The 72,089-nt window shown below is 37.3% G+C and overlaps 2 protein-coding genes across 4 annotated transcripts; one reads left to right on the forward strand and one right to left on the reverse strand.

Annotated features, from left to right (window-relative positions):
* Positions 1 to 10,628: 10,628 nt before the first annotated feature.
* Positions 10,629 to 16,219, reverse strand: GPR65 (G protein-coupled receptor 65). The gene is made up of 3 exons (XM_072338946.1): positions 16,099 to 16,219; positions 14,538 to 14,716; positions 10,629 to 11,777 (listed from the first exon to the last, which is right to left on the reverse strand). The coding sequence occupies exon 3, from the start codon at positions 11,655 to 11,657 to the stop codon at positions 10,629 to 10,631; it is 1,029 nt and encodes a 342-aa protein (XP_072195047.1). The 5' UTR covers positions 11,658 to 11,777; positions 14,538 to 14,716; positions 16,099 to 16,219.
* A 2,983-nt stretch (positions 16,220 to 19,202) lies between these two features.
* GALC (galactosylceramidase) lies at positions 19,203 to 54,969 on the forward strand. 3 transcript variants are annotated; one of them, XM_072338752.1, is made up of 17 exons: positions 19,203 to 19,433; positions 19,880 to 19,948; positions 22,230 to 22,293; positions 23,155 to 23,268; positions 24,282 to 24,421; positions 25,816 to 25,854; positions 30,829 to 30,956; positions 39,629 to 39,784; positions 40,497 to 40,621; positions 41,587 to 41,714; positions 42,128 to 42,217; positions 43,271 to 43,360; positions 44,475 to 44,619; positions 45,458 to 45,638; positions 48,549 to 48,712; positions 50,700 to 50,776; positions 52,484 to 54,969. In XM_072338752.1, the coding sequence occupies exons 1-17, from the start codon at positions 19,263 to 19,265 to the stop codon at positions 52,625 to 52,627; spliced, it is 2,025 nt and encodes a 674-aa protein (XP_072194853.1). In that variant the 5' UTR covers positions 19,203 to 19,262; the 3' UTR covers positions 52,628 to 54,969. The 3 variants fall into 3 exon arrangements, with proteins under 3 accessions (XP_072194853.1, XP_072194854.1, XP_072194852.1); XM_072338753.1 differs by lacking the exon at positions 30,829 to 30,956 and adding an exon at positions 35,294 to 35,424 and having other exon boundaries at positions 22,230 to 22,335; positions 52,484 to 54,963; XM_072338751.1 differs by lacking the exon at positions 30,829 to 30,956 and adding an exon at positions 35,294 to 35,424 and having other exon boundaries at positions 52,484 to 54,963.
* The last annotated feature ends 17,120 nt before the right edge of the window (positions 54,970 to 72,089 follow it).

Genomic DNA, 72,089 nt, shown 5'->3' on the forward strand with positions numbered 1-72,089 from the left:
TTATCACTGCAATGATGAATTTGTTAAAAATAGCTTGTGAATTAGTGGAATAGTGGAGAAGAGAAGGATTTTCAGCCCAGTAACATTCTGTTAAACTCAGGACATGGTGCAGGACAGAGAAATTGAAAAGAAGTAGTTTTTGAAGTATCACAAATCCATCTCATCCTCTGGCTTTTTTATTCTGCTTTTCATTACATAGAGGAAAAAGCATCCCATTTTAAGCAGATGTTATTTCTGCCCAACATAGCACCCTGTAGTTATTCATACTGTGCTTATCCTTATATAATTATTAATATCGTGTAAGGGCTCAGCAAGACTCTTCTCATTATCCCTCTCAAATGAGAGCAAAATGAAATCGCACTGAGCTACCAAGGAGCTAAAGCAGTGTGTGGGAGAGCAGTGTGGTGCTTAAAGGGTAATGGTCTGTCCTGCTGGCCCCTTCAGTGTGCATATGACAATTTTCTAGTCAGTGTGCATCAAACAGAATATTGAGTGACACCTAGCATTTGCAAGCCTGAATCTTTTCTGAAATAAAAGCCTGGTCTGAAGTGATGGAAAAAGCCAGCGTTCCTCATAGCAGCAACAGGCTTTATTAACAAAGATTAGTCTCATAGCAGATGTAAAGCTCCAGTGCCATTGAGTTAGGAGGGCTCATACCAGTTTGCAGAGCTCTGGAGCTTACTTCCTGAGCCTTAACATACTCCAAAGACATAAATAAGATCTGTTCCTGACTGCACAATGTAGTCAATTCAAAGTCCAGTTTCTATTGATCTGTAATGGAGCTGGTTTCTTTGAGGGCTTATGTTTTTGAGGTTACTTATCTGTAGCATCCCTGAGTTTCACCTAGGAGGGAACACTGGAGCACAGTCTCAACTCTGACCAAAAGTAAGGGGTAGCTCTTCTGGATGGCAGGACATTGAGATCTGACTGCTGAATCTTGCCTACTATAAAATGGATGACCAGAGCAACTTCTTACAAACTTGTGATTGCTCTGATTAAGATAAATAAACATGTAGATCAATAAAATGTGCTCATCCTCCGTTCCCAAGAATAATAATTCTATCCAAGAACCAGAGTCTTATTCTGATATATAGTTGTTCTTATTTAGAAATAATATGACCTCTGAAGGAGATATTTATAAATAATTATCAGAATAATATAGTGGAATAATTACACCAGAACTGAGAAGTACTGAACATCAAATATCTGTATACAATGTGGCCTTCATATGTATAAGATACAGTCTTCCAGAATCAGGTTATAATCTTATTTCATACCACAAAAGTGGGCATAATTCTATGGAAGAACCTTTTATATTGAAGTTTTCCTCTTGGAGTTTGTGAATTACTTAGACTGGAATAAAAATGGTTCAAGCTAATGCTTTTCACTGGGTTATGTTTTATTCATTGTATCAACCAACAGGCACTAATTTACCCATGCAAAATTTAAAGATTTCAAAAGGGAAATAACCTAAAGATCTGAAACCGCCTGTAGAATTATGTCTCAGTCTTCAGAGCTACTCCTGTAGGTTGGTGTGACTCAGAGATCATGCTGCAGTGTGCTCTGGATATCTCCTCTCAAAGGCTTCTCAGAAACCACTGCAAATCAAGTTAGTATCATACCTAACATCTTGTACCTTTTCTAAGGACATATGGTTTTAGTAATGTCTTGAAATTCCATGTGAATTTAGATTGTGGTATTTGTATTCTAAGGTTAGGATGTAAATTTTTTACAAATAAGTTTAAATGTTAAAACTACTTTTTTAAAGTTACTTAAGCTTTGTATTAAGAAGGTATTCTCCCATAGAGCTAGCAAGAACCAAAATAACCAAATAACAGGAAATGTGAAAAGGGGAAACATAAAGCAGAAAGTTGTCTGTTCTCACATTAAAGAGGAACCTGGTTTTGATGACATCATGTTTATTTTCTTACTGCATATAGGACTTTGTGGTGATCAGCTTAGGAGTTTATTCCAACTCCAACAGAATCTCTTCAGCCTTGCTTGTGAATGTCACTGTGGTAAATGTGTCATTTGTTAACACAGACAAAACATTAATGTCTAGTGAACTTTTTTGTTTGGGTTGTTCACTCCCTTCCAGAAAAAAAAAACAAAAACCCAAACACACACACACACAAAGCAACAAAAACCACACAACTAAAACACCAACAAACTTCAGCCTATAATAATATATATTCACAGTGTCAGTTACTCAGAGTTGTTTAATAATAAATGTGTAAGGACATATACAGAGATAATTTTATAAATGTTCCTCTAGATATATAAGGGAGCAAGGCAGAGCAATATAGATATATAGAAATATAGCAATATAGCTTGGGGAAAAGACAAAAGAGAAGAAGGAAACAGCCATCAAGGACAGGGGAGCGGAAAAGAAAGAATTAACAGGAACCTCATGTATAATATAGGATAAACCTGCAAAACTTAATTTTCAGTTTCTTTCCTTGTAAAATTTATAATTTAATTATACATGATAGGACCAGCAAAATAAGAGCATAATATAAAGGAATATAGACTATAGTTATAGAGAAAAGAAATTACAAGAACTGAACAAAACCATAATGGATGATAGAACTGGTATTCCAGCTAATAGAATGAGGAGGCCCAATCATCCTTGTAAGCAGGTATGGGGAGTTTGGAGCATCTGAAAAGCTTTATTGTAATGTGAGCTCCTTGGGAGAACAGGTACTGCCCGGGATGTGAAATTAGATGCTGCAGAGACTGAAGGAATGTTGTGGAAGAACATGATTCTAGTGCAGCACTTGGAAGGTCTGATCACTGAGGAAATAGAGGAAAATGATTAATTGTAGTTCAGTGAAGTGAGTACCTGTGAAGAATCATGTAATTGTAATGTGAGTAAAGTATGAATCTGTTTCAGAGGTCCTTCAGTAAAACAATATATACTAATGTACTTTGAGGTTGACAGTAAGAGAGCTGCTGCCCTGGGAGCTCATCTGCTATAAATGGCTGATGAGAGGAACTGGCTGGTACGGGAGAAGTGTGAATGTCCAGTGGAATGCATTATATGCTTTGTTGTATCATGTATCCAACAGGGGGGTTTGGCAGACATAGGGAAGCCTTTCAGCAGCTCTGACTGAACCTTGGCCAATCCCAGGAGTCCAGCACATGAAGGACATATGAAGAAGTCTGGTGGGATGGGCACTGGAATGAGTTTTCAGGTCTGGTGATTCACAACCTGGTAGCTTGCCGTATCTCAAGGCTGAATCAGAAAGGACTACAACAGCTCACCCTCTCTTCCTGGAAACTTAGGGGCCAGCTCTGTTTGCAAACTGCCTTTTTTTTCTATGTAAGAAACACATCTTAAAACAAGGATTTTTTTTTCTTCTCTTCAGTCAGTCCTGGCTGAGCAGAACAAAATCGCCACCTAGTGTGGATAGTCTCCCAGATCTCTCATTTCAGGCTTTCTACTGCAATTACAATTGAGCCAACTATGTTTGTGAAGTATTTTGCTACATTTCTTTGGTTGAAGACACTACATCATTTGTTCTATGCAAGAGCAAATAAAGCAGAAATTAATTTGCTGAACAGGAAAATAGGAATTTTCTAGAAAGTGTGTACCAGGCATAGGGATAACTATCACCTCTCTATGCAATTACAACTTGATTACTTGAATGTCTTTGCAGTATATTTACAGGGTTCTTGAGGAAAGGGCTACACTCAGTGTCTGAACCGGTTATCTTATGTTTCCTGTGTGGGTTGTGTTTTGAAGAGTCTCTGGTCCTAGTTTCTCTGAATGAAATACTAAAAATAGGTAAACTGCATAGTTGGCTGAAATCCACAGAAGTATCTGGGAGTGTTTTCATTTTTAGTGTCTCTGTATTCAATTTAAATGATTGTAAAACAAAGATAAAGCTACACAGACCAAGTTAGCAATTTTTCTAAAGGCTTCCAGTTAAATCCCCTTTGTAGGGTTTTTGAGTCCTCACTTCTGCACTCTATCACTTTCCTCTTGTTTCTAGTCTGATGCTTTTGTGTGGCTTACTTCCTGGTATTGTGCAGAAGTAAAAAGAACATCAAGCTTCAAAAGGAGAAAAAATCTTATTTTAATCAAAGTGCCAAGATTTTATTAAAAATGATGACATTTAAAATGTAGTTTATATAGAATTCTTTTCCTCCACTGCTATATTTAGGCATTTAAGAGTTATAATTTCAAGGCTCTTCTTCAGTGATGAACATAAAACATGAGATAAGGGAAACTATGAGAACCTGCAGGTACAAGAGTTGTAACTTTCAGATAACTACATGAAAAACTTCTGGTGAAGTCATGACTGAAAATAACAGAAATTATTGCCCTTTACTTTCCTTGGTAGAGTTTGAGTTATTGTGAGAAGTGTTTCTTGATATTTTCAAAGCTGCACATGCCAGTTAATTTTTGAATCTACTAATGATGTAGAAGGGATTAAAAAAAAAAATTAAAAATAAATCAAAACTTCAGAGCTGAATTTTTCATTTTCCAAAGGATCTAATTTTAAACTGCTAAGTGCTACTGCCTACATTTATTCCCTGCTTTCCTCAGTAATAAGTCTACCAAGTGTGGATGTTAGACTTAGTGAAGAAATGTGTTACTCGAACAGAATGTTACAGGGGAATTAACAACAGCTGTATTAAATGCTGACTCACCAGGAATTCCTTGAGAACATATACGTTGCAGTATTTTACTAATTTTGTTATGTTCCTGTAGCAATATATAGACTGGACTGTGACATGCACTGATAGTTGTGCAGACAGAGTTCAGATGACCATGTGTACACACCCTCTGCATGCCAGGAAGGAGAGGTCATTTCTAACTTCATGGGGTTACTGTCAATGTATCAGTAGACATCTGTAGCTTGACCTTTTCTATGTTCTAAGAGGGAGTAGAAACCTTAGTTTTCTGAGGATTATTTAGTGTACTGTAGTCCCTAAAGGTGAGAAAGGAATACAGGTGAAGCCATGTGTTTATCCTCTCTTCAAAATTAATCTTATAAATTGATGCTTGGAGTAATTGGAGTTTCTTTTGCCCTCCAAGTCTTAGGTGGTGTTTGTTGTTGCAATTGTGTTTTTGTTTTTAACCATCCTTCTCATTTAAAGAGTTCTTTGGTCTGCTAAGCTGAAAGCGATCTTGTAAGATGAGCTGCTATAAGCCAGACTGCTTCACAAGACCCTGGAAATATCATATGTGAGAGTTTTGTGAAGCCCAGTACTTCAAACTGGGGTAGCAGCAAGTACAGTAAAGATCAAGGGAGAAAGAGGAAAACTGAGAAGGAGTTATGTCCTAAAGCCATTGGGACACATTGGTTGCACCTCTCCTTTAGACTGTGACTTTCTGGATTTAGTACTTGCCTTGACATCTGCAGTGGCATCAGACAAAAACAGGAGGGGATGATTCTTCCAATAGCTTAATATATCTCTGGATGAAGAGCTGAAATCAAGGCACAAATAACTGTGGTAAAATGCTAGAACTTTGAAATAATGTTTCTTCATATGGGGCAGGAAATATATAGCCATTATTTCATGTATCTGTTGTTACAAGGGAGGAAACTTCTAAATGGTGAGAAACAAAAGGTATGGTTATGGTTTTACAAGTAAAAATAAAGCTTCAGCTGAAATGGAAGATAGCACATTTGTGAATATTACCATCAGCTCTTGGAAAAAGACAATAAATGATTGCTTATGATAAATGATCTACAGTGTCATCTGAAGGACAACGTACCACATCCAGATATCTAAAGAACCACAGTAAAAACTTTGATGAGGTTCACTGTAAAACTAAAACATAAATCTAAATGTTTTCTTTGTATGTATAGTTATGTTAATGGACATAGTCAGTAGTTCAATATCTGACTGCAATTCTACCAAATCTGTCACCACCTTAGTTTTTTATCTAGAAACAGATTTTGTGTTCAATAGGGAAGGAAAAAAGAAGAAAAGAATCTGTTGTTCCTGGTATTGAACCTTTAACCAAGAAGTTGTTGCTATAGCAATTATGTTTCTAAAAATAGTAAATTTAAAGTAACAGCTTGTAAGAGGGTTTTTTTTTGTTTTTTTGTTTTTTTGTTTTTTTTTTGTTTTTTTGTTTTTTTTTTTCCCCAAGGTCTCTCACACTCCACTTAAAGGAGCTGGATATCTGTATTGTCTGTCAGCAAAATACTCAAAGTCAATTTAAAAAGAAGAAAAAAGCCTTTCCTTTAGGCTAGCATTATCTCAGTAAAACAGCATTATAGTGCAGCTGTACAAAAAGAACATAGAAGCATTTAGAAGATGTACCAGGACTTTCCCAGTTATTCCCTGCTGTCTATCAGTACTAGGCCATGGCTATTCAGATGTGGCACAGAGCAGCGGGTGATACTGGGCAGGAGTAGGCTGCCATTCACAGGGAACTACAGATAGCTGATGTCTCATGGGAGGAAAACCCTGGCCATTTTCAGTGGGTGCAGCAGTCACTCTTAATATGTGCTGGTCCACACTTAGTTCCCTTTCTTAGAGCACTGGTACCAAGTACTCTAACACTCCTTTATCTTCTCTATTCTCAGTGGAGACTGGGAGCAAATGAAGGAGATACTGCTTTGCTGTGTTAGAAACTGGAGAACTAGACCAACAACAACACTGATGATGCTGGTAAGCAATGTGAATAGTGGCACGTAGCTAAACTATGGCACTGCTGTCCTTTCCTTACGGGCATAAAAGAGTGACAGTCTCAGAAACTTCTCAGTGGAGTAATTAGAATCATTTTTAAATGTCATTCTCTGTGAGTGGAAACAGGAAGTGGAATATATCTGAAATTCAAGCTTCTCTTTGTCTTTCTCAGTTGCTCTGAAGTCAGATGTGTCAGAGACTCAGAAAAAAAGTAAAGCGAGTGTGTCTGTTAGTCCCTGTAAGTCCACTATACGTCAGGACTGATGTTAAGATGTGTAGTTTAATCAGAAAAGAACTATGATCTGCATCATGAATGCCATGAGACAGCTTGTGGCTATGATTCTAGGAAACACAGCTTGAATGAAATCTGAAATTGCACCAGCAATAAGAAGCTGTATTATATCTTTGCTGGACTACTGGAAGGTAGATTCTGCTTGAAGTAAATTATTAATGTATAAATTCACCTCTGCTGCTATTGTGCTGAAAACAGTATCATTTAGCACTGACATTTCGTACACTAGTTATTAAATAACCATCACAGTCCTTTAATTATCCTTATTCTTATTGAATAGCTTGAGAACAGAGATAGATACTAGTGTCTCACCAAGGTTCTACATTAGTGATTTAAGGCCTTGTCTGTTGGGAAAGAATGGAACTTGAATTCCTGTATTCTTCTTGCCATTAAATAGATATTTGGATTTTATAAACTCTTTGGTGTAAGAAATGTTCTTGCTTTAGAAGGAGTTTCTGTGAACTTGCATCTGATTTTTGACTGCAGAGCTACTAGGAGTTCTATACAAAATATTTAGTAACAATAGTACATGGACTGAAACCTGCATGAAGAAATTTATTTTTCACTGATCTATTCTCCTATAACATTGTGAGATTCTGAAAAAATACAGATGATTATTTTCATACAGTAAATTTGGTTGAGCTGGGACAAACAAATCTGGAGAGAGAAGGAAAGAGTGCAAAAGTAATAGTAAAAAGTATGTAAAAGTATTGAAGTATATACAGAAATGATTGAAGTACAGGACATTGAAGTCTTCTCATCTCAGCTTCCTCATTTTAACAAACAGTAAACAGATAAAAGCTAGCATTTCATAACAGCCAAAGAGATTAGGTACCTATGTTTTGTTTTCCTGAAGTGGACCCTAGTTTATCCGAATTCCTTCCTGGAGCCCAGCCTGTGGGCCAGCTGCATATTGATTTTCTTTATCTCAAAATAGATCTTCAGTATGGTAGGGAGGTATTATAAGAACTGATGCTACAAAAAAAAACACATCCATAAGTAATAATGGAAGCTGGCCCAGGCTATGGTTTTCATAAACAATGGTGGAAAATTCTACAGTATAAAATTGCAGGGACAAATTTTGAGGAAGTGAAGCTCTTTGAGCAGGCTCAGGACCTTGAATATACATACTGTATGGTCTCTTCCCCTGCCTTCTTGGATTTGGTTGCCTCTGAGGAGGCCAGTGCTGGCATGGTGCTGCCATGCAACCTGGGCCAGGCTGCTGGTAGAAGAAGTTATGTGAGAAGAAGCTGGAGGATTCTTGATGGTGATTTCCCCTCCTTGGAACAGGAATTACTTGTCAGCTCAGGCCCTTGCCCTGCTGAACTACATCTCAGGAACATGGTGTCTGGTCTTGTACCTCACTGATCCTGACCTTAGCTTGCTGCCTTGGCTTTCCATCTCAGCCTCAGAATGCTTTGTCTCCATGGATTTGTCGAGGGCTGCTGGCTGATGCTGGCTACCATCACCAGATCTGATCTGCACACCTCACTTGGGTGCTGTGGGATTGCATAGCTCCCTGTTGAGCTTTCTGGTTCCTGGTTCCCTGTCCCTTGCAGAGCAGCCAGCTCTGACTGCTTCCTGACACATGTTAAACTTGAATAAATTTTTGTTTAGCTTTAGTTGTCATTACACTTTATTTAATAGAGTTTTAAATCCCAACAGGTTTAGATTTCCAACTTTTATTTATTTATTTATTTATTTTCCCTCATGTAGAAGGTGTAGAAATAAATTTCTGAGATTTATTTATTTATTTATTTTCCCTGTGACGCTACAGTGAATATTAGTTCTGCTTTTATTCCGGAGCTGCAGTGAAATTTCATTCTATTGCATAACACGTTATGTTCTTTGGTCAGTATAGGGACACATCTGTACATCTGTGGTGAAGCAATTTGCACTGATGTTTGCGTACTTTTTCTTTCATAATACATAAAATGGAATTAAAGAAAAAAGCACATCAAAACAAAATCCAGTATAAAGATGGATGGAAATAAAGAAGAGAAAGGAATATACTTAAAGAGGAAGGTAGCAGCCAGAATAATGACACAAATGTTTATAAAAATTCAAAGCATCACATGATAATTATGTTTGGAAGGGACCTAAGGAAGTCTCTTGTTCAATTTCCTGCTCCAAGTAAGGTCTGCTATGAGGCCAGACAAGGTTGCTCAGGGCTTTGTCCAGATCGATCTACAAAATCTGCAAGGATGGTGAGTACAGGACCTCTTGGTGCTATATGCTCCACTGCTTGATAGTCTTCATAGTTAAAAAAATTTTTACTTTTCAGCTCTGATTCTTCTTGCTTTGAGTTACGTACACTTTCTTGTCCTTCTACTATGTACTGCTGCAAAAATCTTGGCTCCATCTTCTCAACACTCTGCAGGTATAGCAAGGCTGCCATTAGGATCCCCAGAGTCTTCTCCAGGTTGAACACGCCCAGTGAGTATGCCTCTCAAGTTCCCTTCTCAGAACGTGAAATGAATCAAAAATATACACATAATTGGAAACTGTGGAATGAAAGTGGTTCTTTGAAATGGAGATATTTTCTGTGCAGAGGGATCTTGTTATAAGAATTTCCCTACTGACTGTGACCACAGTATGCTGTTCCTCCAAGTATAATGCCAGTCCTGGATGTGTGGTAAAAAATGCTGGTCAAAATTCTTTCCATTACAGACTTGCTAGAAAGACATATTTTTGGTGGAAGTATTTTTTCATCCTCTCTGAAACTGGGAAACCACCACAACTGAGCATTCTTCCAGGAAACTGGCCAAAAGTGAAAAGTTTATGAGAGGAGGCAAATCTTGACCAGCCGTGGTTAAATAAGTAAATGAATATAAACCTTTTTTCTCCTTTGACTCCACAAACAAAATTGCACTCCAGATTTCAGTCACAGTAAGCTAGACTTAAAACGGATCTTTTCATTCATGGAGGTATGAAACCTCACCTTTAAATTCTTTCCTCCCTGCATATATGAGGTAAAACTTCACCTTAGTTATCCATCTATGGCTTGAATTTGGTTCCTTATATGCATTCTAAGTAATGAATCTTCAACTGTCTGAAACAGAGTATTTTTAATGAAACTGCATGCCATATGATAATACATTAGAACATACATTTTCCAAAAGCTAAAACACATAAGAGCACGTAAGTAACTGTCTACCCAAGGTAAACAATTTTAAGAGGTTAATTAGGGAGGTTATGCTGAAGGAGAATCTGAGTCATTACTGAAAGGCAGGAATCATGATAACACTGTCAGTTTGTCCTACAGAAGAATCTTTCTCAGATGAACTTCAGATTTCTGCTAAAACTTGAAAACTAGATTGAAAAGACTTCAGCCTTCTTCCAGCTGAGTACAGGTGTACTGAGCACATGGGATAGCTAGCAGACTGAGACAGGAGGAAGTTCTTTGGGGGACCCTCTAATTCTGTCAGCATGTCATGTTCATTTTTCTTGACGGTTAGTTGACACCGATTTATGTACCACACCTGATTTTAAGAAATGTTATGATGCTTTCTGATTTAATTGACCCTGCAATATATTCTTATTGCTTCCAGCTACTGGTTTCACTTAGATTAAAGTATTTTGTGGTTGTTTTCTTCGATACAGACAAGGGAAGGTTTATTCATTTTTTTCCTCCTTGTTATTCACCTTTGCTTTGACTGCATTGACTTCTGCGCTCACAGAAGTTTTACAGAGTCTCTGTTTCGCAGGAAGATCTATAGGTGACCAGTGCATTGCTCTTTGTAGCAGAACTGCACAAAGCATGTTCTTCTGGTTGGTTTCCTTCCGGCTTTTGTAGGTATAAGCAACACCTGAGCAAATTCAGAATGTCTGTTCGTGCAGTTTCACTCACAAAGCAGTAAAGAATGGGATCAGCGATGCAATTCAAACTTGTAAAGGCTTGTGTGATTCTGTAGATCTTATACATTGACTGTAAAAGATCTAGGTTAGAGGTCTGAGGTTCTTTGATGCTCCGAATAAGCAATACAACATGATAAGGAGTGAAACAAACAATGAAAGTAACTGTGATGTTCAGTAAAAGTTTCCTGACCTTTTTCTTCTCTTCATCTACTGTGGCTTGATTACCGCTCACTGCTTGGTAGATTTTATGGTAGCAAAACAAAATGATTATCAAAGGAAGAAGGTACCCTGAGCATATCCGGAATAAGTTCAGCTGTGCTTGCCACCATTCCAGGGGGTATTTATCATAACATAATGTATGATTGGTAGAACTGCAAGGATCATGAAATACTTCTTTATACATCAGTATAACTGAATTAAAGGTACCTTCCAGAAGCCAAACAATTATGCTGACAATCAGTGAAATTCTTCTTGTGCGTAAGTGCTGGAACTTCAGGGGGTGAACTAATGCCAGGTACCTATCGAGAGAGATGCAAGCAAGAAATGCAGTGCTGGTGTAAAAATTCATGTATATAAGGAAGGCAGAAAACTGGCAAAGCCTGGCAGAGCGTGTCCAGTTATCTCCATTCCAGGCATACTCAATCCACAGAGGCAGAATCACAGAGTACAAAAGGTCAGCCAGGGACAGACTAAATAGGTAGACTGCCAGCTCGTTCTTTTTCCTCATCTGAATGCTAGACACATATAGGGATATGCAGTTGATGGGAATACTGATCACCATCACAATGCTGTACACAAATGGAAACAAATACTTATCCAGGGTGTGATCATCGTGGCACTTTGCAGTGTAGTTCATTGTCCACCATGTGTAGTTTTGGGCTAATTCCAGCCCAGATACAATAAAAAACAAGCCTGTAGTCTTTATTGGTGTTCATCTGTTAGCTTTTCAGGATCTGTTTGGTATGATTCCATCTTTCTGTTGGGGGGGAAAAAAGAATCAGCTACTACAACATTTTTTAGCTTCTTGATGGTATTTTTGTTTATTATTGAGAAGATATAAATTGTAGGAGAACAAAAGATTTAAAAATCTCTAGCTGGACAAGTGCAGGGGAAGAATCTCAATGTCTATGAGGATCAAGGTCAGTCAGACACAATTTCATACTGCAGAAGCAGATTGAATGACTGAGACACATCAGAAAGACAGAGTCCTGCAGTCACAGGTCTCTCCTGTGAGAATGTCAAAGATTGGAGAGTGCACTGCAAAAAAACATGAAAAGAATAAGATTTTGGCAGATTTCTTATTCCTGATACCCTCCTCCTCTTTAAAACAATGGTGAGACAAGGATAGGAAGATGGGGATTCGGGTACCTCCAGCTCTTGGGATTCGTTTAGAAGAGAACAAGTAGCCAAGTACCCATATTATGGATCACCCTTACTCATCCTTAGACTTCCCTATCTCTTACTAGTATGCGGTCCCCCAATAACTTGTCATGCTATTCCAGCAAAGGTTACTGAATGACCCAGGAATGTTTATGTGAAATATGGCAAGCTACTGGAGTGCACAGGAAAATCTGTCAGGCTTAAGACTCCAATGAGACAGTGACTGTTTGTGTACAGTTTCTCATCTACACTTCTTTCCTCTAAGAAACTGTACTTGCTTTTCATGAGTTTGTAAAATCACCAGCAGTTAAGCTCATCTTAGGCACTATTTGAACCATGGATGTCAATAGCTTTGGCATGAAAATACCAATCAAATGGCAGCTCTAACTAGAGCACTGCAACTGGGAAATTTGGATGCATAAATTTTGGAAGCACAGGAGTTGACCACTCAGTAAGAAAGGGGATGCTACCATAGGTATGAGACAATTGGCAATCACTGATTGCATCATGGCTCTGTCATTGGCAAACACAAGCTGTGATCTAGCTCTGCTGATAAATGTACAAACTGCTTCAGAGTTCACCTCAGCAACTCATCTCTGCTGTGAGTCTAGACTGCCAGCAGAGGAGATGAAGAGGTTGTAGAATGAGTAGGTTGCAAGATAGAACTATTTACAAGTGTTCTCATAGATGAACCAGCTCAAACTGAAGACAGTTTATGGTATAGGAATTTTCCTAAATGATGAGTAAACTAATTCTGCCCTTTATGAGTCTGATGAATGCATGTGGAGGTTTGTGGGTTTGTCACAGAAATCCACGTAGGTTTAGAGACTGTTGAGAGGTTGCTACATGGATGTCTCTTTTCTATCGAGAAACTTTCACTGATATATACATATATATATATATTAAAAATGGAGCAATGAGAGAACTAGCCCGGAAAAACAAACTTCATTTTAACTGCCATTGCTTTATTTGATCAAGTTGGCTAACTTTTCACAGTTAGTCAAAAGATCACTCACATGCTTGAAAGGCAATGAAAATTCTTGAGAACTCGTCAAGCTGTTCAAGTGAGAAACTTTATTTACAAGATGACTATTTAAAAACAGACAGTGTCTGTATGCACGGCACACATAATATATCTGCTACTCAGTGTGGTTCATTAAAACCACATGGTAAATAGGGCATGTTAAGCTTACCAACAGAGATAGGTATCGCAAATTAAAAATCAAGCCTAGAAATTGGATCTCAGGGTTTTCCTGGCCCACTTTTTGCCCAAAGCAAAGCAAATGTTTGCAGATAAGTAACAGATAAAATATCTATCTTCTTCTAATCGTTTTTTACTGTCTTTTTTCTTTCTTTCTTTCTTTCTTTCTTTCTTTCTTTTTTTTTTTTTTTTTTTTTTAACCTGTGACAAACCTTGCAGGGAAACATGCCCTTTCAGAAGCATGTATGCAATGCAGCAGTAAGTGCATGAGACAGTGTTTATATTTGTCATGTGACTGAGAAATAGGAATTCCTTTTCCCTCCCCCACAAAGTCTTTCCCCATTGTTAACTGACTTGTTATATTATAGACTCAACATCCCTAAAGCTCCTGACTTGTCTCCTCCCACTGGTGGCTTTATCAGCTCGTTTGTACTGACTTACAGACCAACAAACCCCCCTTCAGCTATCTACTTTTAACTCACTGTTTTTAACAGTTTTCCTCCACTGATCTCACTGATCAGAAAGTAAACACTCAGCAGTATGTTGCACCTGTCTGAACAAACTGTATGTTCTTCAAGGCAAGACCTTGCTTTGCTCTCCAGCTACCTGCCTTAAAGAATGAACAATGTAAGCTACAACTGGAAAATAGGAGGCTGGGACACTGAAGATAATATAAATAAATAAATAAATAAATAAGCAAGCTGAGATCACATGAAATTTCCCACCTAGTCAGTTTTTCTGTCTTTCATGTTCACAGTACCTCATGGCCTCCTTTTCAACCAGTATCTTCAATAGTTTCTATGGACAAAGCCCAGGAGGCTGTCTGAACTTCCCAGATAATACATGTCCCAGCTTTAATGACACATTACCAGTGCTACTTAAATGAGGACTTGCTAAAAAGTGTGTCATTCTGGCATGTATTGATGACCTATAATGAAGTGTGTCACAGAGCCAGCAAGTGAAGAGTATCACAACATACATTGTAGTTTTTTGAGCACAAACAAAGAAGCAGAAAGATCTGTTTTGCAACTGATTACAACATATTTCTTTACAGTTATCTGAGATCTTCTCTCAGGGGAGCCTTTTCATATCATACTTCCTTGCATAGACTTCTCTGATAATTATGCCTGTGTAACATAAAATTATTTGTCTTACCTGAAAATACGATCTGAAGCACTCCCAAGCTTTTACTCATCTTCCAAGTGTACTCGCTAGTTTTGTCCGTAGTATATTTATCAATAGTCCACTCTCTTTTTTAGACCAATGATTGAATGACTATAATTGCCCCAAAATCTTTGCCATTTTGCTATATAAAATCTGCTATGAAAGGAACTCTGGAGAAAAAAAAGGTAACTTGCAGTCAGATGTAAAATCTAGTGAAATGACCTAGTAAATGTTACACGTCAAGTAATGTAGAGAGACAAGCTTATAAACTAACTTCAGGAATATTACATAATGTGCTGGTATTCATGTATTTCTGCAGAATCTAATTTAGATTCAAAGATTTCACAGTCTCAACATTTATGACATTTTGAAAGTAACAAAGTATGCATTTATCCTTTCATAAACACAAATACAAAATGGACGTTCCATACTCTGATCTGTGAAAAAAAAAAACTTCTAAACAAAGGCTGGAAGAGCATTTAAAAAAATAAAAATAAAAAAATCCAACGAATCCGCCACAGTGTAGAAAATTATGAAAGATAGAGCAGACTGTGAGGATTTTATATTAAAAACAGGATAGTTTGGTCACTAAAACCACCGGTGGATGGACACATCCACAACTGATACATTTTCACTACATTCTCTTTATATAAAATTCAATTTCATAAAAGTGGAAGCTGAAGTAAAAAGGACATCACATAATACCATGATATATTTTTGAATGTACTTGGCTTTTTAGATATGACTCAAGAAAATACTGCTGTATCAGCTAGATCCGTAGAGTGGTTGCTGTACTAGTGCTACTCTGTTATCAGATATAAGATGGAAAGACGGATTATTCTTGTTTGTTTTTTCTCTAATCAGGTTCACTGGTTAGAGATTTCATTGATGTAAACAAATAGAAATATATATGTATATATATTTAAGAACATGCACCACATGGATGAACATCATTTTGCTATAACTTTCTGTGCATCACGTTTTCTTCTACACATATAGAAAAGTGCTGTAGAAAATCTTTCATTTTTATGATGCCTGGTACTCTAAGAAGATACTTCTAGAACAGTTTGTTTTTCGGCCAGGTTTTAAGGATGGTGTATATTCAAATAAGCAATGCTGACTACCTTATTAATGCAAAAAAATACTAAAGAACAATAATAGAAGAGCTTCTGGAATGCTTTGTGAGGCGATTTTACAATGAGTACAGGACAGCTCTTCAAACCTCATGCCCAAATCCTTCCATCCTTTCTCCTTTCTTTCTCTAAGCAATAGGTATTTTGATCATGGCAGTACTACTACAGCAATAAATCAAGCTGTCATGTCTTTTCTAACTCATTATTTTGAAGTTATTTGCCCTTGTTTAGAAGTTAAAAAAGTACATTTCACTTGTGTTGGGGGGTGGAATATTACTTCCCCCAGAGCAGCCTTTTCCACTTTGTGTCCCTTCTCACTATTGCATAATGTCAGCATCACGTTAAAGGAGAGCTAGGATAAAATCTGTACCACAACATAAACAATCTATCCACTGACTTCTTGAATTTTGTGCACTTACCTAGAGAATCAAATGTTCCCACAGAGCAGTTTTACTCCTCTACCGTCAGTAGGGTAATGAGGGTCTGATTCTGAGAAGAGAAACTGCTTCAACAGATAAAGTAACAGGAAGCTGCTCTTGGATGTGCAAATGAAGCAACAGCTCACAAGCCTTTTGATTTATTTCTTTTCCTTTTTTTCTTTTTTTAGACTATGTACTCATATGGAAATATGAAAAATGATGGTAAGCAGCTTGGTAAATCTTTTATTTTTAGTAAATTTCGAAAATTTTTTAATTAAAATATTGCCAAATTGCATGAGTAGTGTATATTACAGACCTCTTATTTAGGACACAATGCATTATGCAGAGAAACCACGCCACAGAAATAAAACACTGTTGGTTTTTTATTTATATGTGTTCAAAATATAGAGGCTTTTTCTGACCAAAAGATTTGACAATTTCTGTTCTCTACAAATTTATTACAGAATCAAAGAAAAATGGACATATGAGGAATTCATAAAAAGATATATCATGAAGATTTCAGGAGTTTCTTCTATAAAACCTAATTATTTTCAAAGCCTGTATTACTGTGTTGTTGTTTCTATTCTGTTTGCTTACTGATGGAAGTAAGTTTGTGAACAGTTCTAGTTAACATAGGATGACAATAATTTCATGCAGTCCAATTTGCATATTTGTTTTTTCTTTATACAAAATGAACAGGAGGTTGTATGTTTCTTTCATAGAAGTGATTGTTTTAATAGATAATTAGGTGAAAAAATTGTTACATAGGCAGTTTGTTCATTCCCTCTGTGATCAGAAAAAATTGTGTACTCTGATTTTTTTATTTTTAATTCAGTTTAGAACAATTTAAGTCAGCTTCTATGAAACTGGGTAGAATTTTTTAATTGTACATCTATTGAGTAAAAAAAACCAACGGAACCAACAACAACAATCTGATGATTCAGTTGCTAAGGAGAAATGAATCAAACAAATTTAAAAGCTCTCTGAAAACAGCACCAAGTAGCTCCATATTTAACCACTGGATGCAGATATTTCGTTACTTCCTTATTTCCCAGACAGAGCATGATTTTTTTTTTTATTTTTTATTTTTTTTTAGCTATAATTTTCCTACAAATTATCAAATCATTCGATTCTAGCGCCCTCCAGCTTGGTGAAATGGAGGCTTTTCAGCACTTTAGCTGGAAGAAGATGGGTTAGTTTAAATTCTCATTTAGAATTTCAGTCAAAGATTTATTTTCATGGAAACCAAAGACATTAGAGAAAGACCTGTTTCATCACTTTTCACCCGTGTTTTCCTAACATGGCATCTACTAAGAATAATGTTTGGTTGAGGGTTCCTACAGGTCATTGAAGAACAAGCAACATTTATTCTTATTAGATATAGAGAAATGCAGTTGACATATTTTAAAGGTCTTCATTGAACAGTTGATGGGGGACTGAAGAATCTAAGGAAGCAAGAGAAGAGATGATCATTTTATGTTTCTGGAAGTAAAGTTATATGCCAAAAGAGAAAAAGAAAGCCACAAAACCCAACAATTGTCTGCTTCAGTATGGAACAATTCAATTTCTGATACAAGCAACAATTGGTTTACAGGTTTTTTGTTTGTTTGTTTGTTTTTCTGAGATCTGGATAAATGCAGTAACTTAAATCAGTCATCTTAGAACTACAGATGTTTTTTGGGTTGGCAGAGACTACAGCACTACTAAGAAGGAATTATTGAAATACAAAAGCATCACAGTAGAAATTTTTGTACAAGCGCAAAAAAACCCAATGAGTATTTTGTTTAAGTCTTCAATAATTTTATCAGCTGTGAGTTTACAGAAGCTTCAGATCAGATGCACTTATGTTGTGGATAAAGATGTAGAGAAACAAAACAAAACAAAACAAAACAATAACAACAACAACAAAGGACAGGTAAAAAACAGGTTGAAATTCCTAATCCAGAATAAAATTCTTTGTAATCCAACTCCAACTGTCCTCTTCTTTCCATCAAAACAGTTTCCAAAATGTTACTCTTTAGCAGATGAAAGGACAGGCATTCGGCACACCAGAAGATGGAAGTTTTGAAAAGCTGATGTTTTTAGGTTCCTATCATTGAAAAAGAGAATGAATTCCTCTGCTGAAGCCTTCTATCGGGAATAAATTGATGTATTAATTTAAGAAATCACCTAAATTAAACAGTTATTTTCTCACAATGGCAATACTTTCTTTATTTGCACACTCTAGGTATGCAAAGCTGCAGTCTGCTGGAACAAACGTACATCAGAACCATGAGCCTAATTCTACCTCTGCTGTGACTCACTGTAGCCTGAGGAAGTCACTATGTCCTTCTGCATGTAATAATGACACCGTATAGCTCATTTGGGTGTGAGCAGGTTCATTAGTTAATGCTTGATATTGCTGTAAAGCGCAAAATGTTTCATGAGTGTTTGGTGTTGTTATTTAAAAAGAAATAAACAGGAAATGTTAATCAGGAAATGTCATCACTGAGACACGAAATTCCTCAATGACACGGACAAGTCGGGCAGTCCCTCCAACAGCGGCATTCTTTGTGAATAGAAACATGATAAAACAGGTCTTTTCTACAGCCCTGACACACTGTGTGATGTCAGACACTGCACTTCCCAGAGAGATGCACTGGGAAACGCCACTCCCCTTCCAGGGGAACTGCTGGAGGATGTGGATCATGTAAGAAGAACCGATGTTGCAGTTGATGAAAGTCACTTCGCCATCGATGTTGTGAACGGTGCCCGTGCTGCTCAACGCGCTGTTTTCACACTGAAGCTCCGTCCACCCGTGATGCAAACACGCTCCCTCGTTACGCGCCCGAAAGCACGCGGAAGCATTCCCACACCGATCATGGCTCCTCAATGGCTTCACCCGCTGTTCGGCCCCTTCCTGCGGCGGGGCAGCACGCCTCACCATGGCTTGGGGCTTCTCGCGCCCGCCCTCAAAATGGCAACCACCGGCTTCGCCATGCGGCTGCGCAGTAAGGGCTGAGAAGCCGTTCCCTGTAGTAACATGGCGACGAAGAACGCCCGTGCCCCGCCCTCCTCAGGTGATTGCCAGGTTGCGCGGTCACGTGGCGGGCCGGGGCGGGGGCAGATGCGGGTTGTGAAGGGACGGGGTGGGGCTGGTGGCAGAGCGGCGCAGGGCCGTCGGGATGGAGGTTGTCAGGGTTTATTTCCGTCCTGCGGCTCTGCTCTGCGCTTGGCTCCTGTTCGGCTCCAGATGGGGCTTGGGGCTGCCCGGGGTCGGTGCCGTCTACGTGCTGGATGATGCCGGCGGGCTGGGCAGGGAGTTCGACGGGATCGGGGCGATCAGTGGCGGCGGGGTGAGCGGGGCCGGCGTGCGCGGGGCTCCCGGGGTGACATCGGCAACCGGGGATGGGGAAACCTGCTAGGGTGTACTTGGGGGTACCGGCGGGCTGAGGGGATGCTGGGGAGGCTCTGAGGACGTTGTGCGGTGAGCTGAGGTAGGGAGAGTGCAGGAGAGCAGTGCTGGGACTGAGCTGTGCTGTGCCTGCGGCTCTGTGCTATCTCCCCGTGTCCCTGCCCTCTGGGCTCCCTTTGCAGAGTGTCACGGGTGAGCAGGTGCCCTCCAATCCGCAAAAGCAGGACTGTGCAAGTGGAGGGTTAGAAAAGAACGTTGTTTGTGGTTAGCGAGTTCTCTATGCTGAATTTAATCTTATTAGTTGTGTGGAACTTCCTAGACCAAAATATGGGGATGTGCTTGGATGTTTGAATGTTAAGGTATTTGCATTTTCATTTTCTGTTTTAGGCCACATCTAGACTCCTTGTGAACTACCAAGAACCGTATCGCTCCCAGATCTTAGATTATCTGTTCAAGGTAAGGGCTGTGTCACTGCTGCTCTAATATCTGATTTCATGCAGTGTTTCTTACTGTCACGTGTTGGGATGTCTGTAGTATATTCAGGCTTTCTTGAGATTAGGCAAGCTCTATCTTGTAAAGCATCTATTTAAAGCTGTTTTTAAAACTTGACACGTGAGCCCTGTAAAAGAGTAGTGAAATTAATAGGTTGTGTTATTGCCTATGAGTTGTAGATGGCTTCGTAGCTAAAAGAGTGGAATGGCTGAGCCCTAAGGGAGCTTAAATCTATTAGAGCAAACCCTGGTTTGCACACCAATTCATAGCGTAGTAAACCACTCATTCAAATATATTCACTTTTTAATTATTTTTTCTTTTACAATTAGTAACTGTGAATACCACACTTACATGTATTTAGCGCTTTTTCTCATTCTTAATGGTTTTATTTTTATTGATATATATGCTTTTATGCATTCTTGTGGGATAAGTATTTTAGCCTGTTTTATTCTTCTTATGTAAAGAATAGGCTTCCTAGCTCTTCACAAGATGACATGCTCAGAGACATGATGTAGCAGGGGGTTAGTTAGGGTACTTTGGTTAAGTTGCATTGGACTTGATGATCTTTAAGGTCTTTTCCAACCTGAGCAACTCTGTGGTTCTAAGAGTTTTGATCCCTCTATGAAATGCTGGGAAGCTCCTTTTTCTGTGAGAAGAATAAAACCAGCAAGTGTTGTCAGGTGTGCAGACTCTAAAACCTAAGGAAGGAGTCTCCTTCCTTCAGAGTATGACAGCTGCTAATGTATAGCTGATAGCTGCTGGCTGTACTAAAGGGGTTTTTATGAGAACCTTACATTTTTAGTTGCTGTTCTTGACAGTCAGCATGTTTTGGTATTTGTTGTTTTTTATGTTTTTTTGTTTGTTTGTTTGTTTTTTTGGGGGGATGCAGCCTATTTCATCAGATTACTAGGATTTCTCTTATTCCTGTTTTCAGTGTATTTTCATCATCCATTTTGGGTTAATGAGGGCTCTGCTGTTTGATGACTGTAGGAAGTGTGTTGGACAGTTCTGATTCAAGTACAGATAGCTTATCATTTTTGTGGATCTGGCTGCATCACTTCAGTAGAATATCTATTCCAGATTAGTATAAAAAGTGTAGTTACTTTAGAAGGAATATGAATGTTACTGTTTGTAAACTGCTTTAGGTAGCAAGGGTAACCTGTGGAGTTACTCAGCTTAATATGGTAACGTTATTTGCACCGAACAGTAGCAACTTGTTTTGCTTTTGGCACTGTAAATTACTCTGCTGAAGGAGGATGCCATGTCACTTTCAAGCACTGTAATCCAGATGGCTGGAGGGGAATAATTTACTGCATAGCTTAGAACTGGGTAAAGGATATAATGAAGAACAATGTATAACTGGGGAGCATATCCATGTTCTTTGAAAGACCTGAATTGTGTGTTGCAAGTATGAGTTTTCTGAAGGAGTCAGCAGGAATATGATAAAAGAAAGTTCAGTTTTGAGAGCACAGTATTTGAAAGTTTTTTAGCATTTTCTTTCACTAAAACCCCTGAAGCTGTTATGAGACATATGGAAGGAGGCTTTGCCTCGATTTTCTTCTTGTGTTTAATGTTGGTAGACTTGCATGGTGAAAACGGAAAATGATATGTGTAGAAGTTTAAAATAAAAGGCGGCACAAGAGATGTAAAACTGGGAAATTCTTCTTATTTAAAAAAAAATAGAATCAACCTGTAGGCTGAGCAAACTATTGTCTATGTAGAAGTGGGCTGCTCTCTCTTTTTAATAAGTTCATCACTATATCTTAAAACTTATACTTGGTAATTCCATGGAAAAGGCCAGCTCCGTTAGTGCTTATTAAAATAATGATTAGTTGTAAATTCTGGCTTGAGCAGCTCTAAAACCACCAATTGCTGAAAGAACAATTGCTGAAAGAAGTAGGAGTAGGATGAATGCTTAACTTCTGCCAGTCAAATGCAAGTGAGATGAGGTAGTAGACCAAGTGGCAATTTGTTTTTCAGTATGGCAGTCTTTCTTGTCTTGCAACCTGCTAATTACAGAAAAAGTTATTTCTGACACACATATATGCTCTTTCACATAAGCAGCATAAGCCTTTGTATCAAAGAAATTTATGAGGGTAGTAGGTTTAATCATTTGATTATTCTTTTGAAAGAAAGGGCTAAGTTTGGCTTATGATAACATTAAAAATTCTTTAATATTTCTCATAAAGATTATCTTGTGGTTAGTCTGATTTCTCTTTGCTTTTTTTTTTTTTTTCTTTTCCAGCCAAATTTTGGTGCTTCATTACACATTCTCAAAGTAGAGATTGGTGGTGATGGACAATCAACAGGTATAGATTATGCAAGGTTTAGCTTCTCATTGCAGTGATGCTGTAAGTAACATGTCCTGCACGCTTCTCTTCAGTTAAGACATGGAGATGCATGTTCTGTTGTTCTACTGAAGTTACACAGAAATATCAGAAATGGTGTCTGCAGACTTATAAAAGGGATTTATACTTGTGTCTTAGAGATGGTATTCTCTTCCTCCTACCCTTCAATATAGAAATATATAATATGGTTAATAGTTTGTACTTGAGAGAAAATGAGTTCTCTGCAGAGCATTTCTCAAATACCGTTTCTGCAAAACAAATCCCATGAAACTTGTGTAGGACGTAAAATCATGAAAATGCAAAGATCAGAAGCAGTTTTCATTTTTACTTCAGTGAGCTGCTATGTTTCACTGGTGTTTGATCACTCTTTGTGATTCCTGTATTTTTATTTTTCCTCCTTTTGATCATAGTACTCTAAATTTCCTGGTGGCTGTTGAGACCAAGATAATCATAAATGCATATATTAGTGTTACCATATCTGGGAATAGGAAATGCCCAAAAGCTGATCACATTCTGATACAAAAAAAAAAAAAAAAAAGAGCTTAGTCTCCTTAAAAAGAAACCCACAAAAATGTCCTTCCTCCAAAAAAACACAATCATTTATGCGAAGTTAAGATGTTAAGAATGAGGGGTGGCCAGTTTTGCATGTTCCCTTCTACTACTCATTTTGCTTTGAAGTGTAGAGCAAAGAATGTGTGAACTGTGTTGGAGCTATGTGCTTGACTGCATATTGTAGCAGTGAGCAATGCAGAAAACTTTATAATGTGCAACAGCTTATGACACAGAAGATAATTGTAAACTAACTGTCTGCTTCCTTCCTAGATGGCACTGAGCCATCTCATATGCACTATGAAAATGATGAGAACTACTTCCGAGGTTATGAATGGTGGCTGATGAGAGAAGCTAAAAAGAGGAACCCCCAAATTAAACTGATTGGTAAATTATTCCAAGCCTTAAGATTTATATATATGTTGCACTAGACAAGATATAGCATCTCTAGTATTTGGTATGCTTGCGTGATGTTTCACTTAAACAGATTTTTTTTGCTTTTCTATCGTAGTGTAACATTCTGACAGTGCCTCATGATTTGCTTGCATCAAGTGATATTAGTGCTTAGACTTGATTACAGTGATGAATATAAATGATTTATCATTCAGGCTGAATTTCTGAATAACCAATAGAATAAGAAATTCAAAGGAATAAATTAAATTTAAAGGAAGCATTAATCTGTAAATCTTTCATGCCCCAAGTTCAATCATATGTCCTTATGGGCACATCACCTTCCTTCCCTTTGCTTCCTGTTTTCTTTGCTGTGTGTGTGTGTGTGTATGTATGTATATTTGAGTGGTAAGACAACTTTGTTTCCTTGTTTTGATTGTGGGTTGTGTGTCATAGAATGACTTGGGTTGGAAGGGACCTCAGGGATCATCAGCTTCCTATCTCCCTGCCACAAGCAGTGTTGCTAAATGCTAGATCAAGTACTAGATCAGACTGCCCAGGGCTCCATCAAATCTGGCCTTGAATGTATCCAGAGTCAAGGCATTCATCGCCTCTGGGCAACCTGCTCTGGCACCTCACCATTCTCTCAGTGTATGTAACAACACAAATACAGGATCCTGGATTTTGATGAAATACTTCACAGGATGTATTTCACATGAAAGAGGGGATGTCATTTTTTTTTTTCACCCTGTCTCCAAAAAGTGTTTCAAAAGTGAATCTGGCTATAAATCATTTGTTTTTTTATAGTGAGATGCCAGGTGGCATATATGTACTTCCTGAGACTATATAATTTTTCTTTATTAGTCATGATAGAACTCAATTCTGAAGTAAAAGCACAAATATCAGCACTTAGCTCTCACTGCTGTTTTGTGCAAGTGTTTTAGTAGAACTGTAACACAACTAATCCTGAGTTTAGTAATTATTTATTTGCTTTTTTTCTCTCTTTCCAGGATTACCGTGGACATTTCCATCATGGATAGGGAGGGGTGAAAACTGGCCCTATGATTATCCACATGTCACTGTTTACTATATTATTTCTTGGATATTAGGAGCTAAACAGTATCATGATCTGGATATTGATTATATTGGGGTCAGTAAAATATTTTATTTGTCTTCATTTCTAGGATTTTTTTTTTCTTTTTTCTCTGAATACTGGGAAGGGAGAGATGAAAAACTGTAATTCTGGTTATAACGTTTTGTTGCAATAAGACTGTTATCTACCATAACTCCTTTCTACAGTACTGCCCATTAATGTGGAAACAGTGTAAAGTGGCTAGGTTCCTGACTTCCCAATTCTAGAACAAAGTTAACAGAATATTTAGGAGTTTTGAAACTTGAGTGTGCAATTTCCTGTCTCACTTGTTGTCCCTGGGTTTTAGAGATAACCAGCTAACGAAAAGTGTTAGTTAAGACTTAGAGGTTGAAAAACACAGCTAGTGTGAGTGCTTGGCATAAAATATGGCTATTATTTTGCTGAAGGGCAGCCCTTTACAACTTCTTTCATTTTTACCTGCATTACTGAGAAGTAGTTAGGGTACATATGCTACAGTATATCTGCCATATTGTGTTATAAGGCATTATGTGGAAGTAGCGAGGGAATATTTGAGAAAATGTTATTTAGGGATGAGAGAGAAAAGCACTTTTCAAATTCATTATTTGACTGTGATTCAACCTTTTCTTCTTTCCTTCTGCTTAAGAAAATGTTTGATTTGTCTTAAATAAGTCTTACGCTTACTGGAACGCTCATTTTGGACTTCTAAGTGTTTTGATGCAAAATAGTTTAACTGCAGGGTAGCTGACAGTCAATTCAGTGGTCCTGGGTTGAGCTTCTGAAGTTATGGTTCCAGTTCCACTAAGAAAGTCTGATCTTTTTACTGTAATGTGGGAAGGCATGTATAATGCATGTCTTTTCTGGAATGTCTCTGTGTTGCTGACTGCATTAATCAGCATCAGTCTTTCTCTCTGGGTAGCAACTTGCAGGGAGGCAGTGGGGAGAAAGGTATGTGCTTGACACAACTTTTTAGTTCTTGCTTTGATCTGCTTTCAGAGTAGAAGGTAAGTTCTACTTATTAAGTATTTGGATAATGTCTGGTATCTGTATTATTACTTGATGTTCTCTATGACCGTGTCTTGAAGTTACAGTGTTTTTCTCCATGATTTCTACTAAACTGTAGACCCATTGTTAATGACACGTAATGCGTAACAAGGCTAACCATTGTAGTGCTCCCACTGCATTCGTGTTCTTTTTGGCAAGATTACGGACAATAGGCCTACGAATTAGATAAATAGGCATCTGGTTTGAATTTTTATGTAGAATTCTCTTGTGGAGCGCTGATAAAACCAATCAGAGCAATTTCCTTCAGCAAATAAAAACCACAGAGTTCAGAAACAATTCTGAAAGATTTGTATAAGTATATATAAGATTACATGATATATCAATGCATTCTGACTTCTCTAAATGGCCTTTTACTTTTTTCCTTATAGATATGGAATGAAAGGGCATTTAACAGCAAATATATCAAGGTATGTATGTTTTCCTTTTCAAAAGTGAAATGTGCTTCTTAAGTTACTTTGTTATCATTTATATGTGATTTACTTGTATGACTTCCTCTAGAATAGAGACCTTAATCCTGTGACTGCTTACTGAACTCTTTCTTGTGGTGGTTGCAGGTATAAAAAACTGATAGGGTCAGATCTTGAGAATTTTTTTATCTGAAATTTTTTATTGAAATTTGTAAATCAAAGTGTGCTTAATATGGAGGACATTTGAATGGAAGCCTCGGTAGAATCATACAAATTAATCTTACTACAAGGTGGAAAATAGCTTCTAGGATCTACAGTTCCTTAACATTGTGAAGTTCCAGTGGATATAATACATTTAAATTGTTGATAATACGAGTCCAGGTTGTTATGACACTTTATGATTTGCCTTTTCCATAAAGAAAAAGCTCTATATTTTAACTATGTAAAAGCTGATGCCTTGTTCTAAATGAGTTTGAGAGTGACAGTATTTCACTTGAGCTAATGCTAAGCTATCACTGCTTCTTTCCTTGTGTGCCCTTCTTTGAAAGCTCACTTCTGTTTCAGTTGTGTTATACTTAAGATTCCACTTCAGCATAAGTTCTGCTATATTCAGTTCCTTGTTGCTGCTTTGAGGCTAAGAAGCAATTACATTTCCTCTTCTTAAAAGAAAGAGTTAAGCTGAGTATGCAGAAAACTGCTATTTTATTTTTTAATACAGAACTCAACAGAAATTGGATCCCTTCTGCTTAACATTAGTCACTTAGTGGCTGTTAGATAAGTTCTTTTAATTGTATACACTGCATAAGGTCAGCTGTGTCACTTGTCCTGGCAACTTCTGTACTTATTTCATTCAGTGCTTAGTTTTAGTAGCATAATACAGAAAGTTATGTAGAGCAATTAAACATAACATTTCATTAGCAGGGGAAGAAAAGTTAGGCTCGAATTAAATGTCTTTCATGAGGCTGGCATATATAAAATTCTGCCTGCTCCTGAAAAGTGAGAGTGCTCTCCTATGAAACACTTCATTTCCTTCCTAGTATGCAAGTTTCTTCATAGCTCATATTAACTGCTTTTGGTGAGGGATGTCAGGAAGCAGAAAGCTGCTCGCATTATACCTGATAACAGAGAAACACCTTATCCAGTTTTGTATTTCTTATTAACAGGTATTAATCAACTGTGTATTTTTAAACTGATTTACTTGGTCATTGCTACCACAGCAGTTTAGTTTGCATGGCTTATCACAACTTAGACCAAATTCTATATTATCTGTGCTTCATTACACAACTAGTTTCATTAAGGTGATTTTTCTAGATTATCGCTTCTGTAGGGTATTACAAAAGTAGTTCACTAGTCAGGAATGGGCCAATGGAGAAATGTGAAGATATTAGTAGCCTCCTAAAGGATAATTCTAATTGTAGGGAGTAAGTCAATGCAAGATAGTGTAACATGTTTTCCAAACTGCAAGTTAGATTTATTCATATACTAGATTATATGTTTTTTTGTAAAAGGAATCATCAAAGAGAAAGCAGATCTTGCCATAAATAGAATACTCATATTTCACTAAATCACTGATAAGTTTTCTTTAGATCGCATAAGAAACTGGTTCTCTTCTGCTCAGTCTTCTGCAATGTCACTTCGTTCTAATCTATTTGCCTTGGCTTCCTGATGTACAGAGAATGAATGTGGAGAACAAACTGTCAAGTGGAGGTGTGGCATTCTGTTTGTTAGCATTTTAAATACCATTGAATTGGAACAGCTTTTGGCTTCAAGAACTGAATTTTTAAAGTTTGATCTTAAAATCACCAAAATACTTACTGAAATGTGTCAGCCTTCCTCTACTGTATGGCTTTATTTAACATGTGTTTTATCATTCATTCTCTTGCACACTGCAGTGTCATGTGTCATCTCTTCTTTATCTAATATGATTTCATTTGCAGTCAGCCATTTTAGGACATACTTGTATGCCAAAATGTGCATCTGAACAGCAAACTTTTTTTGTAATGACATAACATATATTTGAGTTATTGGTTATCTTGTTAAGTCTTTTACTGAAAGAACTTATTTTAGTTGTTTCATCCACTAAGACTCCAGTTATGTTTCTTACAAAGTAAAAGAAAAATGAAGCAGAAGTAATGATTTTGTTGCTTTAAAATTCTTATCGAATAAGATCCTATTCTTCCAGTTTTTAAATACTGTCAGTGTACTCCTTAAATTTTAAGGTTAGTCTATCTTCATATAAATGTGCATACTGGGGGTATGGAGTGGCTGGAACGACACCTTTCTGTGTATGTTATTGTGGAGTGTGTGTTTTGGGTATCTGTGTTGTGTCCTTGGTACCTGTCTTTTCACATGGAAGTTATGCAGTGTTTCTAGTCATTCTCTTCTGCTGAACTACCTCCATGATTAACCAGTTTTCTGTATGTCTAATGTAAGTCTTGCTGAACGTCCATTGGTCCTAATTCTATCTACTCTGGAGATCTAATCCATGTCCTTTCTCTTTCAAAGACCATATAGATCATATTTGGTCTTATCTATTATTTCTTCTGTGGAGCAGTTAAAAAGAATCCAAATCAGTCTAAAAATATGCCATTCAGAAACAACTAACAATTTGTCTTTTCCTTTGCAGTAAGCTGACGCTGTTTTCCTTTAGTGAGTCTCCATGATCCTAAGAATAATTTCAGCAGACTTTCTGCATACTTTATATAGCATATAACACAGGCATATCTATTAGTGCAGTAAGTAGTGTTAAATCAAAATCATCTGTGAATAAGTAAATCATTTCAGGGTACTGTTTCAATTAGTCAAATTCCTCCTTTCTATGGATCTTGCACAAACTTAAGCAATGTACTTTGTCAGTAAGTGTCTAATTAAAATAATAATTAATGTGGCAGTACTTTCTGAATCCTAGTTCAGGAATATTTTTGTGGTTCCCTCCTCTGCTGTTCCTCACCCCAAGTGGATTCATCACTGTTAATTTAGTAGTTTTTCTACTTGTAGTACAATATAGCCTTAGTTTTAGTCATCAGCTAGGAAACACTGTGGAAAACATCTTTAGAAGTCTCAGTTCCTTTAGATTTTAATTTCTAGTGAGCTTTATCTGCAGAATTCCTTTATTTTCAGAAGTGTGGTTTTGTCTAACTGTGCATCTTCAATCTTTTTCCACCAATGAGGTCAGACACATGCATCAACTTTCAAGGTGTTGTTATAAATGAACTGGTAATGCTTATCTTCCAGTCAGGTGCTTAGTATCTTACAGTGGTTTGGGGCCAGAATTGGAAAGTCTGCAGCCAAATATAAAAGGGTATCTGATGAATCAAGGGGTTAGACCTTGAGATCTAACTTTTTCCAGTGTTTTAGACTGACAAAACAATGTAGAGTTGTCTTCATAGTTCTGAAATGTTTAGTATGTTTGCCTCTGATCTATTCTGGATGGTAAATAATTTTGACTTAATGCACTGAAGGTTAATGGAATCTTAAACAGTTAAATCTCTCATGTATACTTTTTTTTTTTTTAATGTGTATATTTGATGGAGGAAAATTGGATGTAGCCTAGTAAGTTGATAGAAGTTCATGGCATCTATCATAGAATCATAGAGTCACCAAGATCATAGAATCACCAAGACCTCTAAGATCATCCATTCCAGTTGTCCATGGTAACTCCACCAGCTCCCTGGACAGCTTGTTCTAGCACATGACCACTCTTTTCAGAGAACTTTTTTCTAATGTCCAACCTGAATCTCTCCTGGCACAATGTGAGGCCATTCTCCTCTAGCTAATTATGTGGGAGAAGAGGCTGATTTTGCCATGTCACCACAACCTCCCTTCAGGTAGTTGTAGAGAGCAATAAAGTCACCCTTGAGCCTTCTTTCCTCCATACTAAAAAATCACAGCTTCCTCAGTTTCTCATAAGACTTGTGCTCCCGACCCCTTGTCATCTTCAATGCCTTTCTCTGAATGTGCTCCAGGGCCTTGATGCCTTTGTTGTAGTGAGGGGCACAAAACTAAACACAGTACTCAACATGTGGCCTCACTAGGGCTGAGTACAGAGGGTTGATCACTGCTAGCAATGCTTTTTCTGATACAAGATCTAGCCTTGCTGAGGCTTTCGCCATTATGAATAAAAACTGCACCAAAGTCATGGTTTTTAAAATATAGCATGTAGTATCATATTCTTTACCTATTGAAAGAGATGCTTTTCTAAAGAAAACTTTTGACAGTGAGACTTAAACTTGCTGAATGTTTTAAGTTACAGGGACTTAACAATAGTGTTTCTATCATTAATAACTCTTTTGTAAGCTTTTGCTTCAAAAGCTTAAAGCAGTTGAACAGAACTCTATAGTGCTTTTTTTTTTTCATTTTATTATTATTATTATTATTTTTCCTCTTGAAACATTGTTTAGTATCTATTAGTTCTAAGTTCATTTTTTTTCACCAACTCATTGCCTTTGGTCCTTATCATGACTACATACCAAGACAGAAAATCTCTCTATTCCTCTTCACGTATCTGGGAGTATGTTATTAAAGGTTATCTGAGGTGTTCAGATGACTTGAAAAGGCTTCCTTCTATGCTCATTTACAGTACCTATTGCATCATTTCTCTAAGATTGGAGAAAGGATTTTAGACTGTGGACTGATGTATTTTTCCCAAATGCTCTTGCAAGTGGAAGCTGCTGAACCTTGTTTTAATGTTTTAAAAATAATTTTTAGATTAATAGTTTTTTATAATTCCAGTCTTTTTATAGTGTGGCCTTCTGAATACTGGAGAAAACACTTCAGTGTTAAAAACACTTATCGGTATCTTTATCTGATTTGTCATTATGTCTCATCATTGAGAAGATTTCACTTACCTGTCTTATTCTGAAGTAATGCTCCTGCTGTCTGTTCCTATGGTTCTAAAATTATTTTCAGTCTTAATTTTTCATGTTGCATGGTTAATGAAAGGCTGTACTTTAAGTGTTGTTATCTGTTACTAAGGTACTTCGGCAGTCTTTAGACAAACTGGGTCTAAGCAACATTGGCATCATCGCTGCGGATGGAAATTGGAACGTTTCAGAGGAGATGGTAGTTGATCCATATCTTAATGATGCTGTTCAGGTAGTTGGGTAAGTGTGGGAGAAGGGAGGAATGTTACACATCGTGTATTGCTTCATTTCTGTAAATAAGTCTTCACCTCCATTTTTGAGAAGTCATGTAGTCATAGTTCCTAAAAACTTGGTTTTTAAATCATCACGTATAGTGGTAAATAACTACTCTTTCCTGTTTTCCTCTAAGTCTTCAATTTTGTGCATGTGTAAGACGATCTTAGAACCCTTCCATCACTTCTCTCAAGTGTTGAGTTAGAACCTAGGTTTTGAGCTTCTTACCTGAGAAGTCTCCTGTCATTCGCTAGTGCTAGCTAATCTGCATGTGCACCTTCGAAGTCAGAAAAGGTTTATGATGAAATTCTTGATTTGATCATTTGATCATTCTTGATCATTTCAAATGATCTTGAACATTCACTTGACACTTCATACCCTTGCCACATTCCCTACTATACATCCATTGCTTGTGAACTTTCTGGTTCTATCTGGAAGCTAGATTATTTTTTGCTTTCATCTGGTAACATCCAAAGTTAGTTTTTAAAACTGATACAACCTATCTCAATTTCAGCAGATAGGAGTGCCTACTGTTGCAGTTATGGCAAAAGGCAACTTGATTATTTGTCTGCACATTTGGTCCCTAATACACTTCGTTTCTATCTTGCTTTTTGCAAAAGGGTTTCTCTTGTTTTTGCATTCTTGCTTATTGCTGATTCTGAAAACAACTAATGTTGTTGGATTTTTGTAAAGCTATAACTTGTTCACAATGGAGATCAACTCTGCAACACAATTGAACCATTTATATGTGTATTTATTACCTATGCTATTAGCTTTATTATTAAGAACATGCTTATAGACCCTAGTGTGCTGTTTGTCCCCATTTATATGTAAGGGTGATAGTCTTGTAATTTTTTTAGACAGCTCTATAAACACACAGTGTTTATAGCAAGACAGTTAAGCAGGGATTCTGTAAAGAGATTACTTTCTTATGCATTGAGATTATAAACATTGATCACCTGTAAGTAGCTTCCTGAGAAATGTCAGTTGTAATACTGGTATTGTGTAACTAATTTTTGCATAGTTGTTTTTCTAACTTAACCTAGAACAGGCAAGACTTGCACCTCAGCAAGTTCATAGTGAATTAGGAAATGTTAGCATGAAAATCATAACTAAAATAAAACTTGCAAAATCAGTGTGCTGAATTTGTACAGTTCTTCTTTCATTATTTCTTTAAGAGCTCTATGGAGTCAATGTTTAAATTGTGACCTTAGAGTGTTTGGCTTTTGTACTGTTGGCATCTTTTAGAACTGCGGACAAATATTATTTGTTCTTTAAGATGAAAATGCTTTTGCCCCAACTTTCCTACCTCCACTGATCAGAGTGAAGAGCTAGAGGTATATATCAAGTAGTGGTGTTATTTGTTAAGGCATTCAGCTTAATAGACGGACAACAGAGTGAGTACACCATGTTTCTTAAACAGCGCTGACCTTAAGACAACTAACTATTGGAGTTCTTGCTGACCTAGAAAAAGATAACTTAATTACAGATCTGTCCTTCAGCTCAAGTTCATAAAGGTTCTAGAAGTACTCTGTAACTTTCTCTTAATTATCTGTATAGTTTTTTGTTTTTTTTTTTTACAGAAGTCAGCTATTCAGTTTGTTTTCTTGAGTAGTCCTAAATTATTTTCTTTGCAGTTGTTTTCTGTACATTGTTCTCTTTCCAACTGTAACACTCTCTGTGACTTTGTCTTACAGGTCTATAATGAAATAGAAACTAGGGATTAAAATTATATTGTTTTACTTAAAATTTTTGAAAGCAATTGAAATGGCTTTGACATCCATTTGTTTCCTTTCATTTTCTTCTTTGGTTGCACTGTTTCCTTATGACCTTACTTGTACCAGAAATACTGTTTGTAAACTTATGGATACGTATCGTGGATGTATGGTAGGGTTTTTGTCTCTTTTCCCCCTGCCCCTACGTGTTTACTGGGTTGTGATTTGAAATGTAGGGGACCTAATATTTTCTAATTAAAACAAAGGTTACCAAGCTGTTAACATTCAGTATGCTTCACTTCCTTTGACTGAGGGATTAATCTTAATGAATGTAGTCCTTGTCACTATTTCATGCCAATGAGTTGCAGTGGTTGCCATTGAAATGGGAATTTCTTTAGGAAAAAAAAAAAAAGGAAAAATGTTTAGTTAACTTAAGGCTTAAACTGTGTTGTTATACTTCTATGTTTTGTTTGCAAGACTATCTTCACTACTGTCTTCCTATGTTGTTTTAATGGGTGCCTTTTTGTTTTTGTGTAGTTGTATACCTTCATACTAATCTTCTTACTTATGACTCAGTACCACCTGTTCTACATTATGCACCATTGCATATTGGCTTATTTGCCAATATTCAATTAGACTTGAATATGTTACATAATGTTTATTCTGATGCTTGTTGAGAAACTGACAAAGTAAAAATGTTTTTCCATAGTTCTCAACAATTTATCATCTACTTGTAAACCATTAATAATGGACAGGGATCGTATGTTAGATAATTGAAATCTGTGGTTAGGCCAACTTTTTTTTTTGTTAGAAATAACAAATCACATTTTATTTTTTACTGATGCATCTTGAGTCTTGTAACACAGTGATGAAATAGCAGAAATTATTGTTGCCATATCAGTGTTTTCCCCCCTCCTATTGCCTATGAATAAAAAATTACTGTAAGTCAGGAACATATCACTGTAACAGGAACATAAGCTACCTCAATTTAAAAGTGTAGATTTTACTGATAGAATAGTCCTTCTGTGTAGAATTTCTGGGATGTTTCCTATATTTATTGGCTGTTTGAAAAGCCACCTCTGGAGGATATGAGGTTGGACCTCCTTAAATGAAGGAGGTGCAGTTATCTCATGGTGCTGAGGTTTGCTCAGTTAACTTGGAATATCTTCACAACCTCTTTGGAAACTTAGTCTACATATTTGACTGTGCTCATGTTTTCTTACCCTTTATCTTGTTTCTTTCTTCCCCCTCCCCCCCCCAAATGTCAAGGTGACAAGGTGTCATTTGCACCTTGTAAATCCAGGTTACTGTTCCCAGTAATCTTCCTGCCCTTTGCGTGTTTAGAAATGGCTTCCAGAAAACCTGTTCTTATTGACTTTATCAGGAACTAAGGGTAGATTGACAGCCAGTAGCTTCTTCTTTCTTGAAGACAGGGCTACTGTGTTCTTTCTGTAGGCATTGGGAACAGACTCTACTCACTAAATGCTTTAGCCTTGATGTGTATAAGCCTGCAAACAGAATGTTGCTGTATTCTAGTACAAGATGTAATGGAAAAATGCAGTGCAAATATAATACTGAGTTCAGTCAATGTTCTTAAGGCTTTGGGTCAAGAGAACATATTTCATGCTGTTGTCAGACTGAATAACCTTATTCAGATGGTAATCTGTGAAGATGATCTTGAATCATTTATCTTGTAGGTAGTATCCATTGGTAGAGAAGATTATATGTTGTAGAAATATACACACTGTGAAAATAGTTAGGCATTTCATATTACTTGAATTACAAGTACAGAAAATGCTTTTTAGGGGCCTTCTGAATTCCAAGAAACTGTTGTTGGCTTTGCTCACATGTGACTTTAGACTTGTTTCAGTAATATTCGAGGCCTTTCTTGAGAAGTATACAGTGGTTGAAATGATAATGCTTGAAATAAGATGCAGCTGAGTAATCTATGTGTTTAGGGTTACTCTTATTTCTTCTGTTGGTTGTGTTTAGGAAATGCTGACTTGTTATTGCTTTGCTGTTAAACTGAAATAGTTGATTAGATGAAAGAATAGTTGTGTCCAAATCCTTTAATTTTAGCTTTGCTTCTACAAGTTCTATACTTTTAATGTTTAGTTGTCCTTGTCCTGCTGTTTGTGGTTCTTGTAGCCTAACCCTCAGCACTGTATCACTGAAGTGGCTGATCTGCAAATAGAATATCTTGCATGAAAATGTTTTGTCTGTCCTCAACTTCATCTGCAGCTTTGTGTGCATGTAAGAAAACAACCACCAAATGTTTTTCACTTTGTTATGTAATTTGGGGTTTGGCATGACAGAAGATTCCTTTTTTGAAAGCAGTTTGTGGTTGACAGTCGCTTTATTACATGTTGTTTGGTCTAAAAGATTTTTGTTCCAGTATAAGAACAAGAACTGAATCATGATGGGGCTTTTTTTGTTGTTGTTGTTGTTGGCTTTTTTGAGTATGTTCAAAGGGTCTTGAAGGAGCCGGTGCCTTTCCCAGTATAAACTTTTGACAATTTGAAAAACATTTTTTCATGTATTCCTTCTCTCTGTTTGCTTTTTTTTTTTCTTTTTCTTTTCCTCCCAAAGCTTTTGAGGTACACACTGGATAAGAATGGTCTGCAGCAGGTGAGGATCATAGCCAGCGATAGACTGTGGGAGCCCATTTCCTTTGTCTTGCTGATTGACTCTGAGCTCCACGAAGTGGTCGATGTCATTGGGTAGGGGGTTCTCCTTTTATCTTGCTGGTTTATTCACAGCTTGTCTTTGTTTTGCTTGCTTATAAATAGTACAGCCAAAGCTGTACCCTCTGTTACAGGTTTGATGCTTTAGTCTTTTTTACTAACCTATGTCAAGTGGTTTAGTAAGACCCAGTCTGGTCAAGAGCTCAAATCCTAGCCTGCTTGCAGCTTAAGACTTTTAATTGAGTCATGGTTTCCTACAGTGTGCAAGATCTTGTTTGCTGTGGCTGCACTTTTGTTGACTGGAATGGGTTTTACTAAAATCTTTTTACCCTGAAGCTTGCTTCAGTTCCTGTATTTATATATGTTTTCATCACTTGACGATCATGTTTTGCAAATGTAGACTAAATTTGATTACTGACTTCTGAATGCAAACATGTAAGATCTGGTCATTAACTTTTACTGTAGCTCTAGATTTTATTTATGATATTTCGTAAACTTGGCTGACCCAATCACGTATTTCAGACATGGCTGTTCCTGTTTCAACTTTAGTCTTTTTTGTTCAACCCATGGGACACGTGAAAATGAAGACTTTCCCATCAAACATAAATAGGAGTCAGTGCCCTGGTAAAATCAACCCCTCCTCTCATTCTGAACAAGAGTATCCTAACAATTTCATGCGGGTCCCCATGTGGGCCAATAAGTGAAGGCAATTACCAACTCACCCTGACAGGTATAAATCTGCTGTTGCTGTAGTGAGCTCAATTGCTTTCCTGGCAGCAGCACTTAATGTCAGTTCCTGAAGCTTAACTATTTTCATGCTATCCCAGTAAACTATAGTTACTTTAGTCTGTGTGAGAAATCAAAGATTTATGGTCCCTACTCTGATTCAGACTTAGCGGGAAGCTGAAATAGACTTATGTAATGGATAATCAGCTGGCTACTGGGCATTCAATGGTGTGTGTTTCGTCACAGAATCTCTCCAGAAATATTGTTGGAATTCATTGTAACTTGAAACTGTAAATAAATAAAAATTCAGCCAGCTAGATTTTTATGTGCATATGCAAAATAAATTAAAAAAAAAAACAGAAACATCTTGGACTTGGTAACCGAACTTGGAATCAGTGAGATCTCATCAGATGAGCTGGATAGGAAATTAGTTACAGCTATTACTTTTGTTATTTTGCACTATTTGCATCCAAACTTTAAGGACAGTGCAGTGGCTAGAAATAAGGAGGAGCTCTGAAGAGACACTATTAAACTATTAATGGGTATTCACCAATTTACAAATGACCCAGGTAACCAAGGCTCTTTATAACATGACATTTCCAAGCAGCTTTTCAGAGCTATCATAGCTGCATGAATTCTATTGGTGAAATGAAATATAATAAATTACAAGCAAATATTAATCATACGTTTAAACTAAATCATAACTTTTGTGGTGGAGGAGGGTGGATTTTTTTTTTTTAAAGATGGAGTTGCAGTTTCCACACTAATTCTTCAGATGTAGAATTTTTTGTGTAAACCAGTTAGTTCAATTTTGCTTGTTATAAAGTTAGAGACCAAGTTATTCAGACTCTCTGTGTTGAAAAGTTTTCCATCTTTTCCTGCTGTTTGTTGAGAGAAAATAAACATGTTAGAGAGTGTCAGTGAGTACAGTAGAAATTTTCATTTATTACTTGAATTCAGAACGTCTGTCACTGTAGTTAAAAGCATCAGTGTTCTTAACCAGGCCTGTTTTTAAATGTGCATTTAGTTTAACGTAGATGCCACAGAAACCAAGACTTTTATACAATTTCTTCAAAACTTAATTATGCAGAAATTAATAATCTAGGAGTAATGTGGCAATACAGTGTTTTTCCATGATGTGATACCTATAATAATGGAATTACAACTGTCCCAAGTACATTTCAGGCCAGAGATAGTGTGAGAAGCTTTGTTACAGTAAGAGTATTATGTAGTTGTCTTTTGTTGTTATTTTTTCCATTTTAGCACATTGCTGTATGCAAAATAAAAGATACTGTAAAGGCTTTTGTTTTCTTTTTTTTAAGAAAGCCATCTAAATGAAATCACTGTAGGCAGTTCTGCAGTGCAGTCACCTAAGTCCTTAAATAAATAAGGTTTTTCCTAATGTTGCTTCTTGTACACTGATTAATGTAGCTGCTCTTCACAGACAAATGTGAGTTTTTCACATGAGATATGTTGCTTCATCATCTGTATAAAACACATTCTACCTGAGAAAACATTTAAAAATTATTGTTACCACTGGAACAATTAGAGGCCCTGGTGAGAATCCAAAATACCACTACTGCTTTTGAAGCATCATATCTATAAGGATGAGGCATAAGTACTCCGTTACAATTCATCTTCTCAGGCAGTGGGAAGAGTATGTGTTTTGGAGTCTTGTTTTCCTGAAGATGTTAGTGGTCCTTATTTGTCAATTATTTTATGTTTCTGTTATTCTCCAGTGCGGTAAAAAGATTGTTCTGACTGCTGAAGGACTAAAGCCTACTGTTCTGGCCACAGCTTTTCTCCTTTATTTTGCTAGTTGTTAATTGCTGAGGCTGTAGGGTGGCACCAGATATCCAGAAGAATTTTTTAGCCTGGTCTTGTGGGGCTTTTTTGTTTTTTATTTTATTTTTTTTTAATTACATTGAATTCAATATATCAACATGTACCCTTGTGAAAGTCTGCACTGTAAGCAGATGGCAAATATTGACTTTGTTCATTTGGGTGGGTCTTAAAGTGGACATGCTGCAGTGGTTTTAACTCTCTTAAAAATAATTTCTTTTTAAAAACTTACGTAGTTTTCGTATGGATTGGGAGTTAAATACAAATTAATCACATCCTACTTTCTTAGAACTAGTTTAGATGTTAATTAGGGGAAAAACCGTCTCGTTTAACAGCTGTGTTTGAGTGAAAAGCAAATATGGTGTAAATCATTTTCTTTAATAGTAGTTGAAACTGTGTCTAAGAGTAGAGAAAAAGGATGCATTTCCTAACTGATGGTGAGACTGTTTTACCTGCTTGCAGACCAATGGGACAAAAAGTGAATGTTATAAACAAGTGGGTTTTAAATGAAGCAAAGATACTGCTTATAGTTTTATTTGGCAGTGATGCTGACAGTACTTAAGAGTTTAGGGACATGGAGTGTACAAGCACAGATCTATTCCTTCTCTGCATTGTCATTGCAAGCTTTATGCCTATACAAAAACCTTCACTTGGTACTAAGGTAATACTGTCTGTTACATTACCTCTAGTGAAGGTAAGTGTGAAGGACTACAACTCTGGGAAATTGCCTGTTTTTGAATAGGGGTGAAAATAGTCGAAACCAACGATCAACCTTAGAAATACCTGTGTTTTCTTTTCTCTTTTTTTCATTTTTGTTTTGTTTTGTTTTTTTTTTTGTTTTCCTGATTCATTAATTGATTAAATTTGTCAAGTTTCAGCCCATTAGTAAAAGAAACCTTTATACTTTCCAGTTGATATCTTAGTTATAGCATGCATTTAGTGTGTTCAGCGGGTGCCCAAACTGAGAGGAATGACCGTGATTTCTGCAAATGTTTTAAGAGATTTTATTTCATCCATGATAATTTGCCACATTGAATCAGTGTTGTGATTGAATATGATCAGTAGTCTTTATGTGGGAGAAAGTATCTGTATTTGCACTAAGGAAAGTCTTGTGAAGAAAACTAGCTTTCATTATGTTTCTGTTGTTTTCAGTTTATACCTCTGATAGTCCACTTAGCGGAGCTTATTAGAAAGGTGTGCAAGAAGAGCCAAGTTCATGTTCAGCGATTAAGACTTAAATGCAATGGAGTGTTTGTAATCTCCTGTGCTGTATCTTGCTGTTAATTTATAATTATTTAAAAGTTTGCTTAAGACACTATAAGATAACTTGTAAAAGTAACTGTAGTATGCTATCAAGGTCAATTTGAAGATAAAGCTGTACTTTAGCCAGCTGCAGAAATTGTGTTGAGTATTTTAGCCTTGGTTTACTTAGGCTGATATGTTTTAAAGAAGTAATCTTGTACTGATGGGAATGCAATAAGCTGTGGTATAGTACAGATGTCTCTGTAGTACAAGTTCTCTATTCTATTAGAATTTAGTTTGTTTTTATAGAATTAATTAGTTTGTTTTTAACTTTCATTTTGGAGGAGAGCAGTTAAGCCTGGAAATACAAACAGAAGCTATGCCTTCTCTTTTTGTGATAAGTGCTCTTTCTTCTTAAAATATTGTGTAGGGCTCACTATCCTGGGACAGAAACAGTGCCAAATGCCCTACAAACTCAGAAGAAACTGTGGGCTTCAGAAGATTATAGTACTTTCAACGATGAAGTAGGTGCAGGCTGTTGGGCACGAATCCTAAACCAAAACTACGTAAATGGAAACATGACCGCGTAAGTGTTGTGTATTCCTGGTAACTTTTAGAACTTCATTTGTAAGGATTATCTAAAGTAACATGTAACACATCCGCCTGCTATGTTAAAACTGTAGATAAACTGAAACTCTTTCCTCTGTCAGTCCGAATTTGGATATTCTGAGATTTGAAGACTATTGTCCTTAACCACTTGAAGAAAATCCAGGAGGAAAATAGCAATGAAGTTAACCTAGCTGTATACTTCTCAGGGTCTCTAGAGTTTTTTGTCTTCAGCTAAATGTAATAGGTTTTTTTAAAATAGATTTTCTGTTTTTTTTTTCTGTACAACTTCTTTCTGAGAATCCATTCTGAAATTTGCTGTGCTCTTCTGATATCTTTATTATCTTCTGTATGTTTTCTTGCCAAATAGAATTCTGGGAAATTATATAAATCAGTTTGAAAACAGAATAGGAAACACACTTTCTTTCCAGTGAAACTACAAATGAAGGCATTGATATTTGAGCTAAATTATTTCAGGGCTTTTAGCTTTTATCTAAGTTTGTTTTGGATTAATGAAGATAAATTCTTTTACCTGGAATACTTGAAACAAAGCACAGTAGAAAGCAAAAAAAGAAATTTGTTTTTTCATTGCATGTTGGAGGAAAAAATCAGAGTAAATTCTTATATTAATTAATAATCTTGATCTAATGCTATCCATATGAATAACAATCAAAACAAACCTATTTTTCCAGAACTATTGCATGGAATTTAGTGGCAAGTTATTATGAAGAATTGCCCTTTGGTCGATGTGGTTTGATGACAGCACAAGAACCATGGAGTGGCCACTACAAAGTAGAAGCACCTATCTGGATTACAGGTTAAAGGAAAAAAAAAGTGTTTATGACTGCATTGCCAGTCTCTTTTTTTCTACTTGCGTTATTTTTTGTACCACATTAAAGTAGCTTCATGGGAAGTCTTATAAATACTTTAAGGCAAAAAAGCTTATTCCAGTAGTAAGCAGAAAGATCTAAAAAAAGGGAAATTTGATCATTAGGTTATATGCAGAAATAAACTGCTTTTTACAGCTATCGCTAGTAAAGTATTTTGATCTGAAGTGCGTGTAGAGGTTAGTGTGCTTTCCTAGTTATTTCTGTTTCATTCTTTTATTTTATTTTATCCTGAAGCAGACATCTGGTACCTTTCAATCTGAAAAAAAAAAAAAAAGAATGAAAAACCTTGAGGTTCCTGACCTCTGTAATTCAACATTTCTTTGAACGTAGGACAATGGAAATACTTTTATGCTGTGTCTTCAGAAAACAAGGATTCGCTGACTACTCCACAGTTTTTCTGTAGTCTTTTACTGTCTTTGCCACAGCCCTACTGAGCAGATGGCATATGCAGTGCCATTAAGAAAGATTGAGGCAAATGTCTTAATTTTCTGCTAGTTGCTTAGCATTGGGGGGGTAGAGGGGGGGTGGGAAATGGCTATAACATCATCTGAAAAGTTTGAGACACCTGAACACATCTTTTTTTCTGTGTTGGTTAGGATTTTCATGATGTCATGCACTTCTTTGCCAGTCTCTCATGCTGAAAAAAGCCCTACCTCATATATTTGATTACTATTTGAGGAGAAGCTCTTCTGTACTTTGACTTGTTTTCTCTGCCACAGAACAGATGTTTTATATAAATCTGTAATCTTTTGTATGGGTAGAATTGTTTTTGGAAATTTTATTACTTCATTTTGGAAATAATTTTTGTATATGAAATTAAGCTTAGACTAGAATTGGTAGTTATCTTTATTAAATCTTAAATATTTTTCTTATGATTTTTGTTCTGTCCCAGCACACACAACACAATTTACTCAGCCAGGCTGGTCATACTTGCAAGTGGATGGACACCTAGAAGGAGGTGGAAGCTTTGTAGCTCTGACAGATGGCCTAGGAAACCTTACCATTATAATTGAAACAATGGTAATGTACATCAACAAAATAGAATAAATAAAGGAAATATTTTGTTACAAGCAGCCGGCTTCAATTTATAACATATCTGTGAAGATCCTCTATAACGCTTCAGTAGTTTTGTTACTGAGATCACCAGAAGTCCTTTTTTTTTTTTTCCTATCTGAACATTGTATAATCATTCTATCACAAATTAATATTTATTTTATAGCAGACTTTGGGAGAAAATGAAGTTGTGTTTTTTAAAGCTGTGTTTAAAAAATTATCATTATAGTTCATGTAATAGTAATCATCTTTAAGATAGTGAAAAATTTATTTGCAAATTCATCCTGTGTTGCTTTTTATTATTTGTACAGTGTTTTTCTTGAACACTGGCATCTGATAGATTCTGGTAACGTATATTCTTGGCTCTTTCCTTTCTTCAGACACATAATCACTCTAAATGTATCAGACCTCCACTGCCTCACTTCCGAGTTTCACCTCAGCGAGCAACTTTCTACCTCAGAGGGTCTTTTGTAAGTAGACATTGAATACATTTGGTCACTTTTGTACTGTCAATTGTACTGCATCTTGTGTATACACATAAACTATGACAAGATATCAAGAGATCAGAACTGTTCACCTCCTGTACTAGCGGTTATATGCCTGCTGAAGTTTTAAATGTTCCACTTCTCCTTTTACCATAAGACACAATGTTATAACTGAATTTATATTATTATTACTCTCAACATATTTGTGTATATGGAAGAAAAAAATTGCTGAAACAGAGACAATTTGGTTTGTCATTAGGATTTATTCTACAGCTACATGCTCTGAAATGCTGATAAAGTTTAGCTGGCATGGTCGTGACCTTTCTAGTTGTCATTATTTGCTTTCTGGGGAAAGTAATTATATGATGCAGCTGACTATATGATTGATGCAAGTTTTGTTCTTCTACCCCATGAAAAGATATGCTGAGAATCTCTGTGTTGCATATGAGCAGTATTACTGTATTATTAGGATAATAGCTTACTGATATACAAAAATAGCTCTGAAAGTAATGCCTCCTATTTATTTCCATGGAAACAACAACACATAATACAAAGAGTGCAACAACAGCACACAGCTTGATAGAGCAAATTCTCAGCTTCAAAATACTGTTTTTCAACATAGTCATCACCATTAGCTCTGAATTTTAACCAGCTGTGATCAATAGCCTGTATGCTGTGCTTATAAAAGTCTGCCTTTCTTTCTTGGTGACATGTCTTTCATGTTGCTGTTGCCACTACTGGAATTTACCATCTACCACCTCGCTGTGCTCACATCAACTGGTGTATCCATAAACATTCAGCAAGCATCAGTGAATCTGCCTGTGACATTTTGGGCCAGCGTAATATAGTAGGAAGCATTATTTTTGGGTTACTTATGAATAAGTAAGGTTTGTAATGATTGTCTGAGTTAATTGGTGGCTACTGATGAGATCAGAAATTCTAAAGTAACAAAAGTTAGACACTGATAGTTTTCAAAGTCAAATTAAAATGGTTGTTGTTTTGGTTTCTTTTTTAATTTAAAGTTATGTTTAATTGTAGTATCTCCTGAGAACTCTTCAGGTGTGGCACTCTAAGCTTGGCTTTGAATTTGCAAAGTCCAGTCTCTTTGAGCAACTTGATCCTGTAAAGGTAAGTTGATTAGTTTTAATACTTTATTGTAACTTTTTTAGAATTGATATTGGAAAAAAAATACTTTGATTTACAATATAGAATTGCAAAGTAAGAAATAGAATCCCACACATCGATATAATTTGAGGTTACTGTTCTCTTCAGAGAGAAGTTTTGTGGCCTTCAGTGTGAATTCATAAAAATAAGTGCTGGTTGGGCTGGTAATACAAATTGTTTTGTAGGTCTGAAGTGTTGCAGCTTTTTAGTAGATATGTTCTTTGAGATTAATGATTTAAGTGGTTCTGCTGTAATAAGGACATCTGCGGTCTTCATTTTTTTTTTTTTCCAGTTTTTGGTCCCACCTTACTGCATTTTCAACCTATACATTTAAGTACAATAAAATGTCAGTATAGTGTAACTCAGCATTGTTTGTTGTGCCTAACTACTCATACTCATCTGCTGAATGTTAAAAGTGGTCAGGTTTAGCATTTCATTCCTGCTATAAAAGTATTTGCGGGATAATATCTGTAGTATTTATGTGGCCTGAAGGTGATAACCTTCCAAATTTCTGGCCTCTGCCTGTGTTCTTTGCCAAAACTTTGGGAAGTATCTGCTCGCTTGGATGCATTTATGAGAAATATTTTTTGAGAAGCGAACCTTTGAGATCTTCTTTTTTTTTTCTTTTGTGCTACTCAAAGTACTAAGAATATGAGAATATGGGACATTCATCACAAACTCGATTAAAATATACTTTTTCAGACTGTCTACTGTGAAAGAGTAGCCTTTCTCAAAAACAGAGCGTTGTATCTAATGTGACTTAAATCCTGCCCACAAAGGAGTATTCTAGTACTGTGTGTAATTTCAGGTGTGTGTTTCCCCCATTACTGGAACTGCGGGACTTCTGTGTTTAACTGTATAATTAAGGCTTGCTTTATTAGTTCTGTTTGACTAAAGTTTTACTAGCTGTATACAAACTTACCTGGAAGTAAAAAAGATTTAGAAAAACAGCCTGCAGATATTAAACATAGTCACAATTTTTTTCTGCCTTAAATTGAGGATATCTTTGAACTCATCAGCTTGAATAGTTTTAAGTTGCAATTTGATTTTTGCATCTTGAACTTTCTTTTAATTCCAGGTCTGGAGGGGAAGATTTTCTTTAGATCTGGATGTGGATGAAGTCTATACTTTAACTACACTTCAGACAGGAAGGAAGTGTAGCTGCCCAGAGCCTCCACCACCTCAACCCTTTCCTTCAAATTACAAAGATGATTTTAATATTCGTAAGTCAGAAATCTCTTTTCAAAAGCTTAAGTCTCACATAGGTACAGTCTCATTATAGATAGGCCAGAACAGCTGTGGTATTTGAATCATCTGATGTAAAAGACATGAAGTAATCTGAATGTGTTTCATTTCTTGTTTCTCTGATAATTTATCTATGTATAATTTGCTTCCAAGAAGGTGAATTTAATTCCAGCTCTTAACTAAGTGGCTGCTCCAGTTTTAAAATTCTTGATACAAAGTTATATCTTGAATGTAGTGAACTAATTTTTTTTTAAAGGAATATAAAAAGAATTGAACACATCACCTCTGAGAGCAGGCTGAGAGGGATGGAGATCTTCTGGATGAGAGAAGGCTCTGTGGAGACCTGATAGCAGCCTTTAAGTACCTAAAGGAGGCCTGTTACAAAGAAGAAGACAGACTCGTTATCGTGGTTTCTGGTGACAGAATATGGGGAAGTCATTTCAAACTTAGAGAGGGAAGATTTAGACTGGATTCAAGGAAATCTGGAGATCTTCAAAGTCAGGTTGGACCAGTTCAACCTGTTCTAGCTGAGAGCATCCTTGTTTTTTGCAGGACTTTTAAAGGTCCCTTCCAGCTTAAACTCTAACTTAGTTCCATGATTCCATTTGAAAACAAACTTTCTTTGTTCATATATTTACAAAAATGGTCCTGCTTCCAGCTTCTAAAACTTCATTTTGTATGTTTTTGAAGTACAAAAGAGTGTACTTTGATGCAGTAAATCAGAAGTCTGGAGGATTTCTTCAGTGGGAAACTTCTGAAATCAAGGTCCACAAAAGAAAAATGTTTTGGCGCTGATGTATTTTATTCTCTGGACAGGTAATCCGCCTTTCAGTGAAGCTCCAAATTTTGCAGATCAGACGGGTGTATTTGAGTACTTCGTAAATGGCTCTGACCCAGGAGATCACGTTTTCACACTCAGACAGGTGGTGATTCAGCGGCCCATCACTTGGGTTTCTGATGCAGATCAGACAATCAGCATCATAGGAAACTTTCAGTGGTATGTAAATACTTCTTTTTGGTGACATCTGAGGAAATGTTGTCCCTAACTGTATGCATTATAATTTGTTGATCTCTTTCAAACTTCATTTCTCTTGCATGGAATGTTTTTACCTTCACACAATCAATAGTCATGTAGAAATGATGATTAAAGACAGTTTCTTAAGTTCTTGAGCCCTGCATGGCACTGTTTAGTGATAGAAGTAGAGGGAATGGTTTCAAGCTGCACCAGGGGAGATTCAGGCTGGACATTAGGAAGTATTACTTCTCAGAAAGGGTAGTCAGGCATTGGAATGCACTGCCCAGGGAGGTGGTGGAGTCACCAACCATGGTGAGTGTTCAAGAAACGTTTGGATGTTGTGTTGAGGGATATGATTTAGCTGGGAAGTATTGGTAATGGTTGGACTAGATGATCTTCTAGGTCTTTTCCAACCTTGATAATTCTGTGATTCAGTTTCCATCACTATTAATAGATCAGGTCAACAACTCCTTATTTAAACAAGTCTTGAAAACATCCAAAGGTGGGATTTCATTTAATCTTCTGGTGTCTTGTCCTTGTGGTCCACTGCCTCGGGAAAAGATTTCCTAGACTTCTATGGGGCACATTTGTTCAAGCTATTTTTGAGAATAATGGATTCACATCCATTATGATGGCTCACTAGGAAGACTAGGTTAAAACAGTACTAACCAAAAAGCAGTCTGAATTTTGAAGTGTGCACAGATTTTCTTTCCACTGGTTTTAAAGGAGACGATAAGTTGATTCCATCTATTTAACTTGATTTGGAATTGTTTAGCTTGATTATTACTAATTTGATCTCTCATGTTGTGATGGCTTGGGAGTTAATTCTGTTATAGTTGTTGCAGACTGCCATCTTCTGAGCAGTTCCTAGAATTGTGTGTATTCAATTTACCTACTATTTAAACAGTTGTATTTTTGGGTAGGTGTAGCAAGATTTACTGGAGAACAGTTAGCATTCATTCCAGGAGCTATTCTGGTGATAATTTTGAACGAAGCAGTGAATCTTAGCATAATATTTAAAGAGCATTTGGATCAGAACCTGTTAAATAATTGGCTTAGTAACAGTAATTAATAATAAACTCAATGCTTAAGTGTTTTTGTTTGTTTTTTGTTTGTTTGTTTGTTTTTCATTTGGAAGAGACTTAAATTCTTTTTAGAGAACATAGCAAAAAAATAGATAAAATAGTTTGATGTTATCAGATCAGTGATGCTTTTTCAGAACATATGTTTTTCTTATTTCTGGCCTTGATAAGTGATTGAATCATTTTGCTCTGCAGCCTATAAGTATACTACTGTCTTGTAGCTGGAGGTTGTTTTTGAGTTACCAGATGCGTACTTTTGCGGTCCTGTGTTAAGTAAAGCTTCATGTTTTCCCCTATAACCAGCTTCCCCTTATTGAGCAAGTCGTATCTCATGATCTGTGTTACTGCACTGAAATCTCCAGGAACTTCCTACTTCGTTTTGGTCTATTCCTTTCTGGATTAATGTCTTTTCAGAATAAAGGCTTGAATGTTTCTTGAATATTCAACTGATTGTTCAAGCTTTACACACCTCTAACTTTTATAAGGAAGGTTTTCAAATTCAGGCCTAGTTTGCCTGATCTTTTGCCATGTACATTTTCAACCACTAATGCACACTATAGAAATATTAAACTATATTTTCTTTGAATTTCTGAGATGTTTTGATCTCAGTTATCAATATTAATTCTTTATTATTTCACTGAAGAGTTTAGTTGACTTTAGTTTGGATTTTAATCCTATGAAAGTTTGTGTCTACTCCTGAATTTTTTTTAGTGTTTTGCTCTGATGAACCTAGCTGTGTGCTGTAATTATTGCTGTTTAACATGTGTTGCTTCTAATATCATCATAGTAGCATGAAAAATGTGGGAGTCTTGTGTTTAATACATAGGGAGGTAAGAAAGATCTTGAACAACTTGTCTAATGAGTATGTACCAGTAAAGTGATACTTCAGTAGTAAGACAGATCTCATTCAATTCTGGTGTAAGAAATGGGGGAGAAGACTGCCAAAAACTCGTATTATGAATGATTTATCTGTCAGCTGAGGTCATTGTAGAGTTTTCTACATGTTAAAAAATAAAAAGCCACCACTAACAAGAAAAACTGTGCATAATTGGAAGCTTCCTGTATATATGACCTTTTCACTGTATCCATGCTAACAGTAAGTAAAGATATAGAATGTAGGTACTTTATTGAGCATACATTAATAGAGTTGGTTAATTTTTACTTGTGAGAGGTTTGTACTGCAGTTTGTGGAGTGGAGAGGAAGCAGGTAAATTTTCTAGGTGCTATCAAATTGTTCTGGTATTTCTTTGCCTGATGGTAGGTTATTTTCCCTAATAGCTGTCATTAAATGTGTAATGTGGTGCTTTACAGTTGAGCTGAAGTATTACCTCAGGAAAAAAATTAACAATTTCAGCCTTTTGGAACTTTTTTTTAATAAAAGAGTGTTTTAGTTTCCTGGGACTTGGCCTATGTAAAAATGCTAGAGAAATAAAGTCCCAATAGATATGGTGGTTTGGTCTTGAAACTTGTTATCCAGTTTACTTTTAATTTTGTAAACCTGAAAGATTTTCGTGTGGGGGGTGGAAATCTTATGTGTAACATGCTGGAACATCTTGGGTATGCACTTAGTTTTGGTTTTGGTCTATGAGAAGAATTAACTATCTTAAGAAAATGTCCCTGAACTAATAGGTGGAAACAATCAGTCCTGACAAGTCATCAGTGTAGATGAATCGGTACCTCTTGTCTTTAGATCCCAGTTAAGATGGCTAAATTTTTCATCAATGAGGTGGTTGTGCAATAATGTTTTTAATTGTACTGTCTGCTTAGGTTTCCATTCTTTGCTTGTTAAGACACACTGTTTCTCTTGCAGGGTAAATCTGACAGTCACTTGTGACATCTACATAGAGAAGCCACTTGATGGGGGTGTGTTCATTGCTGGAAGAGTTGACAATGGTGGGATATATGTTCGTCGTACCAAAGGAGTTTTCTTCTGGGTTTATGCAGATGGCACCTACAGAGTCACTAGTGACCTGGGTAAGATGCCCTTTCCTAAAGTGGATGCTGATAGCTGGATGTATCGCATTGATGACCTTGATAAAAATGATGAACATTCTGGTTTTATTACTCAGCTGCAATTGCTATGAACTTGGCTCGTTTTTCTGTAACAGTGGCTGTATTTTGCATGTGACTAGAGCATTTTAAGGTTACTGGCTGCTCCACTTCTCATTCTCAGCTTTCTGGATATCTTTTCAAATATGTCCAGAATCACAGAATTGTAGGGGTTGGAAGGGAACTCAGGAGATCATCTAGTCCAACTCTCCTGCTGAAACAGGTTCCCTAGAGTAGGATGTACAGGAAAGTGTCCAGGTGGAGTTTGAATATCTCCAGAGGAGACTTTACAGCTGCTCTGGGCAGCCTGACCCAGTGCTCTGTAACCCTCAAAGTATAGTTTTTCCTGTTCTTAAGTTCTGGTTTGTGCACATTCTTCCTTGTTTTGTCCCTGGGCACCACCAAAAACCATCATGGCCCCAGCCTTTGGATGCTCTCTTTAGATATGTATAAGTCTTGGTAAGATCCCCTCTGCTTTTTCTTCTCTAAGTTAGAGTCGCAGCTCTCTCAGCCTTTCTTATTAAGAGAGATGTTCCAGGCCCCTAATCATCTTTGTAGCCCTTTGTCTACCGATAAAGTCTATTTTATGGTAGTAAATGTAAATTATTTTCTTTTCATAAATATTTGGATATAGTGTTACAAAAAGGTTTAATTTGTTTTCATGTAATAATTCTAAGAAGATGATCCATCTTGGGATTCCATGTCCTGTCTTATACAGCAATGCAAATCAACATTTATGTACATCTGGCTTAGATAATGAGTGCCTACTGTTCCCACCAAACATTTTTACTTTACTTTTTATTGTATAGTTGTCTACTTGTAATGCTAACATTCACATGTGCTCATGTAGAACACTTGATGGGCACAAAGAGTTGCATAAATGTTGTAATAATTCATAAACATCTGAAAGTCCTGTTCAAACACGTTTTCAATTGCTTGAATTCGTTTGAATTAGTCTTGTCAATAGTTTGACTTTAATGCACCTTATAGATCTACAATATGCCTGATGTGAATACAGCCCGTAACAACTGATTTCACACTTCACTGGATCTTAAAAATGGTCTCCTCTTCTATTTGGTAGCTGTAGTTTCCCATTTCTCATTTTCTCCTCCTTCACTGTTGGTAGGCAGAATACCTGTTACTTAGGAATTCTATTACCTTCTCTTAACACTCTGATTTCTAGGGAACCTCATGTTTAAATCCACAACACCACATTTTCAGCTGTGTATAATAGATTCTTATTATATATATGTACATACACTTGGGTTTAGAATGAACTGCACTGTTTATTTTTTGAGGCATTTCAGCATTGCCTAGAAGAGAATAACTTTTTTTCCCTCCTTGAAATAAGGGGGATGTGATTAATGACCTCATTATTTCAGATGGGCATGCTTGTTAGGCCGTAAGATTTATTTTTTTTTTCCTCCATAGCTATTTTTCATCATCTTTATATTTTTCTAAGAAGACGTCTGCATGCTAAATTACCTCACAGCTGAAGCTGCCAAATGAATAATTGAAGATTCTACTTCTAGAGCTTCGCTGTTTTTTTTCTTTTCCCCCAGGTTTCTTACCTGATTTTAGCTTAGCATAAATTTTGACTAGAATTAAATAATATTACTTTGTGGCATCTCAAAACCTCCCAATTTAAAATCTTCTAATGCATAAAAAAAGATTAGCAGAATAAGCAGAGCACCAGCTACTGTCACACTTGGTTAACCTGTACTCCCAGTAGATGGAATCTCCAGAAGCACTGGATATTTCAGTGGGAAAAAGCTCCCGACAGAATAATAGAATACACCTCTGTAGTAGGATAATGGTCCTGAACATCTCTGAAAATTAAATAAATACAACTTTCCTTGATGTTTATCTGTCAGTTAATTGACACTTTGCTAACCTTGAGTGTGTTTTGCAGCTGGAGAAGAAATACTAATGAAAGGGCTTTCTGGTGTCCGAGATAATGCTTGGCACACGCTTACTCTCAGCATTCAGGTAAGAGCATGGTCAAGAAGCTGGAAAATCAGTTATGAAAATTCCATTCCTAAATGGCTTAGACAAAAGCATGCTATTTTACTGTTTGCTTAGGTGATCCTATGTAAAACATTGATGCATTTTTTAATTTAAACAAAAAGTAACACATCGTATTCTATTTCCTGTGTTTTTAAAAAGACCTTGAAGAATTGGAGAGGGTATAGAAAAGAACTGGAAAAGAAAGATTATGTTCTGGCTTTCTGTTCTGAAAATTCTTGGTGGGCTGCTAAACTCAACTGTTTTACAAATCTGATTCCCTCCAATTTTCTTTGCACGTAAAGTCTCTGTATGGTGCTCTTTAAGAACCTGGAACTAAGGAGCTTGATCGAGCTGCAGTTTTTTTTTCCTGTGCAGAGAAAGCATGGGCATTGTGTAGATGTTTAAAAAAAATAAATAAATAAAGGCCCATTGTTGATTAGAAGCCTACTCAAAGTGTGGGATTTTTGTGTGGTGTTTCTGCATTTATTTTGTTTATCATAGCATGGGAAAAGTGGTACCAAACTTTATACCTGTGTGATTTAGCTGGGCATGACGTTGTTGCAACTAAAAGGTTTTGAATTCATCAGCTGGATGCCTAAGCCCCTTGGCTAATACAACCTTTACAACTGCAAGAGACCTGAAATAATTGGGAAGCTTAAATCCCAGCTGAAGATATCTTGTACTGTAACCAACTGTAAAATTCTGTGCTAAGTCTCTAACAACCAAACTGTCTATAAATGTTAAAAGCTGGTTGTTCTATTTGTTTTTTTGCTCTTTGTGCTTTTGTATTGGTAGACAAAGGAATGTTTTTATCTGAGCCATTCACAAATGTTTGTACAGCCACATTTATGATAGTAATTGCTATCTGTAGAATGAAGTCTAAAACTTGCTAACATGGAGTATGAAAAATGAGTGTAAATTATCTAAAACAGTAAACAGTGATGTTGGTCTTCAAATCATGATGCTATAGACTTGCATATGCCAAATATGGCATTGATGCAGTAAAAGAATTGTAGAGGCTTTTTGAAAAGCAGTCTATCTGTTTGTAATTTTTATAGATTTAATACAGGTAATCTAGAATGTTCCCTCCCTCACCCCCCTTCCAATTTAGTACTGGCTAGATAAATTGTAACTAGTTCCGAAACTGTTCTCAACATCAATGGTAACATTCTACTTTAAAGTTCCTGAATCCCCTTCTCTTGGTGACTCTGGCTTGGTGACTGAAACACACAACTCTTTTATTTTGACCTATGTCTAATTCTGCAGAATTAATGCCAGGTGTGTCATATGCAAGAGAACTGTTTATAGTTTCATGTAGTTCTAGTTTTGTGAAACCCCTCAAAACATGTGAGCATTTGAAGGAGTGTGATACAGATGCGAGAGGAAAAACAGTTTGCCTTTAAGGTTTTGAGATTCTGCACTGAGTTTACAAGCTGAGAGTTTGGGGAAGATAAACCTTTTAATTACACTCCATAAAAGCATTAGATCCGTTTCACAGAGCTGATAAGAACTGGCTGATTCTGTGCAATATTTAGAAGAGCCTCTGCATAGAAAGCATGCAAAAATGTAATTAAAAATTCACTGGACCTCTTTTTGACTTGCCTCATCAGCCATACAGATTGTGTTGGTGTCAATACACTTGATCGCTGGATTTCACAAAGCTAACTTTCTTTCCCTTTTTTCTGACAGGGCACTTCTGCCTCTGGACTGTTAAACGGTTATCCCCTCTGGGAGAACGTCACCATTTCTAAACCAAGTAATGGTTGGGCTGCTATTGGAACTCGTTCATTTGAGTTTGCTCAGTTTGACAACTTCCATGTTGAAGCTAGATGAGGGAGCTTTTGCACTTGGAGAATGTCATCATACTTCAAAGAAGAGCCAGCTCAAACCCTGCGGACAGCTTAACACTGACACTGATCTGTTGACAAAGAACCTGAATTCTCACCCTATTTTTTTTTTTTTTAAAGGTTTACATTACTAGTTACCAACATGACTATGTTTCATTCCCTGGTCACTATGGGATTTTTACTCTTAGAATTCTGGGAGTAAATTTTACTTCAGGGTAATGATGGAAACAAAGTCATAGGTCTGAATCTTTTTGAATGCAAGGATCATAACTTCCTGTCTCATTTTTAAGCTGATTTTGAAACTTAACAGAGGATAAAGGCCTCTCAAGCTGCATTTTTAACACTAACATGATTGTGTCCATTCCTTTCACTGTAAGAATGAAATACCAGTAAGCCTAACAAACCAGTGGCTCCATACAGCTGTACTTTGATCACTTTCAGATTTCACTTGAATGAAGAACCTATTTTTTTCCTGTATTAAGGAAAAAAAAGATGTTTTGTCTATTTCTGCTATAGTCTGAGGCAAGACATTACAGCGCTAAGGGTGTGTTTGATTACTACTTCTAACTTTCATTGCTAGCCTTAAAAATATTTCTTTTGAGCAGAAGGGAAATCTCTTATGGGTGATGAGGCAGTGCAGGATGTGCCTTAAGCTTCAACTACCTCCTTTTTCAAATGAAAGGGTTGAAATAGATTAAAAGATACTGTAAATTGCAGTTAATTATTGATAGCCTTCATGTGGGTGGTGGGTTTGGGTTTTTTTGCATGGTGCAAGAATGAAAACTTAGTCCTGGGTCCTTAATTTATGCTGGGTTGTATATGGAAAAACTGGCCTTTTCTTCCCAGAAGCTTGAGTATCCATCTCTCATTTGTGATGCATCTAAAACTTAGAGCAGAAATTAAGGTATATCAATATGTTACTCAGCTGATTGTTATTGTAGCACAAAGAAGGTATGGATGCTATCGTGTCCTTGCATTAAAGGAAATTAAAAATATGTATATCTTAAGACCTTGCCGTCAGTCATAAGGTGGCAGAAGATGGATGCAAATGGGATTCCTTAGTACATCAGGCTGCATAACTGAAACAACATCCTGTCCAGTAAGTGAGGTAGCAAATGGTATCTTCATCAATTGGCTTCTGTTTTTTCTGTTGGTCATTTTGAATGAAAATGCTGTCTGTTCCACAACAAAACATATCCCATGTCTGCATCCCGTTTAACAGGCAAGCAAGTAGTTCTGGAATTGTGACAGGGCACTAGTATTTGTATGAGACTCTCTGTAGCATGCAGTATCTTATCTTTGAGGAAGATTTGCAGTATACTTCAACTTAATACTGAATGTTATTCTGATCCACTTGATTTTGAACGCTAATTTCAGTAAGCATTGACTTCAGTCTTCGATGTTTTCAGCTAAGGTAGAGTTAATGCAATACAAAATATTACCAGACCTTTTTTATAAAGGTTATTTTCCAGATCAGGTTTTGGAGAGATCTAAATTTCCAAAGTAGAGATGAGCGTTTTATTTCTTTCAACAATTATACCAGTACCGCTGTTAATTGGTTCTGAATCATTCGTAAGTGTGGATTTCACACGTGTTGTAACCTTGAAGAATGCTCTAAATGTCTAACCTTTAAAACTCTTGTAGAGGACTTTCAAATATTAACTGTTTCTTTAACTGGGTAAAAAATGAAAGCCAGTTTTCCATTTGAGTTTCATTTTGGTAGTCTAAGCGTGGGTGCAAATCTGTTCATTATTTGCTTGATTTCAGAAAGGATGTCACTGGGATCCAGATGTGAAGGAATTTAACTTAAGGTCCTTATATTCAAGTAATATGGATACAGGAGAATAAGTTCTCAGAATAAACTTGTTTCAGCTGTGATGGTTTTTTCCTTGTAGCATGTTTCTTGAAAGGCTCTTGGTAGCTTGTGTGGGCTGCAAGAAGTGTTTGTGTAAGAGAGATTAGCAAAGGTGCAATTTATCCAAAGGAGTTGTCCAGTTGTTTTTTTTTACTACCCTTTAATGCACTAGTGTAATAAACTACTGTCATACCGTGTACTAAGCACAATGTATTTTGTCACTGGAAATATTTTTTTTTCTAATCTTAACTTATTAATGTTAGAGGATTAAACTGTTTTATGAAGAGAATAAGCGATGTAATAGTGATATAATGTTGTTCTTTCTTATGTCTGTAATTCTTCACCCTTCAGCAGGCTGTAATATGCTTGCCAGTAACAAGCTGTCAGGTCTTTCACTGGGGGGCGGATTTATGTTGTTGATTATAAATACTAATCATTCCAAATGGACAAATAAAGCATTTTAAACCCCTTTTATTTGTGGAGAATGCTTCTGTTAATGGATCTTGATGTCCTCCAGCAAGAAAGCTGTCAGTTTTTATCATTGTGATTCCTGGTAAAGATGATTGCCATTATGTTAACTGGATTGGAGCGATTTTTCCGGTGCCAAACAATCCTTGTTAACAAATATCGCAAAATCAGAACTTTTGCTGTTGATTTGAACATTATTTATAGTGCTCCATTTACATTCTGCTCCCATTTGTTGTGATGGGTTTTGTGTGTGCTTTTTTTTCTTTTATCGAAAGGGGTTAAATTGTATTTAAGGGTCATTTGTGCAAAACTGCTGAGTACTGTAAGTCTTATGGGCTTAAGCTGGAAGTCTGTTTACAGATATGGAAGCAGGTAGTGCAATTCAGGTATCTATTGAACATTACATGAGACTTACCTTGAGTAACATTACCTTGAGTAACCTTTTGAATCTGCCTTCAATTTTCTTATTTTAATTACTTAAAATTATTTAAATCTCCCCTCTTTTAGTTGAAACCATTTTCCCTACTCCTTTTGCAACAGACCTTGTCCGCTTCTTTCTCGTTGCCTTCTCTTTGGGTACTGAAGGCCGCTCTCAGGTCTGCCTGGAGCCTTCTCTTCTCCAGGATTAACAGCCCCAGCTCTCTCATCTTGCCCTCACAGAGGAGGTTTTCCATCCCTTGGATCATATTTGTGATCTGGATGTGCTCCGACAGGTCTGTGTCTCTTCTGTACTGAGGACTTTGCATCTGGATCTGGTACTCCAGGTGAGGTCTCACCAGCACAGAGTAGAGGGGCGGGATCTTCTCCCTTGCCCTGTTGGCCATGCTTCCTTTGAATTCCAGGGTATAGTGAGTTTCCTGGGCTGTAAGGGCACATTGCTGCCTCCTGTCCAGTTTGCCCTCCAAGTGTACTTTCCTGATCACATGTACCATCAGTAGTACGTGGTTGTCCAGTGCTTCCTCTGTCCAGCACTCTCACAGTGATGGAGTCAGGGAGCTGAAACCCAAGCACAACACCAACAAGGTGGTTGGAGGAAATTAGTGTGGTGTGTTTAACGCAGTGTGCATCCCAACAGAACCAGTAGAATGGATAGGATAGGCTGGAAAAACTGTGTCAACACAGAAACACATAAAGCTTCCATGGCTTCTGTATATATCTCATGACATGGATTGAGAGTTGTGTTAATGCATCTATGAAATGCTGGAGTACCTAATATGCCCTTGGAAATGCAAGTCTCTAGGCTCTCTCCTTTCTTTTCATGAAGGAAACTGATGTAATTGTTGCTTTAGAAAGAGCAGAATGGTGTGAAAGGAGCACTAAAGGCCTAGTCCTCTTGCTGAATCTGTGGTCATCTTTTTTTTTTTCTTTAACACTGCATTCCTGTAGCTAATGAACACCGCTCACGTTGCTGCTTAACCGTGGCTGCTCCTTTTCCTCCTGAGACCTAATTCCCTGTGAAAAGTCTCTTAATCCTAACCCAAACCAGATAAACAGCAGGGCTATTTCAGTTCATTGAGTGTGACTGACGTGGGATTTGAAAGCACCATGCGGCCAAGATAGTCAGGACAGTGAGCTCATACTTCAGCCTACAAAAAAAACCTCATTACAGAAAGTCTGATCTATACTGAGAAAGATCTATAGCGGTATCACAAAGATAGATTTCCAAATGAAAAATTGGTATTTGACATGAGCCTTAAACTTTCTATCTTTTGTGACAAGTTTGTGGAGAGGACTTTGCATTTTGTACCAGAGGCACTAGATGGCAGTGTAATTATGAGGAAGAAAAACAGCTGTCTGTATGGGTTCAGAGCCTGCCACATTGAGCTGTGACAATAAGGATGGAGGTGGCTTTGTTTGAGAAGAAAAACAATGTTCCAGACTATGGACAGCTTTCTGTGCACGAAACTCTATGGCATTCCTTACAAGGAATAGTAATTCATCTTTTCATATAAATTTGTATCTGCTCTAAGCATATTAACAAATACAAAAAACAAATGCTTTCTAAAGCATCTTCTACCTGCAGTGTTTTTTCTGGATTAAAGTCTTTATAAAAAGTCAAAGTCGTCCCATTGCTGCAAGAAGCACAGCTTTAGCTACTGGATGAGTCTCAGTAATCTTTGAGTTGTGTGTTCAGGTTGTGAAAGGCTCTGCAATGACTTTTTTCAGTGCACGATGAGTTTGTGATTTTCATGTGCTTGAGCTGTTACAGCCTGTATCCTAAAAGCCTCTTTAATGCCAAGCTCTGATTTCAGATGACATCTTTAGAAACCTGCACCCCTGGGCTGCTGCATGCAGCCTCGTGTACCCAGCTGGGGCTGCACAGGAAAACACACTTGGATGGGATCGGGCACTAAACCCCAGATGAGATGTGACAATGGATAGGAACAGCATGTAAGAGCTTTCCACAGTGAACAGCTGTAAGATTGTTATTGCAATTCAAGGTTTTCTCAGGAGTGGATCTCGAATATTCTCCTTCAATTTTAAAATAACAAACTGCAAGGGATAGAGGCACTTTGAGAGAAATGAAGAGGTATGTTTGCACAAGCTGAGAAACTGTCAGTTTGTCCTTGAAGAAGGTGATCCTTTGTTCAAGGAGGTTTGAAGAGAAGGAGAGATGGATGTAAGCTTGTGTGAAGGAAGGATACAAGGAGCACAATGGAAACTGGAACTGATTGAATTTGGGGTGACTGATAACCTACAAGATCAAGGGGACAGGATTGTGAAAGCAGAAAGGGTTTGGCTGTTACTAAGTGCCTCAGAACAGCATAATCAGAAATATGGGAGTAAATGAGCAGTGATTACACAGACAGCAATTCACTCCCTCATGCCAGGTTTTCGGAAGCTTTATGTACTTAGGTTAATAAGCCAGAAATTTGCTTTCACTCCAGGCTTCCTGAGGTGATGTCCTTCATCGGCTGTGACTGTGGCCAGTCAACACTGGATGTAAGCATAGGCCATGTCAGCCCAGCTTGGCTGGTAGCATCTTGCTGCCTCAGGGAGATCTGGGACTGTGGGCTCACATGGTCTCTCTGTTGCCACAGGAGGGACCAACCCAAGTAGAAGGAGGCACATAGGCCTGGGTAGCAGAGGTGAAACACCTATACTGATGAGAAATAGGTTAAGTAATGCTCTGCTTTTCAATTATGTTAGAGCTGTGAGTGCTGAAGCTTGCTCATTAGCCAGAGGCATTTTGTGTAACTGAAAACTGAGGTACAAGATTCTGATATTGAAAGTATCACTTTGCTTTAGTCCCTAGAAGGCAAAATGAGGAATGTTTCCCATTAAGGAGGAGATTATAGTGTGAAACTGAAATGGGGGTTGCTCTTCTTCAGTACGTAGGGCATCAGTGAGGTTTGCTTTTCAAAAGGACCAGTGCATCATTTGTGTGATGGACAAGAGGCTGGAAGCTGGATGCTTATTTGTCTTAAGTTCTTATGAACAGTATTTCATATGAGATTCTGTGGAGGTGGAAGATTCTGTTTTCTGTGGGAGTATTGTGCCCTACTGTCTAATGAAAGGGAAAGCTGTCTTAGAGAAAGTACGAAAATTTCACTTAATGTTTTATAACCTTAATATTGTCTGTGTGTTTGTTGTCTATTTTTCTTGATGAAATTCCTCTGAGTGTTGTTAGTTTTATAGCCCCTTAGGTGCTCTGTCTTGTTTGGATCGTGGCTCTTTTCTCTGTTGTTTGTTCTGACAAAATGTGATCTTTAGAAGTATTTCAGGATCTCATTTTGCCTTTCCTAGGTACAATTTTAACTTCATCTGCAAAAGTGAGAAAGAAACAATTCCACGAATTGTTAAGGGACTGAAATATGATCATTAAAACTTGATAGATTTTCTTTTTCACTCATGGTACTTTGGAGACAAACCACTTACCAAAAACTGTGCTAGAATAAGTGGAGAATGTACAGGAGAGTGGAAAAGAAATACCAAAGTATGGCATGGTCTGTAGAGAACAGTAGTTATTTACAAGTATCTTTGGACCATGTAAGTTCCATCTCAGCCAGTGAGATAACTCCAGGATGTTCACGACATCTATGTAGATATGGTTTGGTAGTGTGTTAGCAATGCTCTGAGTCATTTCTAAGAATTTCTTCTGGGTTATTTGGTGGGGGAATTTACTTAAAATGGAGCTTTTATCTCCTGAGAGAGGAAGAAGAGCATGGATGAGCTGCTGTTGTTAATTTACTCTTTCTGGTCGCTGGCAAGCACTCCTATTTCTGGTTTCCCTTTCTTAATGACAAACCACCTGTTTGGCCCCAGTGTTCCATTGTTGGTGGGCGCCTGGGCTGCTTCATGCTGTAAAACACAGCACAGAGCAGAAAAGTTAATAACAAGGAGTCCTAGTAACAGAGCTGAGCTATAATTCAATGCCTCTGGGAGCAATACATAACGCTCTGCAGAGCACAGTCTTCTCCTGAGAAGCTTTACATGGAAAATACCACATCAAACAGAGGGCTTATGCCAGTCTCTAGAAATAAGAGAGTAAGGTAGGAACTGGGGAATAACTGGCTGAGGAGCAAACCTCTGTTACTTATAAAATTGTTTAAGCAAAACAATGGAACCAGCTCTCTGAGGAAGAGAAGCTAGGGAATTTAAGCCACCTTCAGCTGGAGCTGTGGGCAGTTAGCCCTTCTAAGGTCAGATCATTGAGGATTTCTGATTAAGGCTTATTAAGTACAGTCTGTCCTTATTACTTTCTTGTTGAAAAGGAGGGAAAGCTAATCAGGTGATTAAGTTTAGGAGGTAGGACTTCACCTTCAAACATAGAGGACAAAATGCCAAGCCTTGTTTTACAATTGGCTTTTAGTAGTAGTACTGATACTCCTGTAGAGTCATAGGCCAAACACAGAAGTGTTGTTAGTGCATTAATAGAGCTGTTGTTATGGGAGGCAAGAAATCCTTGTGTACCTGAAATTGATATGTTTGTGGATTACTGAAGAATTACGCAGTCCTGACACCAGTTTTGGAGTAAAATTTTTGCCATGGGTGTAAGTTTCTCGTATCTGACATTCCCTGTCTGTACAATGGTATGCCAGTGAAACTAATTTATTTTCTCTAGCCTTGAAATCCATTCATAAAAATGCTACCCCAAATGAAAATTATGGTTATCACTCAGACGAGAAATGCTAGAAACATAGCCCTTGCTTTTTAAAATTCCACACACTTCTCCTGCCCTTTGGAAATAATAGCTTGCATGGTTGAAAGCCAGCATCATGTAATAGAGTTTACTCGGGAGAACTGGAATACTAAAACTTGGACTGTAGCTAGGAGATGTCAGCTCAACAACTGAGAAATAGAAGATCAGTCTCTATGCCTGTGAAAATGGTTTAAGCCTAATTCTGAAAGTAGGTCTTGCTTTTGTTACAAGCAAGGAGTTGTGGCCAAGACCTAAAAGACATTTATCATTTGAGCAAGGTATGACTAAATATTTACCTTCATTTGGATGAATACAATAATAAGCCTTTTTCTTTTTCTTTTTTTTTTTCTTTCTTTTCTTTTTTTTTTTTTTTTTATTTCTAATACTTCATAATGCTTAATTTATTCAACATTTTATAACTGTTTTGGAAAAAAAAAAAGTTTCTGTGACAAAATGTTTATTTGGTATGGGGGAAAAAATCTTGGATAATTACAGGGAAGCTTTCAAATTGGAAAGAATAATGACAACATAGTTTTGATTTCTTCCTAGGTTCTCTCAAAGCAGCTGGTTCTCTGGAAAAAGTGAGGCAGCTGAAGAAATCAGAATCAGCTTTTCACGTATAAGAATGATAATTAACTAGCAGCTGGTGGGGTAGCAAAGGAATAGCAATGTATGTGCCACTTTTGGTATTCTGAAACTGCAGAGAAAGACCCACTGATGGGCAGCTTTCGAAGCTATCTCATTGCCATAGCATCCTATTGATCATAATCCAGTTTACCTGTCACCTGTGCATCTAGTTGGACTGGAAGACAAAAAGAGACAAAGGCAGTGATATTTTTCTTCATGGTCAGGAAGGAAAGGATTTTATCATTTGCAGCAAAAATGGTAGCTTCACCCATCCTTGTCTCTGAGCTTCCAGTGATTACATACCAATCAGGATTTTAACTCAAGGAGGATGCAGACTGGGAGGCAACACCAGATCAATTAAATTCACAAAAAGTTGTGCATAGATGAGATAAGAGATCTAATACTTTTCCTAGATTTGTTGCTTGAGAAACATACTCTCCTTTCTTGAATTCACTTAATCTGGCATGTTTTTGTGTGTTTTGGGGTGTTTTTTGGGGGACCGGAGGTTTGGGGTTCAAGTAAAAGCATGAAAACAAATAACTTCAGGCTTGACTTCAGTGCTTCCTATGCAAATTTTATGGCTTATAGTGGATACAGGAAGACTTTCCTAAAGATGTATTATGGTCCTGGAGCAGATCAGAATTTTTCAGGTAAGGGAAGCAGAGTTCAGAGCATCACACAGCCTAGCAGCCAGATTGGTGATTCTGGGTTTGAAAGAAGAAGAATATTCAGATCATTGTTCAGATCATTGTTCTCTCTAGTTTAGTCCTGGAAATGAAAATGGTTGTCCACTTCTATTTATTTTTTTCTCTGATGTTGAAGTTATTTCCTATTTTGGGGGTAATAGGGGCGGGGTGATACATGAGGGTTCACTTGATTCAGACTCATCTTACAGTGATTTACAATTGCTGTCAGACAAGTTATGCTATTTGAGCTGAGCTGTTGTAAAAGCATATGTATGTTCTTAGCTTGCAACAAATTTTAGTAATTTAATGATGCTTAAGACAGCTCCAGTATAGAGAAGATTCACTATTAAAATCTATAAATCAAGCTCTGCAAACACGATAGCTGAATTGGAATTTGAGCTATTCCACTGTCTCTATGTTCTGATTCTTTCCTTTATATACACAGATGTATAAAGTATTTGCATTTATAGATTTGTGGTTCAGTTTGTTGCTTATATCCACAAACCTTTTTAACCTAATAGCACAGATGTTGCGGTGTTCACAACATTTGGTCGCTTATCAACAATTATGCTATTTCTGCTTCACCAAATCCTCCCCCAAATGTTTCTTCTTGTCCAACCTGACTATCTTCATTAACCACACTTCAAAGCATCTTGTGCAAAGACTGATTGCTTTAATAATGATAAAGATCTGTTGCTACTTGCCACTACTGTTTATGTGAGAGAAAAGAAGTAGGTCTGCTGGGAGAAGAAAGCTCTTTTTCTTGCTTCTTCATTGAATTATTCTAGTTGTATCTGTATTGCAACACTATTGACAAAGGAAAAATCTCAGCAAGGGCACTTTGGTATGAGAAGGCATCTTAACTGAAGTTAAGAATTCAGAGTGCTAAACTCTAAGTTCTAGATTCCTTTATGGGCTACCAATGTTAAATGCTGATCATCACAGCTTGTTGTGACAGATAGAACTGATGGGTTCTATGAGTAAGAGATAGATACCCATGTTATCTCTAGCTTCACAGAAGCTCAGTATCTGTTTCTTCTCATCCAACTTTCAACTTCTTGTATTCTCTTCACATCTTGGACTATGGGTACAGAAAATCCTTCTGATTTCTGCCTTTCAGCTGCATAAGACAGTGCTGCTTTAAATTCCAGAGGCCTGTTCTTTGTATTCCACAAGCCTCTAAGAAATCAATAAATGACAAAGAAATGTTGGTTTATTTATGTGTTTATTAGGTTTGTGATACATTTCTGGGAAGGCCTTGTGGTGTTTGGTCATAATATCCTTAGAAGACTTAACACAAGATAACAACACTGTAAATATATCAAAGTAATTCCAGTGTTTCCCATAGTACAATAAATCTGTATTGTTCTTGTGACATCAGTGTGTTGAAAAAGTACTGTCTTCTTAGCAGTTTCCTATGTCAAATGATTTGCTCTTCTCCTTAGTTGTCTTTGTTGTTGGTTTTTTTTAGGATCTTTAAGAAAATGTTTGTTGCAAGAAAGATTCAGGCTGTTCTTAGGCAACATATATTTCACAGATTATTTTTTTCTGTGGACCAGTTCCATGTTGTGAGCTCTCATAGAACATATGTAAAGAAAACAATCTCGTTGATGCTTAAGCATCAATAGCTGATGGCAGGATCTGGATAAAGACTTACGGCTGTAGCATTGTTAATAACACCTCTCCAGCCTCAAAGTTGGTGTCCTGTAAAGGATTCTGCTCCCCTCTGAAGCTGTTTGACCAGCCACACTTTTTTATTCAACTTGGCTAGTTAAACATATAGTCAGCACTCTCTACCCCTCTGTGCCTGAATGAAATGATGCAGACAGCAGCTTTCCCTTTAATCTGGACATCCCACACATGGATGAGATGAGCACTTTTCCACCCTGCCCTGCTGCAGTCTCTCTGGAAGACACACAGCTGCAACAGCCTTTGAAATAAAAGGTATCTATAGAGAGACTGGAGTACTCCACTCTGGTGTCGGGGTGTCCCAGGACTCTGTTCTCACAGCTTGTGTGTGCCATTTTGGTTATGGCTCTGTGCTCCACTTTAGAATCCAGCTTAATTTGGCTTATAGATTGCTGTTCAGTTCACATAGAAAAGACAGTTTTGCTGTGTTAATAATGTAGTTATGGTATAGGATGGTAAACGAAGTTTAAGGACAGAAAATACAACTCGCATCTGGGCTTTTATGGTCTGTAGTAAACTTTCAGATTGAAGTATCACAAGGCAAAGAATTGTCTGGAAACAGAAATGTGTAGTATTTATAATGCAAAAAGCTACTCTTGGCAGCTTGGCAGTGAGCAGAAAGGTATGGATCATGCATACTGTACTTGTGCTAGACTTCAGTAGTTTGACCCATGACACTGTTGATTAACTCTTTTCCTTAAATGAGAAGATTATTCATGACTTTTAATATCCAGACAAGGGAGACTGCTTTCTAAGTCTTATCTGCATTCAGTTAAAACCCTGAAATGTGGCCTACCCTACATAAAGGGAAAAAAAATGGTGTTGATGCCTCAATTCAAACTGGTAGTTCATAGGTGTTTAAACACTTCAAAACATTGTTCTGAGACTACCGAAGCCTCTCATCTGAAATACATCATCTGCTATGGTGTGATGGTTAAAGGTGGTAAACTGGTAATACTTACTTAATGAATTCTTGTCAATTCTCTGTATGACTAATCTATCAATAGGCCCTATTTTCTGTACGCATTTGTACATTGATCTGTTTATGTAAACAGCTTTCAATGTTGTTTACAAATTATTCTGCCCACTGTTCTCCTTCTGGAGTGTATTGGCAGCTGAGTGGACAAGATGTTATTTTCAATCAGGTAATCAATGACCAAATCATTTATACCTAACAAGTAAATCAAAGACCCTTAGAAATGGCTGTAGGGATGTTACTGGACATTGGCATTTGTGGTATCATGTTTATTTTTCATGATCACTTGGACACACAACTTCATCACATATGACTACATGATAAACAGGAAAAACTATCATTGTGCTAGTAGCAAACAAATACCCACTAATGTTTTCACTTTTTAAGGCTTTTGTGTGTGTTGGTTGCTTTGTGGGCCAGGTAAGACAGAAGAACAGATTGTCCAGATGATTTTGAAATAAGATATTGCATTTTAATACTGAGGTTATTTCTAAGATATTTTATTCAGGACAGTTACTCACTTAGTTGCAAACGCATTCACTTGAGTGTGCATAAATTTGTATTGTTCTGTTAATGCATCTACTTAGCATTAAGCAAAAGAATTCTAAGGTGAAGCATTTGTATTTTTCATTACTGTAGATAATAAAAAGACTGACAATGTCATTGGGGTACCATTTTACAGTCTGTGAAGGTGCAGTTCTATAGGATCTGCAAGGGGGAGATAGGTTTTGGCAACTCAGGTCCTCAGTCAACTGGGAAAAGAGTTTATTACTGACAGAATTTTTATTATGCTGGCTGTAAGTCTATTAAGCACTATACTGCATAATTCCTGTCAGCATATTGTATCATTTTCTGAGCCATATAATAATATTGCTTTGAACTTTTACGGTGCCTTCCATTTCTGTAGCTTCCTAAAATGTTATACCCATGTTAATTGTCATAGTACCTCAAAGAAGCAAAGAAATATTCTCATCCTCTTGGGATAGTCAATATTACTTTTAGCAGTCAAAGTAAAGTGAAATGGAAGGCTCAAAATCAAACTGAATTTTTTTGTCATATGCTAGGCTTAGAAAGGAATGAATGTCTTTGATCTTGTCTTTTTGTTCTTAGAGTGACAGGTAGATGTAATGATTTCCTGCTTCTAATCTTTTTCTTGTCCTCTCTAGCAACAAGTTCTTTGAGGCAGCACGCTTTCTGTCTGGTATGCGCTTTGCTCAATGAAAGTGGTTGGATTCTTCGGGCCACTGTGTTAATTAACACCAGAACTTTCCCGAAGTAGTAATGCAGTGTTTACAAGAACATCATTTTTCACTAGACAGTGATAGTGAGAATTTCCCTGTACAATACAGAACAGTTTGTCCTGCAACAGCTGATGGAGTCAGCTGAGGGTGGATCCAAGCAGCTCTGATTCTCATCATACTCTCAGAACGCTAATGCTCATGGACCCTGGGCATGTTGGCAGTCATGAACTGTGCAGGCTGCATGGCCACAGCTGGAGAGAAAATCTCCAAGAGCAACACCCAAGACTGTAGGTCACTGAAGTAGATACTTTGTCAAACTTTTCTACATGGCCCTTGTACAAGCCAAATCTAGAGCGATGTTAGGATGCACAGTACCTCCTCAAGAATTGCCTTTTAGACAAAGAATGAAATAAGGCCTGGTTATTTGTAGGACTTAATCAGGAAGTGTCAGGCTTTGCAAGACAGAGGTTGTGACTCGCAAACATATGGCAAGCTTGCAGCAATTTGCACTATGCTCTGCTTGTCTGTGCTGAGAAGGGTAGCTCTTGCTTAACAGGACAACATCTTTCTCTGCAACACTGTCTTTCTGTGGTGTGGCTGTGTTTCAGTGATGGGTGCTGTGAGCAGGACCTGTTTTGTACTGCAAGGTGGGATTACAATGGGGGTATGAGCTACCTGTTAGGTTTTGCTTCACTCTGAGCTACAGCAACAACCCACCCACTTCAGCAGAAGAGATCAGGTTCACTAGTGCAGCCCTCTGATCCTGTTTCCATAGCAGCAGCTTCCACAACAGAAGGGGAGATTTCTGCAGAAGAGGACTAGGTCCTTCCATTTCAGAGCAGCAAACCTGTAGCCTCTGCCTTAACTCTCCTGCATCAGTGACCTGGCTTCCTGCCTGGTATTCATGAAGACAGCCAAAGGCTCTCAGCTTTTTTGCTGCTTCTCCCAAGCAAGCACTTTTACTGTTTTTGGAGCCTTCTATGCCTCCTGCAGATATCAGAAATAAAAGAGGATTAGTACTCAACTTCTGTTTACATAGGATTCTTTAAACTACCACTGCCCTGCTTCTTCCATAGACATAAATCTCAGAAAACACATATTCTTTTCTTCTTTCATTTAAAACCTTTCAGCCTTTGTAATGGGCTTAGAGCTGTAAGGATATCAGTGGGATCAGTTACATGCAGGTCCAATTTGCTCCAAGCGAAACAGCAGGTAACCATCTTATAAGAGGGTCACTGACAACACTGCATCTATTATTTAGTCAGAACTCTAAGGGTGACCTACAGATTCAGATTTTTCCTCCCTTTTTATATCTTTATCTAAGGCCAAATGCAGCCCAAAAGCTTTTTATATGGAGAGAGGAAAAAAGATTTCTTTTCCATCTCTGTCAAGGTGGGAAATAAGATTACAACATAGATTAGGTTTTCTGGTTTGGCTGGAGACCTTCTTGAAGTGCTGAGGAAGTGATAAGCAGGGCTTCCACAGTTGTTGTTGAAGAGGTAGACTGGTTCTCTTAATGAAGAGGTTTTAATTAGAGAGGTATAGTTGTTACATCTTGGTACGATCTGAATTGGAGGTGTTCTTTACCCCGCAACTCTCATTAGAGTCAATTTGAATTGCGAATAGTTAACCTATCCTTCTGGATTGATTTCCAAGACCCTTTCTTAAGGGTGTTGTTGAACCCCCCTTTTACATGAACAAAGTGGCCAGCAGCTGCTGTCTTGATGAGAACTTTGAATACTTTGGAAAATTAGGTCAAATATGAACCCTGAGCTCTTCCTAAGACTGATCAGAAGGATGAATTGAGCACTCACAACTCCAGTTGAGTAGAGGAAGAGTTGTGGATTGAAGACCAGCTCCAAATCTGACCATAATAAGCTGTAGCAACTACACTGAATCAGACTGATGCCTTCTTTTTTCTTCTTTAACATGCCTGTCCTACTTTTTTTTTTTTTTTTCTGTTTGTTTGTTTGTTTTAAGAGGGTTATTTCAAAATATATAGGGAAATGTTTTTTAACTTTGGATAAACATTCTAGAAATAGTGCATGTATTTAAAATTAGGGCTGAAGAGAGAGGAAGGCGATGGTCCTTGGTGTTAAAGAACAGAAAAGAACAAAGAACAGAAGAAAATACTGAAGGGGGTTGTTTCAATTAATAGTCTTGCTTTTACAGAAGGCAGAATTTGGTACCCTAGTGAAGGGAGAAATGCCCATAGCAAATCATTGGTGGAATAAGTGGGTGAGGGAGATTGAACTGAGCCTTCAGGGTGAAACACCTATACTGATGAGAAATAGGTTAAATAATGCTCTGCTTTTCAATTATGTTAGAGCTGTAAGTGCCGAAGCTTGCTCATTAGCTGAGGCTGTAAAATGCCAAGTTTATTGTGTCATTATTCTTTCAAATATTTGCCTGATGGGCTTGTGAGATCTTTAGCTCTCTCTGCCTGAAATTCCCTCTTGTTCTACCAAGGGAAGCTTCTCTTCCTAGCTCTGTGCTCAGAAATATCAATTCCTCACTTATTAGCTCTCCCTCTATTAAAACACCACTTAGTGTTAACCTTTCTTAGCCTGATCCTTGTGAAGAGAAACATCATGTTTTACTCACCCTTCTGCTGACCATCAAAGCCAAGCTGACTCTATAGGTACATTCCTATTTAGCCCTCCAGGACAGCCTATCCTGGTGTCTGACTCCAACTCCTCACTGAACTCTCCAGCAACCTGAGGCTATTTTGTCAGTTTTACTTCACAAAATGAGCATGTGGCAGCCTGTTCTTAGTTCAGAACCTGAGCTACTGCTTTTTTAATCAAGCAGTAACTTTTTTTGCCTCTTGTTCAATACTTATCTAAATTAAACACCATCAGTCTTCCAGATCTGGACTTACCCCAAAACATCATTGAATTGTCATGCTTTGTTTGCTAGTGGCAGGCATCAGGACTTTTTGTTCAGGTGCTTGGGGATCTAGTCTGTATATCTTTTTCTTTTACGAGTGAGGGTCCTTTCTTTGATTTCAGACTGTAATTTTGGGGCGCTCATACTGAGTTCAGTTCTTGAACTTGAATGATATGAGTTGTTGCTTTCCGTAAGTGGTCCCTTCAATTTTCTAAGAGCTTCCACTCAAATGTGACAGTGTTTCCATAAAAACCCGCTGGCTGTGTCACTTGTTATACTGCACGTGCATGTACCGTACCTTCCGCTTCCATTAAAAAGTAAAAAACATTTTAATCATCAAGGTGAATTTTTTTCCTATTCGTATGTTCACTTATTGAATGGGCTGGGTACTGGATGACTATTTTCCTTCAGCCTTTAATTGTGAGATAATAACTGACTGAATTCAGACAACCCCATGACACATGAAGCAAACAGATCTAAGCATTGCACTGCCCCCTACATGTGTCCCCTGATATTTTCCCTGGTCTGATCATTATGTAATTCAGTAACAGAGAAATAATCAGAGCTGTTGAATGTAGCTTCTTGTGAATGTAATTTCTGGGGGGATTTTTGGCATGTCTTACATATCTCCTGCCAATGGATATAAGCATTTTGCTTCTGTGACATAAGGCTTTTGTTATTTATTTATTTTTCCCTGTGCAAGGTGTGTTATGCAGAAATGTGATGTACTTTCCAAGGTTTTTTTGTTTTATTTTGTTTTGTTTTTGCTTTTTATTATCATTATAATTTTTGAAAGTTTGATCTTTGTCTTTCTCTTCACTTCTGGTATCAGACAACCTGTTCAGAACTGTATAGGAGTGTGCTGGAGGAACTGGGACAGTAACAAAGATGCTCACTGGGAGATGACTAGTAACTTGATAGGAATAAAGAATGCAGTTCAGTTTAAAATATAAGGCAAAAATTAACTTCTCTGCAGGGATTAATGTGGAGAGCTTTGCTAACTTATGTGCTTGTACATGCTCAGAGTGAATTATTATTACTACTAAATCTAAAGAAGGAAAGGGAACGCTGGGGAAGAAACACAGTATTCCCCTAATTCCTCTGCATCTCTGCAAATACAACAAGCTCATTGGACAGACATCTCATACCACAAGAGGTGCCCAGAGATGTCTGTGTTTGATAACTACAGTGCTTGCTGTGTATTCGTCTCAGAGGCTGTGTTAGTATGCAGGGCAAGCTGTACGAGGTTTCACCCATCTCGCCTCTGTGCTCTGAATCAGTCAGTGCCTTCTGGAAAGGTTTTGAACAGAGAGCATGGTTACATCCTTACAAGTTGAACAGAGGACCTAATTGTATCTTTAGGGACATCTGTAGGCCAAGGCTGCGCTACTTGGGTTCAGACAGGAGTGGCAGAGCCCGCAGGCCAGCCTGGCTGTGCAGTCAGCATGTTTTTAGGGGTTGTTTCTTCTTGCAGACAGATCTTCTGCAATCACTGTGGGTACAGCTTGTCCTATAATCTGACACTTAAGTTAAGCATTTCCCAGTTTCTTCCCTTTGGAGTGCTCGTGTCTTGCTGCTTCAAATGTTATCATTTAACAGAATAGTTCTAGAAACAAATCCAGAGAAGTCTGCACCATACTGCTGTATCTATTGATGGTTCCAGCCTTTATAAATTGTGGTCTGAGTAGCACATTCAGTCTCGGAGACTTATTCCCTTTCTTCATTTTGTACATGTGATTATTCCTTCTACTGGCTATTAGTAGTTTAAATAGAAAGTTTCCAGAGACATATGTGGATCTAATTGAAGAGAAAAGAAAAAGGAATAATCAACAGCCTAGAGAAATGTGGGTTCTGAGGAAATAGATGGATTGGGTGAGTGACCTTCTCATTTATTTATGACTGATACAAGGGGAAAGCAATCATTAATTTTCCATGCCCATAGCAAAATTAATAAGAGTTTTAAGCTGCAGTTCAGATTTTGGTTCACCCCAGTGCTGATGAGCCACTTGAATAGATGACTTAGGAAAATTACATCGTCACTAGAGGTCTCCTTGTTACTGTGGGTTTTTGAGCTGGACAGGCTTCTTTAAGGAAAGCAACCAGCCTGGTTGCACTGCTAGGGAGGAGTGGCTGGAAGAGGTCCCTCCAAGGTCACCACAGCAGGTTCAGAGACTCTGCTTTTGCTCGGATTTAATGTAACTAAATTATACTCAGCCAAAGAATCAGCACCCCAGGCATAACTTCTTAGGATATATATTTCCCAGAATAGTATCCAAGACAGGAAAGTGACATTCGTCTATGTAAACTGAAATATATCTAGCTTTCTTGTTTGTCTTTCATTTTTTTCCAGTGATTTGAGGAACACCACTAAACATTTGATACCAGAAAGCTGTTCTCTCAGGTTTGTAGTTTTTCTTGCTTCAGAAACTAGAAGAAATCCCATAATCTCCAAAAATGACATCACTCTCAGTATGCTCTACAGTCTTCCATTTCTTTCATGTGACAGACTAGTTGTGACAGATTACTTTTCTTGTAAAATATGTGAAACGGTGTGATTTCCCCTGTGAATTACTTGTGATTCTCAACAGGCAGCTGTGCTGTGGGACAACTCTCAGATTTAATGCAGGTAGGGTAAAAATCTGATGTAGGTTGGGCAGGGAGTCTGGCAGCAGGGCTGGGAACAGGCTTGGGGATGACCTTGGCTCCAGGATTTTTTGTGAGCTCCTCCTTCATGACCTCACTGATAACTATCACACAGCCTAACTCTCACGACCTTAACTGTGACTATATATCCCTTTTCCGTGATCTCCAGCAGGTCAGAAAACCATTGAATTATCTGCTCTGATAGAAATATCAATGTTATCTTTGACTGAAGGAAGCTTTAGGCTTATTTTTCATCTGGTGTACATCCTGCTTGGAAAGGGATTTAATTTTTCAACTGCATGAAATCCTTGAAAAGGAAATCTTTTGTTGCTGTTTGACTGAATTTTGCAGTGACAAAGGGAAACAATCAGTTGAAGTTACCAGCTCCAAAATGTCTATCATCAGTTTTTCCCATGTGAAAAACTCCCAGCAGAGCATTGTAAGAACAATTCAATCAACTTTATGTGGAATCTGAACAAGACTTTAGATGTTTGCACTAACAAGCTGGTGTTTCTCCTCATACCCCAGTGCCTTTGTAAAATATTGGGAAGGAATAAGATAAATATTACTGTCAGGAAAGTACTTTCTACTTCTTAAAGCTGGCAAGACTTGCAATCCCAGCTGTCTGGGTAATACTGATATCTGTTTAGGTTTCTGAACATCTTTGTAGTGTGACAGAGTGAAGAAAATGTGTTGGTGCATGTAGTCCATGTAGCCACATCTGATATTCTTGCAGTCATAATCTTCTTCTCTTCTCTTCTCTTCTCTTCTCTTCTCTTCTCTTCTCTTCTCTTCTCTTCTCTTCTCTTCTCTTCTCTTCTCTTCTCTTCTCTTCTCTTCTCTTCTCTTCTCTTCTCTTCTCTTCTCTTCTCTTCTCTTCTCTTCTCTTCTCTTCTCTTCTCTTCTCTTCTCTCACTATTCCTACTGTAAACATTTACAAACTTAACATTAATTCCACCTTTTATTTAATGTTTCTACTGACCAACTGAAACTCCTTCACTTTCATTGGGGAACGCTGTGTAGTAAAAAATAAAATAATAATAATAAAGTTATGCGGGGAAAAGGAACCAGGGATTCCTCATGGCTTCTTCTCTAAACAATAATCCAATATTTTCCATAACAATCTTTCTATCACCTTAGTATGGAAAATACTTTTTTATGCTGCCTTTTCTCATAATATCGATACAAATGTTGGTAGAGCATTCTTGACTGGAGCTATTTATATTATATT

This window comes from Excalfactoria chinensis, chromosome 5 (genome assembly GCF_039878825.1).
Source record: "Excalfactoria chinensis isolate bCotChi1 chromosome 5, bCotChi1.hap2, whole genome shotgun sequence".
Taxonomy (NCBI): domain Eukaryota; kingdom Metazoa; phylum Chordata; class Aves; order Galliformes; family Phasianidae; genus Excalfactoria; species Excalfactoria chinensis.

Coding starts and splice junctions, on each gene's coding strand:
- GPR65 (XM_072338946.1), bottom strand. CDS start 11,657: ATGAACTACACTGCAAAGTGCCACGATGATCACACCCTGGATAAGTAT.
- GALC (XM_072338751.1), top strand. CDS start 19,263: ATGGAGGTTGTCAGGGTTTATTTCCGTCCTGCGGCTCTGCTCTGCGCT. Junction 19,434..19,879: donor GGGCGATCAGTGGCGGCGGG/GTGAGCGGGGCC, acceptor TTTCTGTTTTAG/GCCACATCTAGACTCCTTGT. Junction 23,269..24,281: donor CCCCCAAATTAAACTGATTG/GTAAATTATTCC, acceptor CTCTCTTTCCAG/GATTACCGTGGACATTTCCA.